This window comes from Wyeomyia smithii, chromosome 1 (genome assembly GCF_029784165.1).
Source record: "Wyeomyia smithii strain HCP4-BCI-WySm-NY-G18 chromosome 1, ASM2978416v1, whole genome shotgun sequence".
Classification (NCBI taxonomy): domain Eukaryota; kingdom Metazoa; phylum Arthropoda; class Insecta; order Diptera; family Culicidae; genus Wyeomyia; species Wyeomyia smithii.
In genome coordinates this window covers 140,806,707-140,878,795 of record NC_073694.1, presented here as the reverse complement: position 1 = coordinate 140,878,795, position 72,089 = coordinate 140,806,707, and the positions used below count along the sequence as shown (strand labels likewise).

At 41.0% G+C, this 72,089-nt stretch overlaps 1 protein-coding gene and 1 non-coding gene across 2 annotated transcripts; both read left to right on the top strand.

Annotated features, from left to right (window-relative positions):
- The first annotated feature begins 33,965 nt into the window (after nt 1–33,965).
- LOC129718348 (uncharacterized) lies at nt 33,966–52,327 on the top strand. The gene is made up of 2 exons (XM_055669044.1): nt 33,966–34,484; nt 50,598–52,327. Exons 1-2 carry the CDS (start codon nt 34,199–34,201, stop codon nt 51,557–51,559), a joined length of 1,248 nt encoding a protein of 415 aa, XP_055525019.1. The 5' UTR covers nt 33,966–34,198; the 3' UTR covers nt 51,560–52,327.
- LOC129719237 (U5 spliceosomal RNA) lies at nt 41,412–41,531 on the top strand. Its single transcript, XR_008727160.1, has one exon. It is a non-coding gene; the product is annotated as a U5 spliceosomal RNA (small nuclear RNA).
- Nucleotides 52,328–72,089: the final 19,762 nt, after the last annotated feature.

Sequence of the window (72,089 nt, the reverse complement as noted above, 5' to 3'; positions counted from 1 at the left end):
CTTGATTCGATCTGCTGCATACACCGTCGTTCTCGCTCGACCCGATCCATGCAGACCAGGCATCTCCTCCAGTTCGAACCGCTCGTTGCTCAGCTTTAATGGCTGTAATTATACTATACATATATATATATATATATATATATATATATATATATATATATATATATATATATATATATATATATATATATATATATATATATATATATATATATATATATATATATATATATATATATATATATATATATATATATATATATATATATATATATATATATATATATATATATGTATGCAACTTGTAAATGTTGGAATATAAACGTATTGTAAATGTGATGACCTGAATATGCGGCTCATAAAAAAATTCAATTTAAGCCATTTTACGTTATTTACCAATCATAGATACCGCTCAAAATATACGATACAGTATAATGAAATTACCAGAAAATACACCCACACGTTTGCTCACGCGACTACAGTTCAATTACTCGCGGGCAGACGATTGCGAAATGCCATATCTTGCACGTATTTGATCAAATTAAAGTTATCAAACATCCTCACGCATCCAACATGGTCGATAACATTATAATTTCATCCATTTCCATGGAGCGCTCTGCAGCACATTTTCCACATGTGAACGCTGGAAATTCGACAAATTGTACCGTCGAAGTGATTCAAAGTTTAAGACGAAAAAATAACTGACTGCAGCAGCAGATTGATGGACGAACCACAAAAGATCACATCAACCGTTACTCACTTTGGTGAGATCGTGACACGTCAACCGTACTACGTTGTCACCATTAAGACAAACTCTAAATAATAAGTGTCCACTAAGACCCTAATGTAAACGTTCCGTTCCAATGTAAGGGTCATCTAAGCCACTTCAGAAGCTTTTATTCACGCGGTGCTTTGATCGCAATAGGATGTCTACGTCCAACATTTGATTGATTGCCGTATATATTTATTTGAAGTGATCTGCTACCTGTGCAATCCTCTTTTCATTCGCACATTAGCGCCACATATGTTGACCGAACAACGTTTGTTCCAAAGCCGTGATAAGAGCCTAATGGAAGTAGTGTGATTCAGTTTTTTATCTCTTTGTATCAAAAATATCCTTGTGAAACTATCATTACAATCACGCACGAGTTTACAACATTGCTACAAATCTGAAGGTGTTATTTCAAACTGAAATCAGAACCTAATTTTGTTCTAACTGTTTTGTACTCAATATAAAAAAGCACCTGTTCAAAGAATTAATCAACCTAACGAACGAACGTTGATGTTTGCTTGCTTGAGACCGAGGTCAAAAACTAGCCAAGAAAAGATAAGGCTGTTTTGGATACGCGTTGAAAGTGGTGTGGTGAAAGAAATTGAGTAATGAGTAGGTGGAAAATGGGTTCAGGCGATATTGAATGAAACAATTCAGCTGAGTGTTTTCGAATCTGAGCCATCCAAGTGCGATCCAAAACGTGCGAAAAAAACGTGAACATGCACGCGAGCTGTGTTTTTTATTTCTAATAAATTGAGTTTATTTTGCCATCGAACACGGATGTGCGGACGCGCATTCGCGTCCCATTAGTGTGAAATTGATGCCACGCAGCGGCCAATGACTGCGGTATATAAATTAGCAAAACGGCTTGTTGCCATTTGAAAATCACGTTAGGAATGTTTGCATAATAGGATACAGTTTTTTTCTTCTGAGCTGATCGTTATCAATTTCCAGGATATGCTAATGCTGAGTGCTGAGAAAACGGATGCGAGCAAAGATATTTTATAAGAAACTTTCGATCATGCTAATAGATAATCGGTTGTTAACATATAGTTCGTATTTTAAGCGTGATAAACGTCCATCTCTTGCAGACAATTTTTAAAGTAATCAAACCATTATTTTTCATTTCATAAGTTTCGAGTGATTCATAAAAAATATATCTTCAGTTTATTATATCTTTCTGTTCCGTAATCAAATGCAGATTTTTTCTTGAACCATCGGTATACTACTGTTGTTATAACATATCGTCTTTGGCAAAAATGTGTGTTTTGTGTGCCCCAACGATTCCTCCGAGCATCACTTTCGTGTAAAATGCAAGTAACAAAAGTTAAATACAAAAAACGAAATTTTAAATATATTCCATATAATATACTTTATGACTTGGTACCAAATGAAGATGGGATTTTCATTTGTTCAACTAAGTTTAATTCTTCTACAACTTTTCTAAATAGACTATTCCTCTATCTTTTGAAACAAAAAAGTTTTTTTTTTTATTTTTAGTATTTTTTTTTCCTGTATGCCTGAAGGGCACTGGGTTCTGAAATGCCACTGCGACATTCTTGCCGATTGTCTTTTGTGGCGGGCCCCGATTGCTGTGCACAAGTTACGGATTGCTCGTACTCATTGATGGAGTAAGACTGTTTTGTTGTAAACCAGTACCCCAATTAGATACAACATAGTTGATGAAACTAATGACCTGACGGGATTGGAGCTTCCTACATGGTAGGGAGTTAAAAGGTAACTTCCTAGAGGAGGCAAGAGCTCCGCAAGAGCAAAGCAAATACTCTGAACTCTCTGGTTCAGATTTACAGAATCGGCAGGTGTCGTTCAACACTAAACCGATTTTCCTTAAATGATAAAAAAATCACAAGAAGGTTGTATGCAAAGCCACGACCGCAAGGTTGAAGTAGAATACTTTTACAAGAAAGATAACCCGGCTGCTTGCGTGTCAGTCATTTTTTCTAGTAAATAAACGTTGACCGTTCATTGGCAGTATTGTAATTTCTTTTTGTCTGATATTTTGAATGAAGTTCATTGAATATTTTTAAATTTTGTGCAAATGAGAAGTTGAGGTGCTGCCGAATTGTAATATGCACATTTAATACGACATCATTAAACGGGAACGGAACAAAGGCTACGGTTATGCAGAACGCGAATGCCGGCGCGATGCGATTCGCCTTACCGTGGTGAAATGTACAGCTCTTTTTAAGGCGAAGTAGAGCTATACATTTCAACAGACCTCGTCTTGCCGAATCGCATCGCGCCGTTATTTGCGTTCTGCATGACCGTAGCCAAACACTAAGCGACGCAAACACGTAATAATAATCAGAGTATGCATGTAGATGAAGATAATTAACTTTGGATTATAGCGCCAAACGAGAAAATATTAACTCTTCAAATAATCATTTGTATTCTTCAAATTTCAGTTGTTCAATTTAATATCCGATGAAATGTTTGCTTATTATCTGATGAAGCTCTTATATAGGCCAAATGATGCATTCCCAATTTACTAGGTCCATAACTCTGCCGACCGTGCTTGGGAAAGCGCGGTATAACGACCAATCAGAGGTCGAATTTTGTGTTTTGACAAGGCTTAAGAGTTTTCAATAGTACAATAGTTCGAATGATAAAATTGCGATTTCATGCATTTGGTAGGAATCTTAGAAGATTTTCTAATCAATTGGTGCAAAAACGAAGGAAATCCATCGTAAACTAACCGATTTATTAGCATTTGAAATTTTTCTCACTTTTTTCAGTTTTAGATTTTCATTTCACATCCCTATGTAGCCGAACTTCTTGAGAGAAGTATTCTAATTTAAAATTAAATCTTCATTAATTCATTTGTTGTCCTTATAAGGACAATTGTTCAATTTATCATAGGATGTAGTGTTTATCTTACATCTCTGTATTACCTCGATAGTGAGGACTGAGGCGCACGGTCAACACAATGAGAAAGGTGTTTTCACATTGAAAACTAGACACGGCTTTACTGGAGGAAGTGTTGGCAAATGCATCTACCGCTAATACCACCGCTATCATACGAAAGCGCGTCGTTTCATGTGGGGAATATCAAGAACGAAAAATGACGCGCGTCTAAGCATTACCCGAACTGTTTCGCCGTGCTGCTCCCATTTACCTTTACATCGGCCTCAGGGAAGTACCGGCTGCATCTGCATCTACCGCTGAGGCTGTCACTATACTGCTATTGGTACCAAAAGCTATTAACTCTTCAAATAAGTGTTATATTTGTTCTCAAAAGAACAAATGTTCAGTTCAAAATCGGATTTACGCAATCGCATCTCTGTAATATTACCGACAATAATATTCTTCTGAACAAAATGATACAACTCTCCCATTAGGTCTCTGCCATAGACGCGAAAAGCGACGCGAACCGTTTCGCTCGGCTGTAGGTTAATGTATAGCCATCAGTAGAGCTGTGCATAAACCTACTGCCGAGCGAATCGGTTCGCGCCGCTTTTCGCGTCCACTATGGCAGAGGCCTTAGAGAAAGTTGCTGGCTGATGTATTCACTTCATGCAAGCCTGCTGCTGATGCTTCCCGCTACCACGCTGAAACAGCATTTTAGTGAAGGGAGTGTCGCTGCAACAGCTGACCCTGCTACTATCGATGCTGATATACCCGCTGCAACAGCTACGCTATGCATAGCCATGCCACAGTTGTGGCCGCTATACGCTGGCCCAACTGCTGAGCAACTGCTACGCTTATCCGCAGCCATGCCACAGTTGTGGCCGCTATCTGCTATCGATGGTACCGAGCAGTGGCTGCTGCTAAGGGAGGACTGCTGTCGTCACTTTTCAGAACTATTATGAGCGGCTTCGACTAAAACAGGCTCTTATATAGGGATGAAAATAGGAATGAATAATTTTGCGTAGGTGGTGGAATGACATAACTTGAAAAATATGTGTGACTTCATTCCGGCTCAGAGCGATCATTTGATAAGCTCCACCTCTTTTTTCAGTTTCTAAAGTTTTTCCTCAGTTTCGTAGCACGGATGCACAAAAATGATTTCTTGTGAACATTCTGTCGAGCCGGACCGATAGCACTCTCATTGAAGCAACAAAATAACATGTTTTGTGTCGTGTTGTGCAGCTTGGTTGAAGAAAATGTTCCCGTCCCCGTGTCGCATGTAAGCAGATTATTGCGTTCAGTAGACAGTAGATAGTGTATCCAGCGAATAAACACCGATGGTGCTCTCACGCACGCAACGGTTTTAACCCGTATCTTATTGCGGTTTGTAACATCAAGCGGTTTCGTTTGCTCGCTGTTGCGTGTTGCATCATGTTGCAACTTGTCAGCTGGGAGACGACGAAATTCTGTTCATGCTGATTGATTGAATCGACTTCATATTAGCTCTGCATAGTCGAACTAACTGCTTTTGTGAATGCGTTCTAACAGGGCAATTTATTATTCAATGTCGGTTATGCTGATCGCAGCCTTTGCGCTGCCCCTACAGTGGGGAGTTTACTAAATAAAGTAAAAATTAGACAACTACAACAGAATTTGATTGCATCCCGCACAGAATGTCTGCTTGTGTTGATGCCAAAAAATTATTAACCTTCAATTATTTTTTTATTTGCCTTGAAAAAGCATGTTGCGGTTCAAAATCGGTTGCTAATTACAACCTTTAAGTTGCCCTAACATTGGGGGAATTAAGATACACGGACAACATGCACTGTGGAAGCTATTTCACATTCAGTAAATTAGACGGGTGCGACAAATTTGAATTGCTAGGATGCAACACAGAATGCTTGTTTGCGTTGACAAAAATTATTAACTTTCAATGACTTGTTTATTTGCCTTAAAAAAGGCATTTTGATTTCCGAAATTGGATTTCCTGATGGCAATCATCATGCTGCCCCAACACGGGGGGTATAATGGCTGTCTGGCGACACACGCTGAGAAAAACCGCGCTGCTCCTGAGACGTGGTGACCAACCACAGGGCTAGTGCTGCTGCTAAGGAAGGACGACTGCTGTTGTCGCTGTCTAGAACTATTATGAGCGGCTCCGGCTGAAACAGGCTCTTATATAGGCCAAATAGCATGTTTTAAATTGCAAGGTATATGATCCTGTCGACCGTGCTTGGGAAACAAGCATAGAACGACCAATCAGAGGTCGAATTTTTCGTTTTGACAAGGCTTGACTATTTACAATAGTACAATAGTGTGAATAATAAAATTACAATTATCTTATGTTGGGAAGAATCTTAGAAGATTTTGCAATCTATTGCTGCAAGAACGAAGAAATTCATCGAATACTAACCGATTTATTAGCATTTGAAATTGGACATATTTTTCACTTTTTTCGATTTTAGATTTTCATTTCACATCCCTATGTAGCCGAACTTCCTGAGAGAAGTATTCTACTTCAAAAGCGGGACAGTGTCCGGTAAGGAGTCCCGTAATTATCCGTAGTTCACTACGATTTAGACTAAGTAACTTTCTGGTGGTTCCAGGGTTCGGATAGATTAACTGTTTAGTTTGTCTACAACCCTGTACCTGTTGCCATTGAGCTGCTATTTCTAGTCTTTCCCAAGTTAGTAGTTCGCTTTTGATGGCGGAAATGTACGTACCCAGAAACGGCTCGGGGCCAATAAACCGCTGAGCTGATCCCTGGCTTGCTAGGTAGTCAGCGTGTTCATTACCCTCGACTCCGCAGTGTCCAGACCCCAAAACAGAAAAACTGAATTCTGTCGGGAAAGTTCCCGTAGAGTTTCAATGCATTCCCACACAAGTTTGGAAGCGCATTTGTCGGACTTTAGTGCTGCTTGACTGTCCGCGAATATACCGATTTTCGCATGTCGTCAGTTGCGTTTTAGACATATTTTTGCGCAGATATATATATATATATATATATATATATATATATATATATATATATATATATATATATATATATATATATATATATATATATATATATATATATATATATATATATATATATATATATATATATATATATATATATATATATATATTTATATATATAGCATATACCTCTGCTTGAAAAACGGTGGGCCATTTGCCCAGGGAAAACCTTTTCCTGATACCGGGACCGTATATACCAGATCCCGTTAGGGATCCCATTTTCGAGCCATCCGTATAAAAAATGACGATGCCAGGTGGAAGATTGTTCCACATAGAGCTGTTTCTTCTAATCACTCTATACGGAATAGCCATGTTGGTCCTAACGTCCATCCAGTCGGAGACTGTAGTTAATAGCGGAGTTAGTTTGAACTCCCTAAGTATGCGAAGGTGGCCGATTTGGTCCCCTTAGAGTATTGCTTTCCTCCTTTGCAACCTTAGAGCGCCAAGCTCTGCTTCCTATTTCACATAAATATGTAGAGGCAGTAGACAGAGCATAGCTTCCATGGCTGCAGTTGGAGTTGTTCACATAGCGCTGGTAACCGAAAGATATGCAAGTCATGAATTTTTTTTTTTTTTTGAATTTGGCTTCGGTAGTTACTTCGTTCTCCTTGGAAGACCAGAGTGCCAAGTCTGGTTTCATTACCCAGATCTTACCGAACAGAGTTCTGCAGGCCCAGATCGCCGAGGTCGCTTTCTTAGCGGCATGATCCAGCTGAGCAAACCAGTTCAGTTTCTTATCCAGAATAACTCCGAGGTATTCGACTGCTTAGCTGAAGCTCAGTCTAACTCCATTCAGAGTTGGAGGAGTGATGGAGATCTGTCTCCGTCTACTGAATGGAATTAAGGCTGTTTTTGAGGAGTTTATGATTAGACCCTCCTGTAGACACCATGACATGGTGGCATTCAGAGCCGCTTGCATTCGGCTCGACAGAGTTGTGTCGTGTTTATCTCTGACGATGAGGACGATATCATCAGCGTATCCAATGACCTCGTAACCAAGCTGTGCAAGCTTATTAAGAAGTGCGTCGACAACTAGTGACCATAACAAGGGCGAGAGAATTCCTCCTTGCGGGCATCCCTTGATCACCGACATTGTAACAGACGAATCTCCCAAGGTTGCTGTGATCACTCTGCTAGAGAGCATTGCGTGTATTCAGCTCTTTGGAGTGTGGTCGATTCCCTGATTGAAGAGAGCCGTATTAATTGATGCAAAGGACATGTTATCGAAGGCCCCTTCAATATAAAAAAGGCACATAGCACCGTCTCCTGATATTTCGGGGACTTCTCAATTAACGTAACTGAGCTGTGGAGAGCAGTTTCTGTTGACTTTCCGCTTTGATAGACATGTCCTATGCAGCGGGGAGTCTTTGAGAAACTCATCAAGGATATATTTATCCATTATTTTCTCCATCATCTTGAGAAGTGATGACTTATGGGTCTGAAAGTCTTAGGCGGGGTTTCGTCCTTTTTTCCAACCTTGGGGATAAACACCTTCTTCACCTTCAGCCAGTTATCTGGAATATGGCCCAGGATAAAGCTGGCTCTGAAGAGGTTGATGTCTTCGGATATAATAGTTGCGTCCGATTTTTGTAGAAAGATGGATAGTATGCCGTCTGGACCTGGAAGGGGTCGAATGAGCTTAGAGCCCAACCTATTGAAGCTTCCGTAAACAGTCGACGGGCCAGCAGGATGAACTCCCGAGACGCCATATGTCTCGGATTGTTCCGCCGCGACTCATCACTATCCAGTTTTTCGATCTCTGTCGATCCAGGAAAGTGGGTGTTCATAAGAACCTCCAACGTTTTCCCCCCACCCATCCTCTCTCCTTACTTGTCCTAAACCGTTAGTATGGTCTTTGGATATCGTCTTTTGGAGCCGCGTAGCTTCCGGCAGAGTTTGGATTCTTTCACGGAAACTATCTCTGGATTTCCGTTTAGCCTTGCGTAGCTCGGCGTTGTACTTAGTGAGAGACGCTCTATAGTCGTCCTAGTTAGACGTGACTTTTGCCCTGTTGAACAACCGCCTAGTTTCCCGACGAAGGTCACTGAGTTGATCATTCCACCAGGGTACGTCACGGCATACTGACCGCTGTGTTAGTGGACAGTTTGCGTTAAACGCATCAATGATTCTGTTTTGTAGATCATTTGCTGCCGAGTTCAAGTCAATTGAATTTCGAATGTAGCTGTAACTGAAAGTTCGTGAATCGATCAGGTGTTTCTTGTAGGATTCCCAATCTGTATTCTTAGGATTTCTGAACAGCTCTCTTTTCAGAGGGTTAGCCTCTATGTTAAAAACAATGTGTCTGTGATCCGACAAACTAGGTTCATCGGAGACATGCCATTTTTTAATCCTTCCGGAAATAGAGGCGCTACACAGAGTGAGATCAAGGATCACCTGTCTGATAGCGTTGATAAAAGTGGGGTTATTCCTTACATTACATACATTGACATCTTTGGAAGTAAGGTATTCAAGTAGGTACTCACCCCTGTTGTTGGTGTTCGAGCTGTCCCAGATCGTGTGGTGGGCGTTGGCATCGCAGCCGATCAGGAACGGCTTGTTGATGGCCTTGCAGTACCGCACGAGCGCAGCAACTTCTGGTGGCGATATATCACCTCGGTCGCCCAGGAAGTAGGCCGACGCGACAACCATCTCCGGCTATTTTCTGGTTGTCGATACTTCAACCGTGACGGCAACGACATCACGTTGAATAAATTCTGTAATAGGTAAAAATTTTAGTTCCCTATTTAGCAGAATTGCAGTCCTTGGTTTGGACTGCGTGTCGCAGTGGATTAACCTACCGTTAGGAGCGTTAAGTCCGAGAACTTTTGATTCGTTGATCCACGGCTCCTGGATGAGTGCAGCCGCTAGCTGCTCTTTAGCGAATCTCCTGCAAAAACATCCAAGACGCCTTTTGCGTGATGGAGATTCGTTTGCACGCAGCGAAGGCTGCTCACTTTGCAGTGAGGCTGGTTGATGAAAGTTGTTCTTCCTGACTGTTTGGTTGCAGCAGTCGAATGGCAACAGAAGGACGACCCGCACTCTGTGAGAGTTTTTGACTCCGGGGGGTGCGACTGTTCGGTGGTTGATGTTCGCACTCCTGCGAGTCGCCAGTGGAACCGTCCGAGCAGCCGCGGAGTTGCGTTGTTTGGGTGGTGGCAGCTCACTCCCGGGGGAGCATCCTGTGCGTACCTTCCCAGCCGCAGGGTTGCGTTTGGGTGGTTGTGGGGCACTCCCAGAAGTGTTTCTCACACGTACCTTTAGCCCATTCGCAGGATCGCTTTGCCTGGGTGGTGGAAGGGCACTCCCGGAGGAGTTGCCCGCACGTACCTTCCCTGAAGTTGCGATGGAGTCTTTTCTGCCTGTGATGTTCGGCCTTCCGCTTACCTTTCGGATGCGTGCATTGCCGAAACCGAAGTGAAGTTCGTGGTTTCCACTCTCAATGAGTTTGGCCGATTCTTCGTCAACATCCAGAACCAGCTCGACCGAGCTTTTAACCAACTTGCAGTTACAAACTCGCCACATTTTGGTTCGCACTGTCCGCGAAGTAACCGACATAGCGTCTGGCCTTTGGCAGATCCTTCGTATGGTATACACGAAGCTGTGCTCCCTCCCAAGGTACGAGAGAAGGTGCCTCCCTTTCCAACCACTGCATTGTGTCGGTGTCGGCACAGACAAGTTGCAGGGAGCCATTTTTTTAATGACAACCGTTAAACTTGGCCTTGGTGGTCGAATTTTTCTAATCAGTAATGTGATCGAGGGTAGAGGTTCGGACAGTCTGTAGCTGGTCCGTTGTGAGTAGGGAGCTGGGGTGGGTAGCAGAAGTAACCGCAAGGCTTATAGCTCCCGCCATGTCCCTACATGTGGCCGTCGGGAGCGGCTTCGGACCCGATGACTCCAAACCAGGGCCGTTCCGCAATTTTTTAGGCTGTAGACCAGCTTCCTGGCTTCTTCGTACGAGAGACCGGAGCGAAGATTTTTCCTCAGTCGCCCCCTTGCGCGTTAGAACGTCGCTTGACAAGAGGTGCCGATGATTTGGGTTTTCCTTCGTCATCGGGCCTCGTCTCTAAACCGAGAAGTAAGTCCATTTGGTTTTCGTCATTCCCTTGTGGAGAACGTAGGATTAAGGATGGAGCAGAGGGTCCTCAGTCCAGCGATTCGCTGTCGAGGTTGAAGTCGTCCTCATGCTCGTTCATACAAGCAATTGTTCTGAAGACACTATTAAGCTAGGATGAGGAAGAAAGGCGCTATGGATTTAAATTTCACTTTTTGAGGCACAAAACAGCGTCTGATTCCCATGTTAGTAGTGACTGATCAACGTTCTGGCGTCAGCGTGGGACTCTAAATAGAGCTCACGTTCCGGACTTGATGGGTTTCGGAGTTGTATATAAAACACTAGACAAAAACGACACAAATAATTTTCCTTGAAAAAGGCCACCAGAACGGCCGAAACGTCGGGCAATTAATCTATATGGTCGTGTACTTCTTTTTTGAAAAAGACTGAGAGAGCCAAAATAAAAATTATCCGTATAGTAATAATTTGAATGTTCCGCTGTTTTTTTTTAATGTCTTTTTTTTAGATTGCTTTTCCTTCTTAAAATCATCGACTAAAAAAAAATTGTATGATCATATCGAGCTTGGACTTGCACGGACAAATACTCAAGGAAAGATTAACGAATTAAAAACATTTTATTAAAAAACGATCCTTATGATTGCGCGTCTTGATTGGGAATAACTGAAATTCTTCTTCATGAGCGCTTGTCAACTTCTCAAGACGTGTTTGGCAGTGCCTACGTCACCACCTCTTTTTGATTATGGAGCCCACAACTGATTGTCGTTCGAAATAGGTTCAACTTGTATTTGGTCAGCTGCGATGTGGCTAGCCAAATCACTTCAGCCACATAAGCGCTCAACGCCACATGTTTCTTGCTTAACCACGAGACCGTGGCCGTTCACTTCGAACAAGAAGCCACTTACTGATTTGCGAATCACTGTGTCCGCCTTAGTGCAAGGGAAACAATCTTCGTTGAAATTGACGTCTCTTGAAATAACGGTTTTGTTCGCCAATTTGTCCAAAAGCTGGTATCCATTCGGAGCGTAGCCAATCGTAACCATTTCTTGGCTCTTGGGGCCTAATTTCCTGTCTCTGCTAGTTCGGAATACATTTCCTTCACGAGATGATCACTGCATCCTATGTCTAGGCAGAACTGGATCTTCTCGGTTCCAGCTTTTTTTCTGGTCACCATTCACCATGAACGCAACTGCCGTTCTAGAACTTCATTTTGATTTCTTTGAAAGACAGATCTTCTGCATGTACTCGACCTTGCCAGAACGATGGCACTTGCCGGTAAGTTGCTGTCTCTTCCAACCTCCGACGAGTCCCGCACCACTCAAGTAATCCAGGCGGTTTTCCCTTTTTCTCTTTTCGGTTAACAGCCTGTTTGACCATAATTCTCCTCTAGATTATCAAGTGCCGGCACCCGAGGAGCGTAGCTGTCGCGTAAGGTTAAGAATAGTTGAGCTATCAAGTCACCTTCTTCCATTTTCACTCCTGCAGTCTTGAATTGCCGGAAAAGATCATCAAATGCAACAAATGAGTTCGCATGAAGATTCCTTCCTTCTTCGTGATCGTGCCAACGGATTTTTTAAAAAGAATTCTTTTAGAGCCTTTCACATTTCAGCTGCCGTTTACTTTTGCCGAAAAAAATCAAAGGTTTTATCCGTTGTGAATCCAATGAGAATTGGCATGGCCTTCCTGACGATTTGATTCAATTTCGTGAGAGCACCGTATGCCGCTGAAGCTGGTTCAGCAAAGATGCACCTTCAACTTTACGTATTTTCCATGAGCGTTTATCAACTTCTCAAGCAGTGCCTACTTCTTTGAAAATGCTCGTAACATAAACCTGACCCATTCCCGGCGGGTGATGCCATATGGCAACACCTGACATTTTAACTTTGATTGGAGTTTAACTAGTTATTATATTTGAAAAAAGATTGGTTGATGAGCAATAGGTAAGTATTTTTCTAAGGGCAAAGCTAATTTCTCTCCGCCGGAATATGGTTAACAATGCAGAGGGGAGGGGGGGGGGTTGAGGGGCACCAAATCAGCTTTCGCCTGCAGCCCTAATCACCCTTCGTCCGCCCCTGATTAAAACTGATTTATTTACCAATTGTCGTAGCTTATTTATACGGCTTGCAACACTTTATTCCTAAGACAGCGACAGCTGGCTTCTTATTTATCTTTCCGTAACAACCGTCATCCCCGTCGAAATTTTTTTGAACGTTCCATACCGTTGATGCCAGAATGATTATTTTTAACAACATCTGCAGGTCAATGAAAATAAAAAAAAATAAAATTGCAATATAAAGGCGAATAATACTCAATTTTTATTTATTATTTTATGTTTAATAAAGCATACTTCTACTATCAAATTTTTTCTTCCTAAGTTTCTTGGTACCCAATTTTTTTCTTCTCAAGTTTCTTGGACTTCAACCGAAATAGTAAAAAACGATTAATCAATGCATTTTTAAAGTTATAACAGTGAAATACATTACTCGGTGATATCATGTACCTTGCATACTTTTGCATCATTATTTGTGAACACTTATAATAGCTACATTATGACTCTCCAGCATCACTGCTTTACAGTGAAAAGTAACCTCGTTTTATTTTCTACGTGACGATTGCGTTATCGAAACAGCCGGTTCAAATTGGTTGCATGTAACGATGACCAGCTGTCGCGTCTTGTCTTAGCTTTATTCATAGAATTCTCCTGCAGTAACTTACTGGCGTTACACTGCGCGATGTTACGCTTACTTGTTTGCTCGCGTAAGCTCGAAAATTCTAACGACGCCACCTTATTCGGGTTATGTGGATAGGCGCGTCTTTGATCACTGTTCTACACTAACACGATGGTCCTCAGGCAAGACATGAAGACTTTAAATAACATAGAAATAATACGAATCGAAACAATCAACATGAATTCGGACCAGAAATAGCACTATTAGGTGCAAGAGCTCCGGATCATAAAAATGACTGGTTTGCGGCGAATGCAAACAGTTAGTCGAGGCGAAGGAAGCAGCACGGGTGAGAATGCTGCGACACCGTACAAGAGCGAACGATGCCGACGAGCACGGAACAGCCGAAACCCAGTTCTCTGAAGGAATAAACGCCAACAAAAGGACCGAGATTGCGTAGCGATAGAAGCTGACGGCTTTCACAAAGGTTACGTGCCACAAGCCGATAAGTACAGTAGCTTGAAGGGCAATCCCCTAACGGACGAATGTGTAGTATTGGAAAGGTGGAAGCAACACTACGATGAGCATCTGAACGGTGATGCACTAGAGCGCGAAGACGGTGAGGCAATTGATCTTGGGACATGAGAAATAGGATTCCAGTTTCCGATCTACTGGAGGTAGTGGAGGAGGTTTTCTTGCAGAAAACAATGATGCTTCTGGAATAAACCAACTTACCAGCGAGCTGTTGAAATACAATGGAGAAACACTGGCAGGATCATTGCCAAGATTTGGGAGGAGGAGTACCGAAAAAGTGGACGGTAAGTACCAAGTGCCCAACTACAAAACGGACGACAAGCAGGAGTACTGCAATTACCGGGCAATCACTCTGCTGAACACCGCCTAAAAGGTACTCTCTCAAATACTCTATCATCGACTATCACACGGTAAAGTCATTTTTGGTAAGGGGCCCAGATTTTTAACGATTTTGTCCCCCCCTCCCTCTCCGTGGACAACTGCCCATATAAATTCTAAAAAAAATTGTATGGACCGTGGACACTACCCTACCCCCCCCTCCCCCCCCACAAAGCTGTCCACGTGGTATGTGAATGGCCCCTAAAGACTATTTCGAGATTATCTCGTTCAAACTTTCAAGTTTAGTTTACAAAGCCTTCGATATCTTTTGTGATACATAGCGTACTTATTAAGCTCATAATTTCAAGAAAACTCAAATAAGTTTCTCGAGCTTATTATCTCATGTTCTGCGCCAGAAGTATCTGGTCGAAACCAGACCATTCTTCCCTTTAATGACAAGATAAAAAATGTTTCAGACAATTCTTATATGAACACACAATTCGTATGTAAACAGAGTGTACTCTCGATGAGTTGTTAAAATTCATGTTTGCCATTGGAGTTTTTGTAGACAAACCAATTGAACTCCTTTCCTACTTTGAATCTTTCAATTGAACTGAAACGCCGTTGAAAATGGTCAAAATGGAACCAACCTCCCGCATTTCTTTTTTCTACGCGAATTAGCTGTTTCTGAGCCAGAAACTTGCAATTAAATCACGCCGTCGGTTTTAGCATAAACATATTTCATTCGCGACCTGCAGACTCGGCGTAATAATGATAATCAGTCAGATGCTATGTGTGCTAATGCAATTCACAAATTTCATTATTCACCGGTTTCGAGAACCTCTATCGAAGGTGTGTTGGAAATCGCTGGTGAACCGTTGCTGGTGCCTCATACCATCAGCATTTTCTCCCAACCCATACGCAGGAATTTTAGAGCAGTGCTAGCAGTTCGCGCTTGATTTTGATTGAGAGCACTAACGGTCACCAAATACTGGAAGGCGTGGGATTGATTGGAGGCTCACAGCTAATTTTCATGCAGGTAATCAAAACTGGTGAGGTGCGGAGAAGATTGAGGACATACCATACACCCGCAGTGCAGATGATCGCATTGAAGTGTCAAAACTAAAATGATCTTCATTTGTTACCTAAGTTAAATAATTAACACAGCATTCATTTCATGTATGAAAACATATGTGGGGTATTCTATCTATGGAAATACAGCCCTTTGCCAAAATGTTGAATTTTTCTTCGTTGGCCAATTTTTAGCAACTACAATACCTTACTGTTTGAATTGAAGTGAATCTGAGATGAAGAATAGTTTCTTGCATATTCTTGTAAGAAAAATGCATATCTAATGCGACTGCACAATAGCGCCCTCAGTGCTATTGTAATTGTCTTTCACAACAGTCCCGTTTGCACACCTTGAACAATCGTCTGGCGGTCAAAAGGGCACTCTCGTAATTGGCCACGCTTTCCAAACAAGATGTGTGAATTTTAGCACTTTCTATTCCTTGTTTTCTATTTCTTGTATCAATTTCATTCCACTATCAGCCGCGTCGCTGGCAGGCGACAAACAGTGCCGAACCATGAGAGATCACTTTCAACATAATTGTTTGTCATCCACTCGTGTTCGGGGACCCCATTGTTGTTCAGCTGTTGTCGCTCTGTCGGCCCCGTCATCCGTTTCGTCCACAACAATGTGGCTAAGCGATCCAGGGCGCCAATGTTCAGCGTGTGGTGACAAGCTGGTTTTTTCGCTTCACGAGACTATTCGCCGCATCAGTAGCTCCAATTGTAAACATGTTTGCAGCTTTCAAGTGTAATGAGGTGGATAATCAGTAATTTGCCGGTAGGAGTGACGGAGTTTTTCTTTCTTTTTGGTAGGAACCCCCACGAGCTAGTGTCGTCATGCAGGTTTTGTGTGCGTACAGAAATCACGGAAACAGAAAGTTTTTCACCTTTGATTTGCATTTTTTACTTGAATGCAAGTCATTATTGAACGAACAAAACGCGGACAGACCCTTTGCTGTCGATGTGGGAAATATTTACAATTAATAATATGTATTTCAAATATAATGTAAATCGTCGGTTTTGCCACAGACTAACTGACATAACACATTTGACATTTGTTCAAAAATTTTCAAGAAAACCATCGTTCGGATGGTACCATTACTTTACATTAGTAACATTAGCACCATCTACTGCCGTGTTCGCACTGCATCTTTTATTCCGACTTTAGCGCTAGCGTACATGCATGTGTCAAAACAGGAACTAAAAAATCTATATGAGATTGCATGAAATCAATTATTTATAAACGTTTTGATGGCGAAAGCTTTAGTGACACTAACAGTTCGCGAACCAGCAGAAAACCTAAATTAATCAACCTAGCGGTCAGACCCAGCCTTTCTCATTCAAACTTTTATTTGTAAAAATAGATTTACCAACATCACGCTTCAAACCAATAAATGTATATTCACTCTTTAGGTTCCAAAATATTGATGTTGTTATCTTCTATACATATAAAAATGCAGTCCGGTCTGTCTGTCTGATCCATTTAGGCTCGAAAACTATCGAACCGATCGACGTGAAAATTTGTATGTAGAGGTTTTTGATGCCGATAAAGGTTCCTATGATAGTTTGAGACCCCTCTCTCTTCTGGAAGGGAGGGGTTCCACACAAATGAAAAACAAATTTCTGCACATCTCGAGAACTAATCAACTAAATGGAACCAAATTTGGCAGGTTACTGTTTTTAGAGGTAACAAATATGTGCATAATGGTTTGACATCCCTTTCTCTTCTATAAGAGAGGGGTCCCATACAAATGAAACACAAATTTTGCATAGGTCAAGAACCAATCAAGAAAATACAACCTAATTTGGTATGTGAATGTTTTTAGAGGTAACAAATATGTCCATAATGGTTCGACGCCCCTTCTTCTTCTGGAAGCACATATTTTTGCACAAATTTCTGCATATCTCGCGAACTAATCAACTAAATGGAACCATATTAGGCAGGTGAATGTTTTTAGTGGTAAAAAATATGTTCCATAATCGACCTCAGGCAACATTTTGGATTGTAACATGGCAACTTTCTGTAAAACAGCCAAAATGGCCGATTTCCACCCAATATAATAATATCCGGATCAAGAAAGATACACAGGAGCTAAAATCGACCACAGATACCATTTTGAATTCCAAGATGGCGACTTCCGGTTTCTGAAAAACAGCTAAAAATGACCCAATATGAGTGTTTCTTGAACCAGTATGACGTTCAAAATCCAGAAATTGTCTCCAAATGCCATTATGAAACCCAAAATGGCAAACAGCCGGAAATGACCAAATACCATTCAATATGAATGTTTTCGGAACCAGAATTACGCCCAGGTAACAGAAATTGATTTCGAGGACAATTTTAAAGTCCAAAATGACGACTTTCGGTTTCAGAAAAACAGCCCAAAGTGACCAAATACTACCCAATATGAGTATCTCCGGAGTCAGAATGTTGGAAGTAGCTAAACATTGACCTCAGACACCATTATGAATTGTAGGATGGCAACTTCTGGTTTCTGGAAAACAGCCAAAAATGGCCGATTTCCGTTTAACATGAGTATCTCCGGATCTAGAATGATACACAGCAGCTGAAATCGACCATAGACCCCATTTTGGATTCTAGGTTGGCGACTTCCGGTTCCTGGGAAACAGCCGAAAATGATCGAATAACACCCAATATGGGTGTTCCTTCAACCAGAATTACGCTCAGTGGCCAGAAATTATCTTAAATATCATTTTGAAATCCAAGATGATGACTTCCGGTTTGTGAAAAACAGCCCAAAATAACCATCCAATATGAGTATCTCTGGAACCAGAATGATGAAATGCGCCAACAATTGACCTCAGGTACCATTTTGAATTGATAAATAGCAACTTCTAGGAAACAGTCGAAAATGACCGAATAATACTCAATATGGATATTTCCGTAATCGAGATGATGCATAGAAACCAAACATTGACCCTGGACACCATTTTGAATTTAAAGACGACCACTTTTAGTTTTTGAAAAACAACCAAAATAACTAAATACCTCCCAATATGGGTATTATCGGTGTCAGATTGATGTCAGAAAATCTGCTGAAAATGACCGACCCAATATGAATATATTCAGAATTAAGGCGATGTACAGAAGCCGAAAGTCGAGGATGTTGTCATTTCGATAAAACCAATCATTTCAAACGATTTTTTTTTTTTTTTTTTCTTCACATAACATTTATTTGACACGGCACAAATACAATTTAATGTTTAACGGCGCCAATTATATCTGATGACTTAAAAACTAAAGCAAATTTTTTATCCTCGCTGCCGACTACGAGCTGAAATTAAGTCTAACTTAAAACTAGCATGGGATTTCCAATCAGTGTTTTGTTGTTCAATGGTCGTCTGATAATCGTCGAATGGCATGTATGGATTCGTTCTGCTGAGCCACGATGTCGTGAGTTGGGACAGAGGCTCGTAGTCCTTGGGTCCTGGTTCTGTTGTGCGGGGTCTGGTTGCTGGTTTTGTGCTTAAGGTTCAAACGTGTTCTTGTCGTTTTGTTGGGTGTAGACGGAGGGGAACGGGACTAGACTGGGGCGTGGATGGATTTCAGGAAAACGTATATAAGGGACATGTAGGATAGGTCACGGCTCGCCAAGACATCACGAACAGGAACAGCCGGCTGTCTACCCTCGGCCTGCAGGGAAGCTATTAATTTAGACCTGGCGTCACGGTGTACAGGGCATGACCAAACCACATGCTCTATGTCGTGATAACCTTCACCACAGGCACAGATACCACTTTCCCCGAGCCCAACACGACGGAGGAGCGCGTCAAATCTATAGTGATTGGACATAAGCCGGGACATCACGCAAATGAAATCCCGACCTACATCCAACCCCTTGAACCACGGGTTCGTCGATACTTTGGGGATTATGGAATGTAACCACCTTCCCAATTCCCCTCTGGTCCAAGCATTTTGCCAACTGATGATCGTATTCTGACGTACAAGTGCGAAAAATTCATTAAAGGCAATTGGTCTTTCATAAATATCACCGTTTGTTGCGCCCACCTTAGCCAAAGAGTCCGCTTTCTCATTACCCGGTATCGAGCAGTGAGAAGGGACCCACGCTAAGGTAATCTGAGTAGATTTTTCGGATAAAGCACTCAGATGTTCCCGTATTTTCCCCAGGAAATACGGAGAGTGCTTAACATCTTTCATCGATCGGAGAGCCTCAATGGAACTGAGACTGTCCGTAAAGATGAAATAATGGTCCGTGGGCATTTTTTCGATAATCCCTAGGGTGTACTGAATTGCAGCTAATTCTGCGACGTAAACAGAAGCAGGATTATCGAGCTTATGGGAGACGGTTAAATTGTTATTGAAGATACCGAAGCCAGTGGACCCATCAAGAAGTGATCCGTCAGTGTAGTACATATTGTCGCAGTTGATGTTTCGATATTTATTGGAAAAAATTTTAGGGATCTGCTGCACGCGTAAATGATCCGGGATTCCACGAGTTTCTTCTATCATGGATGTATCGAAAAACACAGTAGAATCAGAAGTATTTGATAAGTCGACACGATTTGGAATATTCGAAGAAGGGTTAATATTTTGGGACATGTGATTGAAATACAATGTCATAAAACGGGTTTGAGAATTAAGTTCGATTAACCTTTCAAAATTTTCAATCACGGGACGGTTCAAGACCTCACATTTGATTAGAATACGAGAAGACAGGCTCCAGAAGCGGTTTTTCAATGGTAGTACTCCAGCTAAAACCTCCAAACTCATCGTATGGGTCGACTGCATGCAACCTAAGGCGATACGCAAACAACGATATTGTATTCGCTCCAGTTTGATCAAATGTGTGTTTGCTGCGGAGCGGAAGCAGAAACACCCGTATTCAATAACAGACAATATCGTTGTTTGGTAAAGCCTTATAAGGTCTCCTGGATGGGCTCCCCACCATTGTCCGGTTATTGTACGAAGAAAATTCACTCTTTGTTGACATTTTTTCATCAGATACCTCACGTGACAACCCCAGGTGCCTTTAGAGTCGAACCAGACACCAAGATATTTGTGTACCAAAACCTGAGAAATCGTTTTACCCATTAATTGTGTTTGAAGCTGAGCAGGTTCATGCTTCCTAGAAAAAACTACTATCTCAGTCTTCTCCGGAGAGAATTCGATACCTAGCTGTAAGGCCCAAGCAGACAAATTGTCCAAGGTATCTTGCAATGGTCCTTGCAAATCGGCAGCTTTAGCTCCTGTAACAGAGATTACACTGTCGTCTGCAAGTTGTCTTATCGTGCATGAATTTGCCAGACATTCGTCGATGTCATTTACATAAAAGTTGTAAAGAAGGGGGCTTAAACATGAGCCCTGGGGAAGACCCATGTAGCTAATGCGAAAAGTTGCCAAATCGCCATGCGTAAAATGCATGTGCTTTTCGGACAACAAGTTGTGCAAAAAATTGTTCAAAATTGGAGAAAATCCTTGTCGGTGAAGTTTACCCGAAAGAATGTCAATAGAAACGGAATCAAAAGCCCCCTTAATGTCCAAGAACCCAGACGCCATTTGTTCTTTACGAGCATACGCCAGCTGAATATCTGTTGAAAGCAACGCAAGACAATCATTCGTCCCTTTGGCACGGCGGAAGCCAAATTGAGTTTCTGATAGTAGACCATTTGATTCGACCCAGTGGTCTAAACGACGGAGTATCATTTTTTCCATCAATTTCCGGATACAGGATAGCATTGCAATCGGCCTATAAGAGTTGTGATTAGAAGCTGGTTTCCCTGGTTTTTGGATGGCGATCACCTTCACTTGCCTCCAATCCTGCGGTACAATGTTTTGCTCCAGGAACTTATTGAACAAGTTCAACAAGCGCCTCTTGGCATTGCCGGGTAGATTCTTCAACAAGTTGAATTTGATTCTATCTAATCCAGGCGCGTTATTGTTACAGGACAGAAGGGCAACTGAAAGTTCTGCCATCGTAAAAGGTGATTCTATCGCGTCGTGGCCCGGAGACGCATCGCGAACAATATTTTGCTCAGGAACAGAGTCCGGACATACTTTCCTGGCAAAATCAAATATCCACCTACTTGAAGACTCCTCGCTTTCGTTGACCGTTACGCGATTCCGCATTCTTCGGGCTGTGTTCCAAAGAGTGCTCATCGATGTCTCCCTCGACGTCTCGTTCACGAACCGACGCCAATATCCACGTTTCTTTGCTTTAGCCAAGCTTTTAAGCTTGGTATCAAGCTCCGAATACCGTAAATAGTCGCCAGGTATACCTCCCGTCTGGTAGGCCTTAAACGCGTCGGATCTTTGCGTGTAGACATCGGAGCACTCTTGGTCCCACCACGGAGTGGGAGGCCGTTCTTTGATCGTTACGCCGGGATATTTCTTCATTTGGGCTTGCAACGCGGCGTCGAGAATCAAGCCCGCGAGGAGGTTGTATTCTTCAAGTGGTGAATGATGTTGAATCGACTCGACCGCTTTTGAAATCATTTCCTCGTATAACTTCCAATCGACATTTCGTGTGAGGTCATACGGAATGTCAATTGGTCGCATGCGAGTTGACCCGTTAGTAATTGAAATAAGAATAGGCAGATGGTCGCTACCGTGAGGATCGAGGATTACCTTCCATGTGCAATCCAACCGTAGCGACGTCGAACATAAGGATAGATCCAAAGCGCTTGGGCGCGCTGGAGGTTTCGGGATACGTGTCATTTCACCGTTGTTTAAAATAGTCATGTCGAAGTCATCGCAAAGGTTATAGATTAAAGAGGAGCGGTTATCATTGTATGGGGAACCCCAAGCCACGCCATGAGAGTTGAAGTCTCCCAAAATCAAACGTGGCGAGGGAAGAAGTTCTATTAAATCAAAGAGCAGCCGTTGCCCAACCTGTGCTCTGGGGGGAATATATATTGAGGCAATACAAAGCTCTTTACCTTGTATTGTCATTTGACATGCGACAACTTCGATGCCTGGAATCGAGGGGAGGTTAATACGATAGAAAGAATAGCACTTTTTAATCCCTAAAAGTACTCCTCCATATGGGGTGTCTCGATCAAGGCGAATAATATTAAAATCATGGAAGTTGAGATCAATATTTGAAGTAAGCCAAGTTTCACAAAGGGAAAATGCATCGCATTTGTTTTTATTTATCAAAACTTTAAACGAATCAATTTTTGGTAAAATACTTCTACAATTCCACTGTAAGACAGAGATAGAATCCTTCATATACGCAGTTGAATTAGGCATCGAAGGATACAATCGCTGCAAGGAGAGGCCATTGGGCAGTCAACTGCTTCAAAAATGATCTAACTGTTGGGAGGAGTGCTGTAAGAAAAATTTTAATTGGATCGGGTACATTGAAAGTTTCAAAAATCCAGTCCACAATGTCAGAAAATTTCACTAATCCAGAGTTTGTTTCATCAACTGGGAGTGTAAAAGGAGCAACTGGGGTTTTAGATGTTCCTGGCAGTGCTGGGAACTCCTTCTGGGACTTTAAATTTGCCAGCCCAGGAGGAGTTTGCTTCGGTTTTTCCGCAGCACTGTTTGGTTTGTTTGTAACCTTCATTTCACTTTGAGAAATCTTAGGACCTTTTCTGGGAAGTTTAGGAGAGGAAACACTTTTCCTCTTTCTAGACTCCCCAGGATTGGCGTAAGATGCTCCCGCTGGTGAATCGTCAGAATCGGTTTCCTCAGAGGGCAACAGATCGAAGGGGTTCGAAGTAACGGGAGAAGTGGTAACGGTCTTCTTCAGCATGTCAGCGTAGGAACGCTTTGAACGCTCTTTGAGAGACCGTTTTATTTTATCCCTGCGCTGCATGTACACCGCACATGTCGAGAGCTCATGCAGATTTTCTCCGCAGTGAATACACTTTTCAGCGTTAACACTGCAAGAATCTTCCGCATGAGACTCCCCACACTTGCCACAACGTGCCTTATTGCAGCAGTAGGCGGCTGTATGGCCTAACTGCTTGCAATTCAGGCAGTTCATGACGCGGGGCACGTAGAGCCTCACAGGGAGACGAACCCGGTGGATCGAGACGTGGCTTGGTAGTGCAGACCCGGCGAACGTAACTCGAAACGAGTCTGACGGAGTGTATACTGTTTTGCCACCGATGATCGATGCTGACCGCAATTGCTTGCAGTCGAGCACCTTTACTTCGGGACACGTTTTGTTCTTAAAGCACCCTTTGGCACTTTGCAGTATACACTCGACGGACAGACTCGAATCGGTTATGACACCGTCGATCTCCACGTCTCGTGCGGGTATGTAAACGCGATACTCGCGTGTGAAGAGCTCAGAGCAAGCTATATCGTTGGCCTCTTTCAGGTTACCGACCACGACACGGAGCTTGTTAGGCCGGACCTTGGAAATTTCGGTCACGCCCTTGTACTCCTTCGTCAGGTCTTTAGAAATCTGCAAGAGGTTCAACTTTTTCGATTTCGGTCCTGCCTTTGGCCGAAAATAAACAGTATAGCTGCCCTGGGCTCCGTCTGGGTAAAGCCTGGGGCGAGGGGGGACTGAAGAATGAACAGGGGAGGGGGTAACAGAAGGGTCAGGGTCAGAGGGGTTCGGGGATGGTGGCGCGGGAGGCGAGGGATCTACATCCATCGCGCTATGTTTAGCGCACTAGCGCTGACAAGAACACGTACCTTTTTATTTCTCCCTTCCAGTAAGGTTGGTTGTCCGATCGTTCGAAGTAGCAGCCGTTACAGCCAGCAGCACCAATACAGCAGCACCAAACAGCCACCAGCAGCGAGCCAGGTGTGAGATCACTCCACACAGCGATACGACTCGCTGACACTGATGGCTTCTTCTTTTTCCTCGTTTGTGTCTCGTCCACTGCTGTAGCACAATCCAGCCAGCAGCCAAATCGGCTTACGCACCAGCTGGCAGTCACGATGCGAAACAGTTGCACAAAGGAACGACCTTGAACCCGGATTTATTTCACTCGACCAGGCAAACAATGCCAACACTTGTTCACACGTCTTTTGTTTTATACTCTATCGGACCGATCACCAAACACGTCCAGTACTGATGCGTGTTCGGCACAGAATGATTTCAAACGATTTGTTATTTGACTTTGATCATATCCTATGGCCGATTCGTCGTGCATTTGCAAATTTTAAACACATCGTACGGAATCAATGAATTTGGAACGTTCAAATAGTACGATACCACATTTAAATTATGTTGAGGCCACATATATCGATCAAAGCAGGCATAGTTTTAAATGATCTTTGAATTTCTTTTCTTTCCATAACTTTTGAGCCAGCCCGCTCATGTGATAATGATATTGATTAAATCGGTTGTGTAGTTTCTGAGATAATGAAGTTTCATGATTTTCACATAACGGTACATTACAGACGAAGTTACAGTTCGATTACAGTGATACAGTAAGATTACAGTAATACAGTAATATTAAAATAATATTCAATAGGGTGTCATGGGGCAGCTATACTTATTAATTGACACTAATTTTGTGGAAATCGAGTCAGCCATCTCTGAGAAAAGTGACTGAGTCCAAGTAGTCTTCGGAATATGTTCAGTTTCATAGCTGGATTTCACATTTTTAAACATAACTGATTTTATGAAACTCGGTTCTGCCATCTCTGAGAAACATGAGTGAGATTAAACAGTCTTCAGAACACTTTTTTTTTCATAACTTGGGAACCACATGTTCAATCTTTATAAAATTCAAAAGTTAAGGGTATTTTAGGTAGCCCGTTCATTTGAAACCAATTTTGTTCAAATTGGTTGTGTAGTTTTCGAGATAATGATGTTTTGAGATTTTTACATTTTGATACATAATCGCTAAACTAAAAGTCCGATTACAATAAAATTGAATAGGGTCTTATAGGACAACAAGACCTTTCATTTTCAGTTAATTTCATGAAAAACGGTCCAGCCATTTTTGAGAAAAGTGAGTGAGAATAAAAATCTGCACATGCACACACATACACACACACACAGACACACACACACACGCACACACAGGCACACACACAAACACACACACACATACACACACGCACACACGCACACACACACACGCGCGCACACACACACGCACACACACACACACGCACACGCACACACACACGCACACAAACGCACACACACACGCACACACACACGCACACACACACACACAAACACATACAGAAAATGCTCAGCTCGTCGAGCTGAGTCGATTGATATATGTCATTCGGCCCTTTGGAGCACTTTTATACTTCCGCTTTTGCAAGTAATTGCTATACCTACCTAGGAGAAAGGCAAAAATAGTGAAATCGTTAAACCGTTAACTGTGAACTAGCGTTGTCATTTGACGATTCAGCAAATTGGCGGACTAGTGCTCACCACTGCCTACCATCTGAGTTATTTACATTAAAATGGCAATGACTGTATGGGAAAAAATTGAGTATCGAATTAAAAGAACCGACTCAAAAAATGACCAGTGCAAAATTTGCCTTTATAAATTACATGAACAAACGATGTAAGATTCACTTGCGCATATGTTAAGGATAGGAAAACTATCGATAATTATCGATATTATCGACAGATACAGATAGTATTGGATAGTATTCCCTTCAAAACCGTTGGAAGTTTGAGAGATAATTATTTCCACTCACTCGAACTCGTACGTGAACCCGGGATTCCAATCTGGATGATGTTTCGCGTAAGTGTGAATGATGTGTGCGAAAGAGCTTAAAAAATTATTATTTAATCAGGCTACACGGCAAAATTTTTTCTGTCACCAACAAAATGCTAGGAGTACTTTGTGATAAGGTCTTATGTCTAAACGTAAACAAAACGAGTGAGAGTTATATCCCATGTACTGCACAAGCACAAATCATCTCTAACTCGTTTTGTTTACGTTCAGACATACGACCTCACCACGAAGTACTCCAGAATTGTTTTATTTTTCTGGATCTGCTCCTAGCTGTCACACTATTTATAATAATAAATAGTAGACTGAAATTATCGATAATTATCGAGAGCCGTTTCAATCGATAGTACCCATCTCTAACCTAAGTAAGGCTTCGATGGCAAACGTGGAAAACGCATCCAAGAACATCAAACTTGAATTCACTAACTAACAGACATAACACTTTGATCAAATTTTCGTTCAAGTGTTCGCACTGCGTCTTGAATTTCGACATCAGCACTAGCGTACGTGCATATGTCAAATTGGGAACCACAAAATATGTATGAGATTGCATGACAGCGGCTCAGACGGTGTTGTCGCGCGATGACTGTTATTTGATTGGAAATTTGAAATGATCGTTTTGCCTTTCTCCTAGAAAGGTATAGCAAACACTGCACAAACTAAAGGTATAAAAGTGCTTAAGAGGGCCGAACGTCGTATTTAACTCGACTCAGTTCGAGGAGCTGAGCATTTTCTGTATGTTTGTGTGTATGTGTGTGTAACGCTCTCCGAATCTCACTCGATTTTCTCAGAGATGGTTGGACCGATTTCAAATAAATTAATTGCAAATGAAAGGTCTAGTTGCCCCATAAGACCCTATTTAATTTTATTGTAATCGCATTTCTGATTTAGAGGTTATGTATCAAAATGTAAAAATCACGAAACATCAATATCTCAGAAACTACACAACCAATTTGAACAAAATTAATTTCAATTTTAGGGTAACCTAAAAAAACCTTAATTAAAATTTTAGGGTTACCTAAAAAAACCTTAACTTTTAAATTTTATGAAGATTGAAAACTTAAGGTTCAAAAGTTATGAAAAGAACCGTGTTCTGGAAACTATTTAATCTCACTCATGTTTCCCAGAGATGGCTGGAGTGATTCATAAAATCAGTGTCATATGGATAGTCTTGTTGCCTCATAAGACCCTTTTGTTTTTTTTTGCAAACGGGTTATTACTTTGCCTGTTATGTTTAAAAATGTGAAATCCAGCTATGAAAAGAAACATATTCCGAAGACTACATAAGCTCACTCACTTTTCTAAGAGATGGTTGAACCGATTTCCACAAAATTAGTGTCAAACGAAAGGTCCAGCTGCTTCATAACATTCTATTGAATTTTGCTGTAAACGGTTTGTAACTTCGTCTGTAATGTATCGAAATGTGAAAATCACGAAACTTCATTATCTTAGAAACTACACAACCAATTTGAACAATATTGATATCAGATGAACGGGCTAGTTGAGGGTTAACTGATGAGTTATGATCGAACACGTGGTTTCAAAGTTTGGCTGCTCTATACGTTCCCTTTTTACTTGATTATTATCAAACTAAAGCAACCGTTATGTATTAAAATGTTAAAACAACGAAAGTCCATTATCTTAAGTATTACACGACTTATTTGAACATAACTAGTGTCATACGAACGAGTCATCTCTCAAACTTACAAATAACAAACTTCATATCAATTTGATATGTGGTTCAGAAGTTATAAAAAAAAAAGAGAAGAAATTCAGAGACTATTTAAAACTATACCTGCTTTAATCAATATATGTGGCCTCAACAATATTTAAATATGGTATCGTACTATTTAACCGTTCCTGGTATTGCTGGTGATTAAATTTTTCAAAATTAAGAATCATTCCTCTTTTTTGCTATTTCTTAAAAACTAACATTACGTCAGATTTCATATATTATACTTCAATTAGAACATCAATATTTTAGAACCCAAAGGGTGAATATACATTTAATGGATTGAAGCGTTCATGTGAATCTATTTTTACAAATAATAAGTTTGAATGCGAAAGCCTGGGTCTGACCGCTAGGTGGATTAATTTAGGTTTTTTTTTTGGCGATGGAGTTAGGTTCCAGTGTTACGTCTCTTAGTCTGCGCTAGTTTATCGCCAGAAAAAACAATCATTTCAAATTTCCAATCAAATAACACGCGACAACACCATCTGGAGCGATGTCATGCAATTTCATACATATTTTGTGATTCACAATTTGACACATGCACGTAAGCTAGCACTGATGTTGAAATACGAAAGGCAGCGCGAACACGGCAGCAGATGGTGCTAGTGTTACTAATGTAAAGTACTGGCACATAGAACAGACATTCATGTTCATACGAAGAAATTTGAAAATCGTGTGTAAAATTTTTAATCAAAATACTATAATACACTAACGACATCTGTCTCGTGGTGTCTCAGTGGCACTGCATCAATATTGCCGTATCGATATTCAATCAATATCAGTGCCTGGTTTGTCAGTGACGCGATAACGGATAGCAGGAGCAATACCACTTACTGTTAAATTACGGTTGCAAGTTTATACATACCTTTTGAAAATAAGATAAACGTCTGTTCTCTGTGGTACTGGTATCATCTGAACAATGATTTTATTGAAAATTTGTTCGAGTTGTTATGTCTGTTAGTCTGTGGAGCTAGGTTCTAGTGTTACGTCTGTTAGTGTGTGGTATAACAGTTCAAAAACTATGCTGTTCTCTGTGCGACTTAACTAACTCTCTTACCTACTAACTAATCAATCGCGGTGGTGTAACTATCAAACATCATAATCGGTTGACAATGAACATGCTCATGTGATATTAAAATGACTATTAATATAATTTGCGAACAAAAAACTCTGTGCAATAGCTAATTCTGCAATTGACCTGTGTCTATGTGACAAACATGATTACTAAACCCGATCAGAAGGGCATAACTAAAAAATTGCATAATTCTATCAACGGGAGATACAAATAACATATTTTGATACGATTTTGTATTTTCCCATTTACTTTTGATAACAAAATAGAATTTGAATGAGTTATAATAACAAATCATGAAATGGAATTGTTCTGAAACAAATCTAACAATTTTTTCGTCTCTATCAAAACCTGTTGTTTATAACAATGGTTGTTATTATACTATTCCAGGTGCTATCTAATTTTGTTAGAAAACTGGTACGTTAGTAACAAGGTTTGATATGGGTTTGGTAGAAGTAGAATATTTTTCGTTATGATTTCTGTTATTTTAACACCTAACGGGATCCTAAGAAAATGTTTGTTGGTGGTGTTACTGTTTTTCTGCTAAAGGCTATTGAATTACATTTTTTAATGTTGAGTTGTAATAGGCTTTTGTTGCACCAAGTGTAGAATACATTAATTTCATTCTGGAATATTTCGAAGTCTTCTGCATTGGTTATTTCTATAAAGAGCTTCATGTCATCAGCATATACAAGCACATGTATTGACTTAAGAAGAAAGGAAATGTCATTTACGTATAATATAAAAAGAAGAGGGCCCAGGTGGGAACCTTGAGGAACCCCAGAAGTTACTTCTATTGGGTTTGAAAAGGAATTTTGAAAGCGGACTATTTGTGTTCGTTTTGTTAAGTATGACTGCAGCCATTCCAAAAATTTTGTTTCAGTTCCGTATTTTTCGAGCTTGAAGAGTAATAATGGTATGTCGATTCTGTCAAATGCCTTGCTAAAGTCCGTATAAAGAGCTTCTACGTGGTTACCGTTGTCCATTACAGTCAGAGTGAAAGTTATGAATTCCAAAAGATTTGTGGTAGTTGATCGGCCTTTGTAAAAGCCGTGCTGTTGAGTTGTAATTTGGTGTTTTACTTGTTGAAAGATTTTTTCATTAATTATTGATTCAAATAATTTTGGAATGCATGAAATAATGGCAATTCCACGATAATTACGAATGTCAGATTTAGCGCCAGATTTGAAAATTGGCACTAAATATGAGGTTTTCCAGAGTTCTGGGAAAATTCCATTCTTCAGGGACATGTTAAAAAGGTGTTGTAATGGTGTAGATAGTTCTTCTGCCAAATTTTTGAGAAAAATTGGAGCTATTCTGTCAGGTCCAGGACCTTTCGTAGCGTCTAAATTTTTAAGTGCGTTTTGAATTTCGAATTCAGATATTTGATTGACAGATAAAGAATTCGAAAATTCAGGAAAATACGAGAAGTATTCGCGGTCGCGATCTGTTTCTTCATATTTGGTGTAAATTTCTTGAAAAAAAGTGGCAAAAAGACTACATATTTCATTACTAGTTTGTCCTACATTACTGTCAAGATGCATTCGTGATGGAAAGTTGTTACTTTTTAGTTTGGTTTTTACGTAATTAAAGAAGTTCTTAGGGCAAGACTTGATTTGATATTCGATTTTACGATTATGTTCTTCATGTGCAATTTTAATGGCTGCGTCAAGTTGACAGCAAATTTCTTGGTAATTTTGAAGATTTTCGCTATTGCTGTCTTTTTTGTATATTTTATGTGCTTTTTGTTTTCTATTTTTTAGGTTCTTCAATTGTGGATTAAACCACACTGGATATTTGTTGGTGTTCGTTCGTCTTCTTTTCTTTAGAGGTACATTTTCTGATATAATTTGATTAATTATTTCATAAAATTTTGATACTTCTTCGTTGACATTTCCTTCTTTACAAATTATACTACGCCAATTTATTGTGCGAAGTCTACGTTTGACTTGTTCGAAGTCAGTTTTGTGGTATTCCGGTACATCCTCGTACTCGCAGTCGCTGGGGTACGAAGTGTTATTCATTACTATTGAATATTCAATTGCTGTGTGGAATGCTTCATTTTTCCAGATGGGAGTCAATGATGCATCTACACAGAAGTCTTCAGTGCAGTTTGTGAATAATAGGTCTAAATAAGCATTTTGTTTGTTTTTGACATGATTGATTTGATATAGACCGAGTTCTGAGGATTTGCCAAAAAGATACTGCAGTGTTTCGTTTTCGCCTACGACTGGGAGTAAGATAGATTCATTTTCGATGTCTACAATAAAGTCTGCATTACGTTGGTTGAAGTCGCCATAGACATGCAGTTTTACTTCTGGTTTCATGTTAGACATAATAGATTCTAGAGTTTTGAAAAATAATTCATACGAATGTTTATGAGCATGTTCCGGTGGAAAGTACACAGAACAGAAGATATGTTCTTCGCCAGCAATAAATGCTTTGGCCCATACGTGTTCAAATTCTTTATATTTGTCGGATATTATTTCTTCAGAAGTAAAGTCTACATTAATGGCAATGAGGACTCCACCGCCTGACTTTTTTTGACTGGTAGACAAATTCCGATCGTGCCGGAATACATTGTAATTGTTTCCAAATACTTCTTCGCTTCTTACGCTTTCGTCCCAGCTACTTTCAGTTCCTAAAATTATTTTAAAAGATGACGACAATAGATTTTGTTGAATTTCTTTCATTTTGCTTGGGCTTTTCATGCGATTGAAATTCTGACAATAGATAAGAATTTCAGTCGCATTCTGTCGAGGAAGCGAAGAAGTGTTAGTCAAGTTATTACTTATGTTTAAATATAATGGTTCTGCCTCAGAAGAGGGCGTCCTTACTTGCGAAAATTTGTACTAAATTTATTTACACTTTCGCGAAGTTGTTGAAGACGGTGCGTGCGTTCATTTGATAAAAAATGACGATATGATTGAAGGTCGGCTACTGCTTCGGCTGGCGTGAGTCCATATTCCTGATGGACTTCAATAAAGACGCGTTGGAGCTGTTCTGGAGATGTCGGCAGTCCTTCGGATGCGAGAAGCATTCTTATACTGGTTGGTGTCATTCCTTCTACGCATACAGATGATGGTTGGTCCTTCATGTATGCGAGATATAGGCGTGTAATATGCATTACTTTTGGGTCGCGGAGTCTAGCCTTCAAAAAGCGCTCGTCGCCATTCGATGATTGCTGCGTAAGTCGGACGATTGGTGGACGCATGGGGTCAAGTTCAAATTGGCTGTCTTGCGGTGCTGATTGTATGCTGGCGTTGCTGGCAGGAGCCGGTGCAGAATTTTCATTGTTAGTTGCATTTTTTTCTGTCCGATATGGGTTGATAGTTTCGCCTTTTTGGAAATTTATAAATTTTGATGTTATGTCTGAATTCGGCGGCCCAGCAAATTGAACGCGTGCAGCTGCCAGGAGGTCTTTGTCCGAGGGTAGTGGTTGTTTTGGCATTTCAGCAATTTTCTTTGAGTTGCAGGCGAAATGGTTTATTCCGTGTTTATAGGTGTTACTTATGCTGATAGGGTTTGAGTTTTCCTGCTGACGTTTGCGTTGCTGCATACGTTTACGAGCGGCCTTTTCTGCTTGCTTTTCCTGCATGCGTCTTTTACGCTGTCTGGCGTCATATTCAGTCCAGTCGCGTTTCCATACTTTTTTATTGCCAATTAGGCGCCAGCCTGATGTGAAATTTGGAGTACGGTGTTCTTCTGAGTCCGATTCTGGAAGTGGCAACGAAAGGCGAAGTTCTTCAGCCAGACTGGGATGATTGTCTGTTTTTGGCTGGAGTGAATTCGATTCTTTGAGCGCTTTTAATTCATTAATTAGTTCCTGCGCCGTTGTACTGCAGTTTGTTTTCTTATTTTGTATAGCTTCTAATTGGTGTTCCATATTGTCAATTTTTGATTCTATATTAGTAAATGCTTTTTCCAGGTGCTGTTGTATGTTCTTTGTGTGCTGCCGGTTTTCTTTGCTAATGTCCGATATGTCCGATATGGAGTCATGGCCAAGTTCGCCGAACAGCGTCGAAATGCGATTTATGGTTTTTGCCGACGCATTGTTTGTGTTAATATTTACTTTTTTAATTTCCGTCTTCAATTCAGAAAGCAGTGTATTGATACTGTCCAGTGTGTCGTGCGTTACAGTCAGGTTAGGAAGTTGACTGATTATTGAATGATTTGATTTGATTTGTGATTCAATACTTTCTGTTAAAATTTTCTGGTGCTGGATGAGCTTCTTCAGTTGGAGTTGGTCCATGAACTGTTCCTGGCATTCTATGCCTAAGGGCAGCATGAATGAACGCAGTAGTTCTTCTTGGTTTCTACGGGTTCCTACGCAGGCAGCGTGGAAGTGCCTTTTGCATATTCCTTCGCATTTCCACAGGAAACGGTTGTCGGTCGAAGTACAGTTGGTTATGCCACACTTTTCCATAGCACTGATTAAAAATTGTTACGCGGCGAGTACGAATTGTCGAGAAAAGGTTAGATACACGCGGTAGCGCGACGGTCAAAGATTGTTTATAAATAAATAAATTGTTGCTTACGTGCACTCGCGACGCCGTCAAGGTGTAAAAAAAAAAAAAAATAAAGATACAAGTTAAATTGCGGAGCGAAATGAAAACGCGTCCGCGCCCGATGACTGTTCGTGGCGAGAGATGATCAAAATCAAAACACATCCTGAAAAGTTTTTCACATAACAAACTAACAGCCTCGGTTACATTTTTGTTTTGTTTTTCTGATCGGGAATTCTACAAATAAATCCAATGAAATAACTTGTTTGATACGGATGCATCCGAATTGATATTATCGGCAAAACTGAAGTTCTCCATACCTCTTCTTTATTTTTTGCAGCCACTGGAGAAACCCTTTAAACAAAGTCCTCGTTTTCCATTCGAAATTCCAACTATCAATCAGTATAAACACGCAAACAAGCACATTTTTTGCATAGTTGGAAAGTTACTTTGCAGCGGGGAAAATGTATTAGAGGGAAACTACATTATTTACCTAACAAAACGATTACTAATACACGATAAGCAACGTAGTTGCATTGCATAACCGATAGCAAATCAAAGAGCTTAACAGTTTGCATCTTCAGCAAGTTATTTTTTTTAATTATTGCTTTACAAACTGCATGCGAGATGCACTTGCACATCAATTACTAATACTCGAGCTTGCATCTGTGTAACAGGCTACTGGCTACCGAAGAAAACCGATTTTCGTTCAATGGTTGCATTGATTGTAATAGTTTTCCAATTTAGTTCAGCTAGTAATCCTAACCAGATCAGATCGGCCTCTCGTCTATGAGCTGTTTTAATCTCAAAAAGTTTTAGGTCCACGCGTTCGGAAATGTTACACATGTGATTCCAGTAATAATTGAGGTCGTTGTGCTGATTCTAAATCGTTTAGCATCCAGAGGTGACCTGGGAAAATGGGGGTTTCTCGCAGTACTGTCACCATTTCAGTACTACTTTTCTTATCAGTGCTCAGTGCAATCGATGGTGGCATTATATCCTATTTGGATATTTTAAGAAGAGTATCCGGTGTGCGAGGCGATATAAGGACAAATCTGCGTACTATCAGAAAATTGGCAGTGCAAAATGGGTTGATTAAAGCTGCCAACGAAAGTGTTTCTCCCGTTGCAACTCCATTCGAACCACCCCACCCCATAGGAGTATATAACGAATCAAATTATGCAGTGACGCCGGTGAACAAAGGTAGTGATTTTCAGAATATTTTGAAGCTACGCGTAACGTGTGTGCCTGAAAACTTGGCAATCACAAGTGAAGGTTTCCAATCGCCAGCTATTATTTACTAGAACCAGTAAAGCGTATCATATATGTTTTCATGCGATGCAAATAATACGTTAAAGGACAACTCCTGCTTTGACAATTACCATTTTGAACATTCTGATTGTCGTCCTTCGGAAAATAATGCACTAGAAAAGAGTTTAATTACTTCAAACATTTTTTTTTTATTTATTTTCTTGTAAACGTATCTCATATTTTTTTTCGCGTGGTTGCTGCAGTACCGCCCTTATAATTATGATGCGTAACTAGTATGTTTACAGTGCAGTTGCCTAGTAGTGAAAAGATTGAACCTCTGGTCCCGCTTCGAACAATCGGTGGTACATCTATGGTAAACATTGAGCCGCGCTCTGATCGCTGGACCAGCTTCCGTGATTGGAGCTTCGAACATGCTATGTAAAATTAGAAACTGTTAAAGAAATCCAGTGCATCTGGCTGCATGCGAGGAAATTTAAATTTAACATGCGTAGTGCAATATTGAAGAGAAAGCAGAGCATTAATAGACATTCTTTTTTATTATTATTCATTCATTTTGGATTTATGAAACCCATTTGCTGTGTAGAATTAGGAATGAAAAATATAATGTAACAACACCTACTATTATCCTATCACGTAACACAATAACAATCCTGTGATATATTGAACTAGCAGATTTAACAGCTCGAAATCATTCTCCATTATTAGTACATGTAAATCGAAAATATCATTTGGAACCAATTTTGTTAAAATCGAAACGAAAAATCCGATTACAATAAAATTGAATAGGGTCTTATGGGACATCAAGACCTTTCATTTGCAGTTAATTTCATGAAAATCGGTCCAGCCATCTCTGAGAAAAGTGAATGAGAATAAAAATCTGCACACACACATACACACACATAGAGAAAATGCTCAACTCGTCGAGCTGAGTCGAGTGATATATGCCATTCGGCCCTTTGGAGCACTTTTATACTTTCGGTTTTGCAAGTGATTGCTATACCTTTCTAGGAGAAAGGCAAAAAGGTATTTCATACTGCCAGTCTGCGAGAAGTTGCGAAGTTGACGCATCGCTGGCCGTTGTCGTTCTTCACAGTGTGCAGGCTGTGCGGGCCGATCACCATCTTATGTATGTCTTTCCTACCGATCTAAGCGTCCATGCCCCCGCGATGACGATCTTGATGTCTCTACGCGAGCAGCTTTCGTAGTACGTTTCTTTCTCTACATCGGGTCGTCTTTCGTGAGGGCAGGGCACATTGAAGATAGTGGAGTTGTAGAACCGGCCTTTTATTGTCAACAAACTAAACCTGTCGCAGATCGCCTGCCACTTGATCGCACGACTGTGCATCCTGCCCAGCACTATAAAGCCGGTACCCATCTCATTGGTCGTACCGCCGCTCTAGTAGTACTGTTCCCTGCGGCCACAAATTAGTCGTACCTTCTCTCCTTTCCGGCAAAGCTCGTGGAGCGTAACGATGTCGGAGTGGCGGGGTTCTAGCTGATCCAGCAGAATCCGGTCGGCACTTGTGGCGTTTAGCAAATTACTGTTACAAGTACCGAGCTTCTAATCGTCGTCCTTATTTCGTCGGCTAGGTCATTGCCGATTGTTTCGGTTCGTTTACAATTCTTGATTGTTCGCAGTATGCTTAGTTTAGTATGCTGCTTTACTAGGGCTGCGATGCCTAGTCTCGCGATGTAGCTGGCGATACACCGCATTTTAAAGTTCTACCGCTCGCTTCGAATCAGTCGCTGTTTGAGCCGCTGCTATCCTGGGGAACAGACGCTCAGACAAGCTGCTCTCCAAGGAGAACAACTACCCGATCTTCCCTTGGTTGCTCGTATTCCAGTCGGTACCACGTGGAGGTAGGGATATGGTATTATGCCTTGGACCACACTGGGATCTATTTTATGCACCCAACACAAACGGGGAACATTTTGTTACTTTGGTGCAACTTTTTATTACTTATTGTGTATTAGACCGCGCATTATACACAGAGAGTAATAACCAAAAAGGTAACAAAAATTATGACGGCCACACGCTTGTATTTGTTTCTGCAGGAGAACATACAGCCAAGAACCGCAATGCATGTGCTAGCAAAACTTCACTCGTTGCATTTGAATTGATGCAACGATCTGGTTCATTTCTGTTCCCTGATTCACACATAATAAGAATCTCAATCCATCAACCTCAAAAGTCTAATTAGAAACACCACTGTTTCGTTCCCCGGTGTTTACTTGAAATGGAAATATGCAATACCGTGAGCCCAGAGTTGCGAAATTTGTTCGGGATGGGCACGAGTTTTGTATCTTCAAACAGGTCCAAGTGAGTTTCAATGAAGCACACTCATTGCGTGTTTTAGATAGCTTGCATAAAGGCAAATGTTTGTGTTTTTCTCCGACGCAGTTTACAAATCGTGATGTGATTCCAAGACGCAATTGAAGTCTTTGAAATCATCAACGTTTGCTTACTGTATGACGGGAAAAAATGCTGCTTGGCAACTCTTGTCATATTATTTCTTTATTCTGTATGTACACAAACTAATACACACCGGAACTAATACACACCGGATGAATTAAAAATATATGGAACGGCTTGAGTTGCGATGACGGTCTGCCTTGCCGTGAGTTAATGTACAGCTCTAAGTAGTGCTGTACATTAACCTGCGGCAGCGGGAGTTGCCCTCGCAGCGCATGCACAACATATGCGACGGTGTTGTTTCTTGACTGGAGATGGAAAGGGAGCATTTTTCGACAGAGAAAATTTTGCATGTGGTTGAAACGTTCATTATTAGATAGTCGTTCTCCCGTAACACAAGCTAAATATGTATCAGTATGTGTTGTTACTTGACTGGAGATGAACTTTATTGCTTTTTAAGTAACAAATTTGTTACCTTAAGAGTCATTTCACGTTATTGCTAATTAAATAATACGGAAAAACTTTGCGTGTGCTGTTACGACACTATTTTTGCCTTTCTCCTAGAAAGGTATAGCAATCACTGAAAAAACCAAAGGTATAAAAGTGCTCCAAAGGGTCGAATCTCGTATATCAATCGACTTAGTTCGACGAGCTGAGCATTTTCTGTATGTGTTTGTGTGTGTGTGTGCATGTGTGTGTGTGTATGTATGTAACGGTCTCCCAATCTTACTCGATTTTCTCAGAGATGGCTGGACCGATTTTCATGAAACTAATTGCAATTGAAAGGTCTAGTTGCCTCATAAGACCCTATTGAATTTTATTGTAATCGGATTTTTAGTTTCGAGGTTATGTATCAAAATGTGAAAATCACAAAACTTCATTATCTCAGAAACTACACAACCGATTTTGACAAAATTGGTATCAAAAGAACGGGTTTTTTTTTAACCATTTGTGAAATAATTTTATAATGATTGGACATGTAGCTCAAAAGTTATGCAAAGAAACGTGTTTCAAACACTGTTTAAACTCACTAACTTTTCTCAGAGATGGCTGGACCAATTTTCACAAAATCAGTGTCATATGGAAGGTCTTGTTGCCTCATAAAACTCTATTGAATTTCATAGTTGTTGGACTTCAACTTTGTCCGTTATGTATAATAATGTGAAATCAGGCTATGACAAGAAATATGCTTCTAAGACTGTTTGAACTCACCCACTTTTCTCAGAGATGGATGGACCGATTTTCACAAAATAAGTTGCAATAGAAAGGTCTTGTTGCCTTACGAAACCCTATTGAATTTTATTATAATCGGACTGTAACTTAGTCTGTTATGTATCAAAATGTAAAAGTTATGAAACTCCATTATCTCAGAAACTACACAACTGATTTGAACAAAATAGGTATCAAACGAACGGGCTGTCTTTAAAACCCCTAAATAACGAATTTTATGATGATTTACCATGTAGTTCCAAAGTTATGAAACGAAACTTGTTCAGAAACTTTATCAAATTCAGTCGTTTTGCCAAAGATGGCATCACTGATTTCAACAATCTTAGTTTTAAATTGAAGGTTTAGTTGCTTTAATAGTACCCATTTAATTTGATTATAACACTGGTTGACAAAATCGAAAAAAGTGCTGCTCTAAAGCTCATAATAGCTGCCCTAGAAAGAAAAAAAATCACAGGAAAAGCTATAATTTTTCATTTTTTCTTAGTTTGACCTTCGGGGCAACACTTGTGTTGACCAGTGTAATCGGACTTTCATTTTATCCATTATGTGTTAAATTGTAAAAATATTGAAAATCTCTTCTTTCAAAGATTACACGACTTATTTAAAGAAAACAGGCGTCGCAAATTCGGATTTCAAAATGAAGTATGAAGTTGATTCCTGGTCTCTGAGAATCATCCCGGGTACTGAAAACCTCACATTGGGTAATGTTTGTCCCTTTTAGACTGGTAGAGACCGAAAGCTACTGTCTAGAAATTTAAAATGGCGTCTGAAGAAGATTTCTGGCCTCAGGGTATCATACCGCTTCCCCAAATCGTACTTACTTTACTTTACTTTTATGGCGACAGATCATTAAGAGCCTATGCCGAATCCAGAATACGTCTCCACAAAACTCGGTCTTGGGCTGCTACTCTCCAGTTTCCCCTTACACCCGCTGCTCTGGCATCCTCGTCGACAGCACACATCCAGCGCGTGCGTGGTCTGCCTCGAAGTCGTCGGCCTCTATCCGGTTCTCTACTAAATATTATCTTTGCCGGTCGCTCATCCGCCATCCGTGCTACATGGCCAGCCCACTGTAACCTGCCGTGTTTCATCAGCTTGACAATATCAGCGTGTTTGTATACTTCGTACAGCTCGTGATTCATGCGCCTGCGCCACACCCCGTTCTCTAGTTTGCCTCCGAGTATTGATCGCAGGATTCTACGCTCGAAGACCCCAAGCGCTCGTCGATCGGCCTCCTTCCACGTCCACGATTCATGTCCGTAGAGCGCCACCGGGAGGATCAGAGTCCTATAGAGCGCAAATTTCGTACGGATCTGTAGGCTACGGGACCTAAGCTGGCTACGCAATCCGTAATAAGCCCTATTCGCCGCCGCAATCCGCCTCTTCACCTCGCGGCTCACCTCGTTGTCACATGTCACGAGAGTACCAAGATATATAAATTCGTCGACCACTTCGAAAGTATCCCCATCCATCTCCACCGCAGCACCAACACCCGTAGAACTACCACGCTCTCTGCCAGCCACCATGTACTTCGTTTTGGCAGCCCAATTCCTCCCCAATTTCTATCCTGTTCCCCTTGACGACTCTCCTCCCTTCCTCGCCGTTCAACACCACTTCGAAATGTTGCTTCCAACGCCTGGCCACCTGCGATTTATCGGTAATCAGGTTTCCCTCCCTGTCATTGCACATGGCAGGTACTGGCACGGTCCGGTTCCTGATTCCGTTGATCGTTCTATAGAAGCTCCTCGTGTCGTGCCTGGTGAAGCAATTCTCCGCCTCCGCGAGAACGCGATCGTAGTGCTCACGTTTCTTGCGGCGATGAAGCCTCTTTTCGGCAGCTCTTGCCTCCCGGTATTTCTCCCGCATCTGACGCGTTACACGATTAGCTGCTACTAACGTGTTGGCGTAGGCTCGATTCTTCTCCTTTGTCACCTCTAGGCACTCAGCATCAAACCACCCACTACGCGTGGTTCCCGTTGTCATGCCTATCACCTCTCGCGCTGTTTCGCTGACCGCATCATGGATGTGCTTCCACTGCTCGTTCAGGTCCTCTCCAGCTGGTCCATCGATCCGTCTATCAACTTTCCGAGTATACTCTGCAGCAACTCCTTCCGCTGATAACCTCTGGATGTCCAGATGTATCTTCCTCGCCGATCTCGATTTAAATACATTGGACAACCGGGCGCGAATCTTGCCTACCACGAGATAGTGATCCGAGTCGATGTTTGGCCCTCGAAAGGACCGCACATCTATGACGTCTGAGAAGTGCCGGCCGTCGATCAGCATGTGGTCGGTCTGAGAGCAGGCCTCTCCATTGGGGTGTCTCCAGATGTGTTTCCGAATATTCAGACGTGCAAAATGGGTGCTACAGATGGCCATTCCCCTGGCCACGGCGAAGTTCACTAGCCTCAAGCCGTTGTCGTTGGTGGTAGAGTGAAGGCTTTCCCTACCAATAACGGGACGAAAGAACTCCTCTCGTCCGACTTGTGCGTTCGTATCTCCGATGACGATCTTTATATCGTGTTGTGGGCACTCTCCATACGTTTTCTCGAGGAGCTCATAAAACTCCTCCTTTACGTCATCGGCTTTATCGTTTGTCGGCGCGTACACGTTGATAAGGCTGTAATTGAAGAATCTGCCCTTGATCCTCAATACGCATAGACGGTCATTAATAGGCCTCCACCTCTGGCCAAGATGCCCACGCGTGCCGGTTCGACCAAAGTCCTAACATTCCAAGTACCAAGTTTCCAATCGTTGTCCTTTTTCGTTTGCCTAGGTCTATACCGATTGTTCCGATTCGTATCATTCTCTGGATTGTTCGTAGTATGTTTATTTTCAGCATGCTGCCTTACTAGGGCTGCGATGCCTAGTCTCACGACGGGGCTGCCGTCTTGGGTGTAGCTGGCGAGACACCGCATTTCATAGTTCAGCCGTCCGCTCCGGATCAGTCGCTGTTTGAGCCGCCCCTGACCTAGGAAACAGACGCTCAGGCAAGCTGCTCTCCAAGGAGAACAACTCCCCCTTCCCTGTCAGCATACGACCAAGTTCCCACCGGTTAACCGATCTTCCCTTGGTTGCTCGTATCCCAGTCCACGTACCACGTGGAGTTAGGGATAGGAGTTGCTGGGCATTATGCTATGGACCACACTGGGGTCTATTTAATGCCAACTAGTTCGGGTGTACTGCTGGTACGCATTGCCCAGCCGTTTACCAACCCACTCTGGTCTCTCTTCAATTGTCGAATAAATCTTTCGCCTTTTACTAAAGATTTCCGTGGAGAGGGACACTCTAATGAGTCCCCAAATCGTATTGGATGTTATTTATCACTTTAGGCTGTTGATCGGAAACTGTCGCCATCTTCGCCATAGAAACTAGCTCCCAGATTAGGCAGTTCGGCAATTTTATGATGGATTTTATGATTTTATGATTATCAGGCAACCAGAAGTGGTCATTCGGATTGAAAATTGGGTTTTAGGTCGGATTCTGGCCACTGGGTATAATCCAGGTTTCAAGAACCCATATTGATTGGTATTTGGCCATTCATTGGATGCCTCTCAGAAACGATCAGTAATATCAACTGCGTAAAAGAATTTCAATTTCACTGATAAGATCATTCAAATTAATGTTTAAGGAACAATATTTAATTATACATTATTTGAAATCTACTGACTAACGTTGACTTAAAGAACCTGAATATTTATAGGCAGTATATGAGTACAAATCGATTATACCACAATCGAAAACAAAATCGCATCATATAGTTGAAAGAATTTAATGTTTTTTGCATGTATATGTGTTAATTTATATTCATATCGTCGGTTTCGTGTAACACTGGTACAACTCAAAAAAACATAGTTTCGAGAAAAACGCGTTTGAAAATTTGCGTCGAAAATTTATTTTTCGATTTTCAAGAAAACTTTGAAGTTTAAGATTACCAATCCTTATTTAACACCTTTGGGTCTATCATGCACATATTACGTGCTCACGTTGTCCAAGTTAAAACCTTATTTTTACTAACTTTATGGAGAAATTTGGATTTGTGCAGCAAAGGCACTTCTACTCATAGCTCTGGAAATTTTGTGATTTCCGAAATGGGATTTCATGTGATGAAACTTAACAGTATTTGGCATCGTTTGCCATCAAAAACTCAAAAATGCAAAATTTTGAGTTGTACCAGTGTTGCACGAAGCCGATGATATGTTAAATTTTTAATGTTCGGTATAGTTGTACTGTTGGCTACCAAAAATTTGTTGTTTAGAATGAATAAAAAATCCAGCAGAAATAATCAAGGTGTATTTTTAAGGTTGTAGTAAATCTATTTTAACAAATTATAAGTTCGAAGGAGAAAGGCTGGGTCTCAACGCTAGGTGGATTAATTTAGGTTTTTGCACTATTGACTAAGCGCAGTTTAACTCTTTTTTCTTTTTTTTTTTAAATGAAATATATGAAAACTAGCCCCCCTAGAAATTTTCCTTAGTTGCGCCCATGTACAGCACGTGAAAAATATTTATTTTTACAGTAGGCAGTCCCAAAAAATATCGATGTTGAAAAAGTCAAGGTGCTCAGCCCTAAATTGAAAGATAATGTTATTTATAGCATTTTTGTAGAACATTTCGACTTTCTAACAAATCGTTTTCAGGTTGCCCAAACGTGATTTATGAAAAAATTACTTTTTCAAGCTACAAAACCACTCTTCTGCACTTTTTTCAAATCTGTTCGATTCCTAAATTTGTCAATATATTTTTTTCCATATATTTTTTTATTTATGTGGGGTTGTTTTTGAATATTTTGCATGGTTTGGTTTATCATTGAATTCAATTTTTTGACTCACAGAGCCCATTGAACATCACAGAAAAGTGAATTTTTCTAATAATTTTCAGATAAAACCCTTCAAAACACATATAAAAAATTTTTTTGATCAAGAACTGAAACTTTTACTGCAAAGCGGGATTTACGACAAAAATTAACATGAAAAAAGATACTTGATATTTTATCGGGGGGTTGAGATATTGGCGTTTTTACATGTGATGGAAAACTATGCATTTTGTCAAAAACGCCACTAAAGCTCAATATCTCCATTGCACAGTGTTTTATTTTGCCGTTTGTGCGTATAATTTCCTAAATAGTGATTCAAATGTTGATTATAACCATAAAGTATGTTCGGAGAAGTTTAAAGATATTCAAAAATGCATCTTTTAGTGTAGGAAGATGGGTGATCAATCCACCAATGAGTGAGATAAAAAATTTACTTTTCAATCAGAATGAGATAGACGCAAGGTATCTTCGACAAAATTTTAGGTTATCTCAAAACAAGAAACTTTACCGAAGACATCATGTTTCTATCTCTTACATATTACGAGCAACATTGAGTTTTCTATTAGAAGGCACTAAAAATCACTATTTTAGTTCTAACTTTTTTCGCAGATTTTTCCGAATTTTTAAACCTTCTACTAAGTACCAGCGATCCAAAAATGCATTTGTTTTCTGAAATTGTTATTTTTTATCTCCTAAAATAAAACAGTTATTTGACATGTTTGTAAAAATGCATAGTTTTCCATCACATATTAAATGCCAATATCTCAGCTCCCCGATAAGATATCAAGTATCTTTTTTCATGTTAATTTTTGTCGTGAATCCCGCTTTGCAACAAAAATTTCAATTCTTGATTAAAAGTTTTTTTATTTGTGTTTTTAAGGGTTTTATCTAAAAAATATTAGAAAAATATTTTTTTTGTGATGTTTAATGGACGCTGGAAGTCAAAAATCTAAATGCAATGCTGAACCAAACCATGCAAAAGATTGAAAAACAACTCCACATAAATAAAAAAATATATGGAAAAATTTAGAAATCGAACAGAATTGAGAATAGTGCAAAAGAATGGGTTTGTAGCTTAAAAAAGTCATTTTTTTCAAAAATCATGTTTGGGCAACCTGGGAACGATTTTTTAGAAAGTCGAAATGTTCTACAAAAATGCTATTAGAAACATTATCTTTCAATTTGGGGCTGAGCACCTTGAATTTTTCAACATACATTAAACATCACTTTATACAAATCATATGTGATGCGCGTACAATTTAAACTGAGAGCAAATCCTAGTGGCTTTTGGCGTTTTGTTAATTCAAAGAGGAAAAGTTCTACTATCCCAAAAAATGTTTATTTAGATGATCAGGTCTCTGCGTCTGCTTTAGATTCAAGCCAATTGTTCGCGAAAAATTTTGAATCTGTTTTCGAAGAAAATCCCGCTTCAGTACTGGAGATTGACGAAGCTATCCGTAACGTTCCTATCGACTTAATTGACCTGGGAGTGTTTACCGTGAGTTTAGAGATGATTTTGTCTGCAATAAAAAAGTTGAAGCGGTCGTATGTACCTGGTCCCGATGGGTTACCGGCAATTCTAGTTTGCCGATGTACTGCCAAGCTAGCACAACCGTTGAGTGCTATTTTCAATCGCTCATTGCAACAAGCGAAATCCTCTCGCATTTAAATAAATCATCCATGATACCCGTGTTCAAAAGAGGAGATCGACATAATGCGGCCAATTACCGTGGAATTACAAAGCTTTCAGCTGTCTCTAAATTGTTCGAGATAATCGTGAGCGGAGTAGTTCTAAAAGCGACGAAGTGTTATATATCTGTCGACCAACATGGCTTCATGCCAGGTCGATCAGTAACGACTAATCTGGTAAATTTCACATCGGAATGCATTTCAAACCCTGAAAAGAAAGTTCAAGTCGATGCAATCTATACGGACTTAAAGGCGGCGTTTGATAAAATTGACCACAAGATACTACTGCGCAAATTGTCTCGCCTAGGTGTCTCGTCGCAATTCACGTCTTGGCTGGAATCTTACTTAACGGAGCGTGAACTTCGTGTTAACATTGACGGTTTCGTGTCAAGATCGTTTTCAAACAAATCGGGAGTGCCTCAAGGTAGCAAGCTTGACCCGTTACTGTTCATTTTGTTTTTCAACGATGCTGCTTTAATCTTAAAAAATGGGTTCAAGCTAGTGTATGCAGATGACTTGAAACTCTACATTGTAGTGCGCTCAGAAGGGGGTTGTCGGCTTTTACAAGACTCATTAACCACGTTTGCTGATTGGTGTAGCTGGAATAAATTAGTCATTAGAGTTGATAAATGTCAAGTCATATCGTTTCACCGCGCATCACACCCAATTTTGTTCGATTATACTATTGGAGGGAACATCCTTTCCAGAGTTATTAAAGTGTCCGATCTGGGAGTTATACTAGACGTCAGAATGTATTTCGATTCTCGGATTCTCGGCGATCATTTCCAAAGCAACGCGACAATTAGTTTTTCTTTCCAAGATTGCGAAGGATTTTTCGGATCCCCATTGCTGGAAGTCATTATACTGTGCTCTCTTCCGTCCAATTTTAGGAAACGCGTCAATCGTGTGGCAACCGTATCAGGTTTCGTGGAGTCTTAGAATTGAACGTGTTCAGAAACGGTTCATCCGTTTGGCACTGAAAAATCTGCCTTGGAGAAATCCTGATAATTTGCCACCATATTCTGACAGATGTCGGCTACTGGCCCTCGACACATTGGAACGACGAAGGAAACTTCAACAAGCGCTGTTCGTGGCAAAAATGTTGCACGGTGAAGTTGATGCCCCCACTCTGCTTGAAAAATTGAACTTTCGCGTACAAAACAGGACTCTTCGGAAAACAACGTTATTGCAGCCAATCTTTCATCGGACCATGTACGGTCAAAATGAACCGATCTCAGCAAGTATACAGTCGTTTACGGCTTTGGAAGAGCACTTTGATTTCAATTGCAAAAGCTTAGGCTTAGATCTGTGATACTTTAGATTATTTTATTCTTTAAGACTTTAAGACTTAATTATACCAAATACAAATACAAATTTAAAACATCGATTTTTTTTGGGACATCCTATTGTACAGATTATCGGTACAAAACAAATTCCGGTAAATTTATACATGTACACTAAAGTCGCTTTTTATGCGGGGGATCTTTTATCTCTCTGTATGCCTGAAGGGCACTGGGTACTGAAATGCCACTGCGACATTCTTGCTGATTGTCTTTTGTGGCGGGCCCCGATTGCTGTGCACAAGTTACGGATTGCTCGTACTCATTGATGGAGTAGAACTGTTTTGTTGTAAACCTGTACCCCAATTAGGTACAACATAGTTGATGAAACTAATTACCTGTTTGGGATTAGAGCTCCACACTTGGTATGGAGTTAAAAGCTAACTTCCTAAGAAGTTGTACCTAGAGGAAGCAAGAGCTTCGCAAGAGCTTCGCAAGAGCAAAGCAAATGCTCTGAACTCTCTGGTTCAGTTTTGCAGAATCGGCAGGTGTCGTTCAACACTACGCCGATTTTCTTTAAATGATAAAAAGCGGGACAGTGTCCGGTGAGGAGTCTTGTGATTATCCGTAGGTCACTACGATTTAGACTAAGTAGCTTACTGGCGGTTCCAGGGTTCGGATAGATAAACTGTTTAGCTTGTCTACAACCCTGTGCCTGTTGCCATTGGGATACTATTTCTAGCCCTTCCCAAGTTAGTAGTTCGCTTTTGATAGCGGAAATGGACGTACCCAGAAACGGCTCGAGGCCAATAAGCCGCTGAGCTGATCCCTGTCTTGCTAGGTAGTCAGCGTGTTCATTACCCTCGACTCCGCAGTGTCCAGGCACCCAAAACAGAAAAACTGAATTCTGTCGGGAAAGTTCCCGTAGAGTTTCAATGCATTCCCAAACAAGTTTGGAAGCGCATTTGACGGACTCAAGTGCTAGTAGTGCTGCTTGACTGTCCGAGAATATACCGATTTTCGCATGTCTGTAGTTGCGTTGCAGACATATTTTTGCGCAGATATATATGGCATATACCTTTGCTTGAAAAACGGTGGGCCATTCTCCCAGGGAAAACGTTTCCCTGATACCGGGTCTGTATATACCAGATCCCGTTAGGGATCCCATTTTCGAGCCGTCCGTATAAAAACTGACGATGCCAGGTGGAAGATTAGGCCCTCCATTTTTCCACATAGAGCGGTTCGTTTCAATCACTCTATACGGAATATCCATGTTGGTCCTTACGTCCATCCAGTCGGAGACTGTGGTTAATAGCGGAGTTAGTTTGAACTCCCTAAGTATGCGAAGGTGGCCGATTTGGTCCCTTTCAAGTATTGTTTTCCTCCTTTGCAACCTTAGAGCGCCAAGCTCTGCTTTTTTTTTCACATGAAGATGTAGAGGTAGTAGGCAAAGCATAGCTTCCATGGCTGCAGTTGGAGTTGTTCGCATAGCGCTGGTAACCGAAAGACAATGGTCTTGCAAGACCAGAGTGCCAAGTCTGGTGTCAATCCCCAGGTCTTACCGAACAGAGTTCTGCAGGCCCAGATCGCTGAGACCGCTTTCTTAGCGGCATGATCCAGTTGTGCAGACCAGTTCAGTTTCTTGTTCAGAATAATTCCGAGATATTTGACTTCATTGCTGAAGCCCAGTCTAACTCCATTCAGTATTGGAGGAGTGATGGAGATCCTTCGTCTGCCGAATGGAATTAGGACTGTTTTTAAGGGGTTCATGTTTAGACCCTTCTGTATACACCTTGACATGGTTGTATTCAGAGCCGTTTGCATTCGGCTCGACAGAGTTGCGTCATCTTTACCTCTGACGATTAGGACGATGTCATCAGCGTATCCAATGACCTCGTAACCAAGCTGTGAAAGCTTGTTGAGAAGTGCGTCGACAACTAGTGACCATAACAAGGGCGAGAGAACTCCTCCTTGCGGGCATCCCTTGATCACTGACATTGTTACAGACGAATCTCCCAAGGTTGCTGTGATCACTCTGCTAGGGAGCATTGCGTGTATCCAGCTCCTTGAAGTGTGGTCGATTCCCTTATGAGAAAGAGCCGTATCAATTGATGCAAATGACGTGTTATCGAAGACCCCTTCAATATCAAAAAAGGCACATAGCGCCGTCTCCTGATAACTCAGGGACTTTTCAATCAACGTCACTAAGCTGTGAAGAGCAGTTTCTGTTGACTTGCCGCTTTGATAGGCATGTTGGTTCCTATTCAGCGGGGAGTCTTTAAGAAACTCATCACGGATATATTTATCCATTATTTTCTCCATCAACTTGAGAAGCGATGAAGTCAGACTTATGGGTCAGAAAGTTTTAGGTAGGGTTTTGTCCTTTCTTCCAACTTTGGGGATAAACACTACCTTCACCTTCAGCCAGTTATCCGGAATGTGGCCCAGGATAAAGCTGGCTCTGAAGAGGTTGATGAGTTCGGACATGATAACTGCGGCCGATTTTTGTAGAAAGATGGGTAGTATGCCGTCTGGACCTGGAAACTTCATAGGGTCGAATGAGCTTAGAGCCCAACCTATTGAAGCTTCCGTGAACAGTCGACGGGCCAGCAGGATGGACTCCCGAGACGCCATTTGTCTTTGGACATCGCCTTTTGGAGCCGCGTAGCTTCCGGCAGAGTTTGGATTCTTTCACAGAAACTAACTCTGGATTTCCGTTTAGCCTTGCGTAGCTCGTCGTTGTACTTAGTGAGGGACGCTCTGTAGTCGTCCCACTTAGATGTGACTTTTGCCCTGTTGAACAAACGCCTAGTTTCCCGACGAAGGTCACTGAGTTGATTATTCCACCAGGGTACGTCACGGCATACTGACCGCTGTGTTAGTGGACAGTTAGCGTCGAAAGCATTCATGATTCTGTTTTGTAGATCATTTGCTGCCGAATTCAGGTCAACTGAATTTCGAATGTTGCTGTAACTGAAAGTTCGTGAATCGATCAGGTGTTTCTTGTAGGATTCCCAATCTGTATTCTTAGGATTTCTGAACAGCTCTCTTTTCAGAGGGTTAGCCTCTATATCAAAAACAATGTGTCTGTGGTCCGACAAACTAGTTTCATCGGAGACATGCCAATATTAACGCGGGGGATACGTGCCGCGTAAAAAAAACCGCGTAAATCCCGGAATCCGCGTAAATTCCGGAATCCGCGTAAAAAAACCCGCGTAAATTCCGGAATCATCGTAAAAAAGCCGCGTAAAAAAACCGCGTAAAAAGCGACCTTAGTGTATCAGAATACCATAAAACAAATGAAACCGAAACCTGGAACACCATTAATTTTGAATTAATTGAAATAATTCTATTATCTAAAAATATGCAAACTGTTAAACCTGATGACTCTATCATCAAAAGAGCCCAAACGCATAATAAATGTAAAAATAATACGAATATCTAATTCTACAGAAATTTAAATTAAAAGCATTTTATTTTACCAAGCAACTTTATGGTTAGTCAATAAATTTAGCAATTGTTTCCAGTGCAATAAAATTTTGACATTTAATGAACTTCATCCATTCCTGCGGCGTTCGATACGCTTTCTGCGCCATACAACGTATGTAATGTTTATGCTCTCAGCGCTTACGTGCAACAATCTGTGCTCTATTACGAATTTAATTGCACGAAACATCAATTGAATTAGAAAATCACATCAAACTGCCAGCTCGAATCCAAACACCCCCGATTCAATGAATTTATGCAAATTCCGACATAATATCACCGCATCGTAGGCGCTCCACAGCATGCTACTTAACCTGCCTCTCTTTTGTGAACCCATTAGAGCCTCTTGATCTGGAGAAAATCTGTTATTGCATAACAACTCACCGCGTTGCACAGTGCTGCGAACGGACAGGCTATGAGTTATTGAAAGTTATTATTTTGCTCTCTATTTATCGCTAGTTTTGGGCGGATGCATTAAAGTGCTTCACACGTGCAAACTATTGCCAGAATAATTCACATTCATGTACAAATAAACCCGACGTCACGATAATACACATTCAATGCCAATAAACTGGTGATTTCGCTGAAAGTTTGGTCTTAAGTTTACGAGCATAACTGAACCACCCTAGAGCTACAAGCTATCACAATTAATCTCTCGGATCGCACATCACGTTATGCAGTTGTGTTATTAGCTGCGGAAATTGAAGCTTCTTTTAATGCCTAGTCGACTGGCTGCATTTTGATCTGTTTAATTTACATAAAATTGATATATTTTGCAGTGGTTGATAGCAGTAACTACCCGTGGCTAATCTAATTGGATAAAATTACACGCTTATTTTTATAATTCTATTGTTCACCGGATAAAAACGGATTATTAAAACGTTATGATTACCCCGTAAATGAGGGAATATAATTTCCGATTTTTCTGGCGTCCAATATAACGAATAGCTGCTTGAATTTTGCTTTTCCAATACACTACATAATTGGTGCTTGATGAAATTAGATTTGCTACAGTTACGGAATAGTCTAGTGCGTATAGCATTTGAAGAAATTACAACATCTCTTGTACGAACCATGCACTTCAGTCGATACTAAAAATTTGTCTACTTTCCTACTTTTCGCTCGTTTTAGGTCGTAAAAAAGGAGATGGAGGCAACAAAGTCGTCAAAGGTGGTGGTGGAGACTTAGGAGATTTTGGTTTTGGAGAGAGTCCTTACAGTTTACTTGATGGTACCGGCGGAGTTAGGAAAAAAGGTCGGCGCAGAAAGCACCACAAAATCAAAGGATGGAGACGACACATTAGAAAAGCAATTCCGATAGCATTGGCTGTTCTAGCACTTAAAGCTATGCTGGTGCACTTTATACTGAAGAAATTAGCACTAGCGACCGGATTATCGCTACTGCTGAGTGCCAAATCTTTGCTGGTATCCCTGTTGATAGCTGTGAAACTGTGGGTTTCTCATCCACAAAGCCATGACAAAAGTGAAAGCAACAAATTAGAGGTGGTACACATTCCGATCCGGAAAGAAACAGGGTTTCACAAGAAAATTCAGTTACAGAAGGTTCGATCCAAGGGTAAATCCATAGTGAAGCTGGAGAAACCAACGCAGAAAACCCCAAGCTTCAGCCAGTACACTTCCGGATATCCGATCAAACACACCCACCAGCAGATGGAGGAGTTTGGTGGAAAGTATATACCACTGGGCTTCGAAAGCAGTCACTACAATTTCGACGCAACAACACAACCAACAACTTATTTGGATGCCCTACCGGAAACGACTGACCATGACAACTACTTCGACGTAAATGATCTTCAATTCGCCAGACGAGAAGGTTGGGATGGATGGACTGGCTGGAATCGTGGTGATGACAGCGATTCGTACAGTGGCGCATATGACCAGAAACAGCAAATGCTTGACTACATCCCAAATGCGAACTATGGCCGACCAGATTCGAACAGTAACGCACACGGGGGATATAACCAGGACTTTCTTAACTACGACAGTTGGGGAAAAGGAAGTGATCAACCCAATTACAAACAAAGAAATCTTAGTCAAATGAAGTACAGAAAAAGTTTACTAAAAGATGCGTAACAATATATTTTACTATGATTTCATTTGAAATAAAATGACAAACTTTATGTGTTTAGTTAGAAGAATTTAGGGAGAGGTATTAGCATTTAGTAAATGTGGTATTCCAAGCGAATGCTTTGTTTGGAATGGCTGTCACTGGTTTGGTTAAAAATTCGATCAGTTATTCTTTTTGGTTAAATATTTTCGTTCAGAATGTCTCAAATTTTGAGGTAGAATCAATAAGTGTTTTATTTTTTGCTAAATCGAATAAGGTTAAATCGTGAAATTGTTACTTCTTTCGTTATATATTACGAAATGCCTCAAATAATTTATGTTTTCCTCCCAAGAATGACAAAGGCTCTCCTGGTTGAGTTAATTGTCATTAATTGGTCAAAACCACATTCATTAGTCCACGTCACAACAATTATCACTTATTTATTTATTTGTTTATTTAAGATGCCTGCAAACATGTCTGACAACATTTGTTAATGTGAAAAATTATTAAAATATAAGCTTTTAGAAGCTACAAATGAACAACATCAAAATTTTCTATACACCAAGACTAAAATAAGAAACAACTAGAAATTCAGTAATCACCGACTTTCGATGAAACATTAGAATTAATTTTACCTGAACAAATATATTTAAATATGTATAGATTTATCGTACTAGACTCAGTGTCTTGATACACAAACAAAGGAAGTAAACTTTGATTCCGAAATATTTTTTCATCGAGTGCTAAACATTAAGAACGTATGAAAAGTTTCAATAAAGCCAATTTCCACACTACTTGAAAATAGAGAAACGTTTAAAAACTTAACCCATATCTGTTAGATAGCAATGTATTGATTTTTGGTTTGTCGGTAAAATATTCGATTTAACGTAAAACGTAATAAAATCCAAGCATGGGAGGACCAAAGGCTTTCGCCTGCATACTACCGCATTTCGGGAATGCCTCATAGAATGTTATTATTTTTCAACTAACCTGCAATTATCTATAGTAAAACTGCTAAACCAGCACCAGAACACTTAATTTATTCAGTTTGCACATTTGGTTTTATCATAAAACCTTTAAAACGTTTCAATCTTGCTGTTTTTCACATCACCATTTTTTCTCTATCGGTGACAACATTTTCGCGCCGGTAGCGACTATAATATTTTCCACAAATACAAACACATAAGAGTCGCGTAACCACTCTATCTAAGTATACTTTTCCCTTCACACTAATAAACAGCGCGATCGTAACTTATTTCCGCGATAAATCGGCCGAAATGGGCTAAAACTTGCTTCTAAAATGTAACGCCTTGCAAAGTTCCGGTTTTTGCTTTTTTCTAGTTTTAAGTCAACTGCGTGCGTCAAATTTTGTACCCCTGTTGTCAGCACTGCCAGCAACAGGCTGCGCTACTATATGGAAATGTTCAAATTGTTATGATTCTGTTGAATTTTATGACATCAAAAAACATCAAAAATTTGGTAATCATGTAATGTTATCAATGATAAAATAATGCATGGATCCCGTCCCGTTTCATCTTAAGTTTCGCATAGATCGCTTATCAGAGACAGATAAGTGATCCATTTTAGGCTACTAGAAAAGATTGCGTAACGAACATCCATTTCTGTACCGTTAATCGGAAAATCACTCTATCTGTCGTTAGAGCTTGCTTTTTGAAGTAGAATACTTCTCTCAGGAAGTTCGGCTACATAGGGATGTGAAATGAAAATCTAAAACCGAAAAAAGTGAAAAATATGTCCAATTTCAAATGCTAATAAATCGGTTAGTATTCGATGGATTTCCTTCGTTCTTGTAGCAATAGATTGGAAAATCTTTTAAGATTCTTCCCAAAAGAAGATAATTAGAATTTTATTATACATACTATTGAACTATTAAAAATAGTCAAGCCTTGTCAAAACGAAAAATTCGACCTCTGATTGGTCGTTATATGATTGCTTCCCAAACACGGTCGACAGAATCATATTCCTTGCAATTGAAAACATGCTATTTGGCCTATATAAGAGCCTGTTTCAGCCGAAGCCGCTCATAATAGTTCTAGACAGCGACTACAGCAGTCGTTCTTCCTTAGCAGCAGCACTAGCCCTGTGGTTGGTCACCACGTCTCAGGAGCAGCGCGGTTCTTCTCAGCGTGTGTCGCCAGACTGCCATTATTCCCCCCGTGTTGGGGCAGCATGAAGATTGCCATCAGGAAATCCAATTTTGAAAATCAAAATGCCTTTTTCAAGGCAAATAAACAAGTCATTGAAAGTTAGTAATTTTTGACAACGCAAGCTGTGTTGGATCCTAGCAATTTAAATCTGTCGCACTCGTCTAATTTACTGAATGTGAAATAGCTTCCACAGTGCATGTTGTCCGTGTATCTCAATTCCCCCACTGTTAGGGCAGCTCAAAGGTTGTGATCAGCAACCGATTTTGAACCGCAAAGTGCCTTTTTAAAGGCAAATAAACAAATAATTGAAGGTTAATAATTTTCTGGCATCAACACAAGCGGACATTCTGTGCGGAATGCAATCAAATTCTGTTGAAGTTGTCTAATTTTTACTTTATTTAGTAAACTTCCCACTGTAGGGGCAGCGCAAAGGCTGCGATCAGCATCACCGACTTTGTATAACAAACTGCCCTGTTAGAACGCATTCACAAAGACAGTTAGTTCGACTGTGCAGAGCTAATATGAAGTCGATTCAATCAATCAGCATGAACAGAATTTCGTCGTCTCCCAGGCCCAGCTGCCAAGTTGCAACATGATGCAACACGCAACAGCGAGCAAACGAAATCGTTTGATGTTACAAGCCGCAATACGGTTAGGGCTAAAATCGTTGCGTGTGTGAGAGCACCATCGGTGTTCATTCGCTGGGTACAAAAATCATGTGAATTGTGGAATAATTCGTCTGAAGAACCTTAGAAGATGGTAAAACTGAACAGAAAGGCGTGGCCTATTTCGTAGCACCCTTCGGCTATAAAAGAGTTTTTCTGGGAAAACTAGCTACATTCATCAGTCGGATGGTGAACTGGATGGACCGTCCACAACGTTGACAGCAGTAGCAGCAGATATCAGCACTCTGCAGTAACAGAATATAGCAGTGGGTTGCGCCTGTGGCTTCCTTCAAATTAAACAAATCACTTGCCCTGTGGTTGGTCACCATGTCTCAGGCCTCTGCCAGGCTGAACGCCAACGCGAGCGATCGGGCGAGATTTTTGCCGTACATCAGCCGGCACTTCCTCTAATGGAAAAGTTGGATCATTTTGTTCAGAAGAATATTACTGTCGGTAATATTACAGAGATGCGATTGCATTATATCCGATACGGAATTGAACAATTGTTCTTTTGAGGATAAATAAAACACTTAATTTGAAGAGTTAATAGTTTTGAGTACCAGTAGCAGTATGGTCACAGCCTCAGCGGTAGGTGCAGCCGGTACTTCCCTGAGGCCGATGTAATAAGGAAGTAAATGGAAGCGGCACGGCAAAACAGTTCGGGTGTGCTTAGACGCGCGTCATTTTTCGTTTTTGATATTATTCCCCACATGAAACGACGCGCTTTCGTACGATAGCGGCGGTATTAGCGGTAGATGCATTTGCCAACACTTACTCCAGTAAAGCCGTGTCTATTTTTCAATGTGAAAACACCTTTCTATTGTGTTAGCCGTGCGCATCAGGCCTCTGCCAGGCTAAACGCGAAAAGCGGCGCGAACCGATTCGCCCGGACGTAGGTTAATGTACAGCCGTAAGTAGAGCTGTGTAAAAGTATTCTACTTCAACCTTGCGGTCGTGGCTTTGCACACAACCGTCCTGTGAGTTTTTTTAACTTGGTACGACCTAAATATACTAAAAATCACTTAAAACATCAAAACAATAAGCACAAATGTCCAGAATTTGCTAAGAATTATCTAAAATGCCCGAATCTACATAGGAAAAGGGTTAAGTGTCCATTTTTCGGGCGCCAGTGCCAGTGGTGTTGGTAATGCGTCAAATGTATGGTAGCTGACAGTCTTGTCATCTCTATAGTTGGAGCGGCATTCAATCCAATAAATACGTCACGCAAGTTCCGATCAGTATTTCGAAGATTTTTTGCTGTTCACTGGCGCCTCGTAACCCCTTGAGGTTGTGAAACGTCCTCCGTTTCATATCGTCACGATTTTATTTTCTCCCTCTTCTCTCTATATTCGTGAAATATTGCACGGAAGCCCCCTTTCTTGGTCAGCGCTCATTCTCATTCTCAAATGACAATCGTCGGGTGATAGTAACGCTGTTAATCTTTCAATAGCAAATCATTGCTTTCCTTTCCAAGCCCGTCAGTAGTCAAAATCAAAGCAAGTGCATTCGAGTAGTTTTCATTTGACGCACAAAGTGCTCGAAAGTGAAAGAAATGTTTTGCAACTGAAAGCGATGAGTCACAGTCGTTAGCAGAGGGGGTGGCAAAAAATAAATAACACCGAGACTAAAAAAAAAGAAAAATATCTTTGATCAAAGTTTGTGTGCAAGTTATGACGTTTGTAACTTGCACTCAAATAAATGTTGAAAAATAACACTTTATTATTATTATTAGGGGTCTTCACATCAAGCTCGTATACGAATACCCAGCCGTAAACTGTGTATTTTCCACTACTCGTCAATGGAGGTGAGTATTTTCACGGCTGGGTATTTGTATACGAGCTCGACATGAATACCCATATTATTATTTCGCTTGCCTTTCGACGGCACTCTCGCTATCACCTGACTTGTTTGTTGCTAAATTAAGCATTTATGCTATCGGAAAACCAATGAAATGAACAAAACGGTTTGAGCTTTTTTTTTCTTCCCCTTCCAATATTCAAGATTTTTGAAAGGGGGGGGGGGGGTGACATAAAATGAAAATAAAATTTGTAACACCCTAATAAAGATTTGATATCCTAATAAACTGTTCAAATGGAGTCGTTTTTATATGAAAGATTGATTATTAATTTTCACATTTACGGATGTTAATAACTCAATTAATCGGTTAATGGTCTGGTCGTACACCAACCAATTTTTTTTAACAATAATAGTGTATTTGACAAGGCCATTATACAAGACGCCGACCAATTGTCAATTGAAAATGGCTTTGTCAGGTCAAGGTTTCATACAAAAATCAGCACTAGTTCCGTACGAAAAAATCGTTTCGATCCAAAAATACATGTGGAGCCTGACAGCATTATTATCTAAACAAGTTAATGAAATTGCTCACCGGGGATATTAAATCCCATTATCAAGGCTATAACATATTGCTTTTACTACTCACAGATCAATCATCATAGCTGATTTCAGTTGCTTGATTCACTAACAAGAGAAATCTAACGTTTTATTCTAAGCTAACCATGTGCGATTATATACTTCACCAAAGAACAACAATGCGCTTTAAAATGCGAAGAGGATGGTAAAAGCACGTACTGGAATGCGGTCGATGATCAAACGGTCAAGGCTTCTGCAGTCGTGAGATAATTATCATTGCGTATGCATGGAAACCATCCGCTAAACTAACAATTTCAAATCTTATCCAGCATGAATTTAATGAGAAACGTGCTGCCCACTTGCCACTTCGGGTAGAAACCGATCATATTCATGATGTTCGCTCAAGCAAAAAGCTCGCGTGAAAGGCCACATTCACTGAGCTGTTTGCAAAAGCTCATGCATAAAAACTTTCTTTCACGAATTTATGACATTGGTATTAAATTCATCGCATGACCCACTCGGTAAAAAGCCAAATTGAATAGCTAAATTGATCGTCTAACCATAGCTAAAACGACGAATCCCTTTAACTCTGACGCACTCGTGCGCTGAAATGTTGCGTGCAAGCTTTTACTCAATACGTTAGCAATCGAAGCTCATGCTTTCTTTTTGAGCTTTCAACTTTCTTTGTCGTTGCGGGTGGTTTCTTACAAACGAATGAACTAAGCTTTTTTGTATTTTAACCCTTAAACGCAAATACAATAAATATGAACCGTGAACAGACTACCTATTGATTGCAAAAAATTATGCTGTTCATGTGATGAAAACAGACAGTACCAGATTTGTAGATATCGATAAAAGTCCAATGCTGTGCTATACAGGCATCATACGTAGTTAAAACTTTGCTGTTGTCTCACCGGGATTGAAATGTGATTAATACGAAACATTTTGGTGATAGATACAAGCTAGTGCCGGAGTTTGTTTCTTTTCTCATCCTTGCCTTCGGTCTTCCAGACATGATTAAATTACACTGGTCGACAATATGAAAAAAGTGAATTCCAAAAGTACAAACCGGAAAAAATGAAAGATTATAGCTATTGAACCATTCCTATGAATTTTGGTGCCCCTAGCCATTACCAAAACGCGTAAACTTACGTGAGAGTGTCGTATAGAAATTACTCGCCTGGCTTTTCGCTTTAACATTATGTTTACGAGGAAACTCGTTATGTTTATGATGAATTCACAAGAATTGTTGAATAGCTATGATCTTTCATTAGAGAGCTTCGTAGCCGCAAGGTTACAGAGTCCGCTCTGATAAGCGAGTGGTCGTGGGTTCGAATCTTAGTAGAATCAGGTCATTTGGTTGTCAAAGGACTTTAACATGGGTTAATTCTCAGGCTCTCTACTACATACCCTCCCTTCAAGCTGAATTCTCTATAGTAACCTTGCTGACTTTCATCCTAACAAAAAAGTCCCTCTTATAATAAAACTGTTCTGAGTAACGTATAATAGTTCTCTTCAGGGAATTGTAATTATTACGCGGTCTTGGCTGGAGGAACGAGGTTTCGATACGACTCCTTTCTCTTGACAAAAATATAAGTCCTACTTATAATAAACCTGACCAGAGGTGAAGCATTGAGTGCCTCTTCAGGGAATTGTGATTGTGACGCGGTGTTGGTAGGAGGAACGAGGTTCGATAAGACTCCTTCCTCTTGACAAAATAAGTCCTTCTTATAATAAAACTGATTTCAGAAATATTTACCCTCTACCAGGAATTGTAATTGGCGACATTGGCACGAGGAACGAGGTTTCGATAAGACTCGTTCCTCTTGACATAATAAGTCCCTCTTAGAATAAACCTGGTCAGAGAGGAACGTTAGGTGTAGCCTCAGTTCGGGCAATTGTAATTTGGCGATATTGGTAGGATAGAAAAGAGGCTCGGTATAGTAGAGCAGTAAGCTTGAAATGTAAGGGTAAACTCTCACACACAAGCACGGATATAAATTGAAAAAAAGCGTATCATTCACTTCAATAGTGATACTGCCAATAATATGAAGTGCGGAGTACAGAAAACACCTGGGCAATATCACAATAGATCAAAATGTCTCTGGTCGCAGTGATGAGTCCACACAGAGAAAAATAAATGATCTTTCATTTCTTTCTGGTTTGAGCTTCTGGAGTGCATCTATGTTAACCAGTGTTATCAATGCGAGCGTTTCGGGTTATGATGCTTTAAAAAAACATTTTAAGGTGTAAAGTTATCTACAATGTATTAAATGTATCCATTCATTTCATATTACATAATTTATATGATAACTTGATTCGACATTAGTTAACTTGCTCTAAGCTTATTATACTTAAGTTAAATTATTAACTTAAATTGATTAAATACGATTTGACTCCGGTTAGCTTTATTTAATTTGATTTTAAGTGAGTTAGTTTTTCATCGAAGAAGTAAACTTCTAGTTATTCGATCAAATTTGATTGTCAACATCCTGGAAATTTCTATCTCGCCCAGGGCTATGAAAAGATGCCATCTTTTCATGACCCAAACACAACATATGGCATTATGGGACCACGGTGGTTTCGAAATGAACCAAAAATATGACACATACAGACGCAGCCTAAAGCCTGATCTGACCGGTTTCAATCCGCAATTCGAGTCTTATCGATCCCTTAGTAAGTTTATGTACATCGATCCGTTGTAGTTTAAATCAAACAACTGTAGAATTTTCCCGCAATCGAAGGTTTGCGAGCAGCATGTATTCCAAAAGCTCTAGATACATCATCCATTTAGCGAGTCTCACTGAACGGTATGGATTGTTTAGAAAGTTTTCCGTTGCCGATTTTGCAACTGACGACCGGTGACATTACGTGCTCACGCAGCTCATCTTGTCCCAGTCGAACGGACGACCGCGTACGTAGTTCCGGCATCTACCTATTGTCGTTGTTACATTAACTATCCGTACATGCAAGACTCATTTTCGGATGAGTGACGAACGGGGTACCGGACGGCATGCGTTTATTTGTTTTATGGAAAATGAAAAAAACCGACGACGAAGTAAACGTAACGTAAATACCCTTTTAGCACGTGTGCGCGATTTCGTGCGGTACTTTTCTTGCATCATTTGTGACGGGCCGAAGGAAATACTCACGTGATGCTTTCTGCACCGTTTTTGTGACAATGTTAAGCGTATCTCACTCATTTTGGTCGGTAAAGGTTTCGCTTTTTTAATAGAAATGACTTATGACAGCACGCATTGTTCAGTTTAGTGAAAACATTTGTGAGAAGCTGCCACCACCACGTGCTAATGGCATTACCAGTCAACCGGCGAATTTCGTTTTCTTTCTAACTCTTGCAGTTCATGATAGCTAACCTTCTCGGGTGCTGTCATCTATTTTCCCAGCTTCAACCGGCCAGTTTTCAAATATAATACCGAACACAAAAATGCATCTAAACGCGTTATGTAATGACGAAAAAATTACATGAAGAATGTTTGAAGAATTTGATCGACTCATCTGGAGTGAAAAAAATATAAATAAGATCATGAAATAACAGAAGTTTGACTTTTTCAAGCCGAGCAACTTGATGTACTTGAACGATTTGAATTGCGAAAAAAATTTAGCTATTCAATCACTTGACACCGATAACCTTTCTAGTTATAGAGTCTTTCGTAACTAACGTTCTAATATTAACCTGCTGTTGGAACCAAATAAAAACTGATGTCTTAAAAGAAAACATGCTGGTATAGGCTAGAGTACCGTACAGTATAGGTGGAACAGAGCTGGTTTATCATTGCAGCGGTACACGATTTCTGATCGTGTGCAATCAAGGAAAAACTGCAATTACCATTACTACCTTTGCATTTGTTTCATCGGTCGAAAAAATGAAACTTTAACCGCTCCGGGTCTCTACTTCCAGAAGTTCAGTTGAGCTTTAATTTTGGGGACTAAAATAAAATTTTGCACTAATGTTAGGAATCTTGGGGACGGTCTTCTCCCTGAGGAATCTTGGGGGGACGGTCTCATCCCCCCTTCGATTTAGCGAATCACAGTACAGTTCAGCGAATCTGTATCCGAGAAGGCTTACGATTGTATCATATCAACGAACATCGTAAAAGGACGCTGACACGAAAAATTGCCAAACCCGTGCAAAGAAACTGTACGAGCAAGTATTGACCAAGTAGTACAAATACACATTGATGGACGATTAAACATACATAAAAAGGATTTCGGACAAATACCCGGTAACAAATTGTACGTTGTCGCGCAGCGAGAAATAGGCTTCTTCTATTTTCACTTCCAATAAACGTAGAACCCCTTCCGTTACACTAGATTTTCAACGTTGTAACGAGCTGTCATACCTCGATGAAATATTTCACGCGCGTCGTTCACAGTCACGCAATAAAATGTGCAGAAAATCCAACCAAATTATCTTCACCGTTTCTTTTGTAAAGCTAAAATGAAAATCAAACAGCAAGCGTTATCTAAATGATCCAAGAGTTGGCTTTCCGGAATCGGTTTCTTTTGGGGTAGTATATTCCCCATCTGTACAGTACACAAACCGAATTTTCCAAATTACAGTGCAAAAAAATGGAATAGAGAACATGACATTGCATGGTAGGGAAACATTTTCTCATTATGGTAGCTCTGTCCTTTATGCTGGCTATTTTTTACCTTTACGAAATATGCTGAAAATTATTAGCTCTAATCTAGATGCCTGAGACAAAATACCTACATAACTTTGACCATCGATCTTTGTGTTTCGACTTTTGACTTTTGAGCTTTTAAGCAATTAAGTGACTAGCTGTTAGAATTGTTTCGACAAACCGTAGTTCTACAACAAACATGAAATCGCGTCATGGAAGATACAATGGAGCCACCACGGTGTTGACCACGGCGCACGGTGGTCCAATAAGGCAAAAAGTGGAACTAAATTCCATAGCGCCTTTCACCTTCATCCTAGCTTAATAGTGTCCTCGGATAATATGCTGAAATGTGCTATTACTTTGTATAGAAAAGTCCTGGAGCTATGTAGTCTTCACCGAAAACGTGTGTTTTGTATGTCCAAATGCTTCTTTAAACAACTTTTACTTGTAAAATGTAGCTAACAAAAGTTAAGTACAAAAAACTAACTTTTAAGTAACTTTTACATAAAATATTCTGTAACTCTGTTTCCAACAAATATAGGAATTTCGTTTGTTCAGCAAAGTTTCATATTTTTGCACGTTCTAAAGCTTTGCCGAAAAAACCATTCCTCTATCTCTTAACACAAAAAAGTTAGTATTATTGATATATGAAAACCTACTGTAATATATGCTCGCCGTACTCTAATATGGGTGGATTGGGACAAATGGAACTTAAAGGAGTTTATAGTACTTCAGCTTAACTTCAAGGAAAAGTATTGACATCATGATTCCACTAGCCCCTTTTTAACCTATAAGTTCTTGAATTTATCGGAAAAATAAGCTAAAATATTATATAACTTTGTAAGGAAAAGTCCTGGAGATATATGATATTTGGCAAAAATGTGTGTTTTGAGTGACCTAACAATTCCTTCGAACTACACTTTCGTGTAAAATGCAACAAACAAAAGTTAAGTTCAAAAAACTAACTTTTAAATAAGTTCCATATAATATACTTCACAACTTTGTGCCAAAAAAGATAGGATTTTAGTGAAATAGTGTAACTAGGATAGTGAACTTTTCATAGTTTTTGACAATTTGCGATGATAAAGGTAAAAGACGCTATGGAATTTAGTTCCACTTTTTGCCTTATTGGACCACTGTGCGACGGCCTAACTTCATGGCGGATTAGCGACCAACAAAGATAGTATTCTGCAGACTTCGAAGCACACCCCACACGCGTTGGGTGTGCAGGCCGACTAAAGAGGAGCAGCCCAATCGAATTTTATAGAGGCGTATTCTGGATTCGGTTTAGGATCTCTATGAGTTTCGGGATTTCGGACTTACCTTACCAATCTGACGAAGGCCTGACCTTCGCTAAGAGCTGACGCCATTGTACTCGGTCCATGGTAGCTCGTCACCACTCTTGAAGACTGCGTAGGTTGCGGCGATCTTCTTCCACTTGGCCAATACACCGTGCACATTTAGCACCAAAACGCCGCGTTCCTATTATGTCGTTATCCTGAACCTTTTTGACTGAGCTTGCGTCCGACATCCTTATCCCTAGCCCATCGTAGCCTATAGTGGGTTTCCCCAGCAACTGGAACAATTCGCGGTTAATTCGTCGTCTGCACGTCCCATCTTTCATCTGCACCCAACTGTAGATCTTACGCAGAACCCTCCATTCTTACAGCTCAACATACTTACCTTACTAGTCAGCTCCAGGCCGAAGTGTCCCTTGCTGTTCGAAGCAGTCGTTTCCATTCAATTTGGTCCATGGCTGCAGCTCGGCAGCCATGTCGTCTGCGGAGGCCTCATTGGTCGTCTTCCACTTGATCGAGCCACCTTGCTCGCTGCCCCCCCGCCGCCTCGTTCCAGTCGGGTCGTTATCAAGAGCCATTTCACCGGGTTGTCGTCCGACATCCTAACGACATGCCTGATTTTCGCCGTTTGAACGATGAGTGGTTCTCCCAGCAGCTGATGCAGCTCTTGGTTTATCCGCCTCCGTCATGATCCATCTTCCATCTGCACTCCACCACAGATGGTACCCAGCACCTTCCGTTCGGAAACCCCAAGGGCGCGTTCTCCAGGAGCATGATCCAGGTTTTTTGGCCGTAGGGGACTACCGGTCTGATCAGCGTTTTGTAGATGGTTAACTTCGTGCGGCGGCGGATTTTATTCGAGCGGAGCGTCCTCCGGAGTCCAAAGTAGGCACGATTTCCTGCCATAAGGCGTCGACGAATTTCTCTGCTGGTGTCGTTGTCAACAGTAACCAGTAAGGTACACGAACTTGTCTACCACTTCGATTTCATCACCGCTATTATGAATTCGTGGCAGGATGTTTATACTGTCTTCTCTGGAATCTCTTCCTCTCACGTACTTAGATTTCGATGCGTTTATGGCCAGTCCAAATCGTCCGGCTTCAGCCTTCAGTCTGATGTACGTCTTCGTCATCTTCTCAAGGCTTCGTGTTATCAAAGTCATCGGCGAAGCCAAAGAGCTGAACAGACCTTCTAAATATCGTGCCACTCGTGCCGATACCAGCTCTACGTATCACACCTTCCAAAGCGATGTTGAATAGCAAGCACGATAATCCATCACCTTGCCGTAACCCTCTTCGAGATTTGAAGGGACTCGAGAGTGTCCCCGAAACTCGAACTACGCACATCAACCGATCCATCGTCGACTTGGCCAACCATGTCAGTCTATCCGGAAAACCGTAATCGTGCATAATCTGCCATAGCTGATCTCGATCGATTGTGTCGGATCGATGAACAAATGTCGTGTGGGCACGTTATAATCACAGAACTTCTGTAGAACCTGCCGTGCCGCAGGTGGAATTTGAGAGAGTACCTTGTAAGCGGCATTCAACAGCGTAATTGCGCGGTAGTTGCAGCAATCCTAGTCGCCATTTTTGTATATGGAGCACACTGTACCCTCCATACATTCCTCCGGTACTACATCCTCCTCCCAAATCTTGGCAATAACCCAGTATAGCGCCTTAGCCAGTAATTCACCACCATGTTTTAACAGCTCGCTGGGGAGTTGGTCAGCTCCAGCGGCTTCATTGTTTTTCAGCCGGCCGATCTCCTCTCTAATCTCCTGGAGATTACGGGCTGCAATTCTGTCGTCATCTGCGCGTATACCGAGATCTACTACCACTCCGTCGTCGTCCTCTGCTACATCGCCATTAAGGTTCTCATCGTAATACTGCTTCCACCTTTCAATCACCTCTTACTTTTTCGTGAGAAGGTTGCCGTCCAGGTCCCTGCACATGTCGGCTTGTGGCACATAGCTTTTGCGGGAACTGTTAGCTTCTCGTAGAACTTTCGTGTGTCATTCGCAACTGTACCGTTCCTCCATCGCCTCGCGATCTCGATCTTCCTCCTGACGCGTCTTCTTCCGTAAGACCGAATCTTACCTGTTCCGTGCGCGTTGGTAGCGCTCCACGTTCGCCCTCGTTTAGTGTTGCAGCATTCTCGCTCGTGCTGCATTCTTCTCTTATTTGCACTCGTCGCACATAGGAGTATTTGACCCAAAAAGTTGGCCAAAAGTCCGACATACAAACTACACGATTTACATTATTTTTAATTGATTTCAGTTGAAACATACCCTCATGCTATCCAAGAACCCATTTGTGTCTTATCACATAAACCAAACTGTTATATTTCAAAGTTATTCCACAGTAATTTGGTCAGTTTAAAAAATACGTGGTACTGCTCGGGTGGCGTAAAAAATTGAAAAAAATTGTCAAAAAGTTTTTCTCTCTCACAGTACATAATCTACAAGATAAGTAAAATGTTTTGCAATATTTAAAACGTTGAATGCATAAAATAATCATGGATTGTTTACGAAATAAGTGATTGTGAAAACCGACCGCGAAAAATCCATAATATTGTGAAATTAATTATATGATCTAGTAACCTTCCGCGCAAGTCCCGTCGAAGCTTCATTCATTGACAGAAAGGTCAAAGCCTTTTGAAAATATACGAAAAGAAAAATCTTCCTCCTGGTTCCTTTTTTTTATTCTATTCCCATTTTATCAAATGAAGATTTATATGGAATTTTCCAAATCTTTGTTTCAAATAATGTGTAAAAAGACACCACAACAATGGAGTAAGCGAATTTAAAGTAATATTTTATATATTGGGTGACGTTTTAAATGAATGTCACCTTTTTTGTGTTGATTATACGAAAATAACACGTTTTTGATATAAATATATCCAATTACTACCAAAAAAGAGCGACTTGGACTTTTGGCCAGCTTTTTGGCACAAATACTCCTATGTGCGTCGTCAAACCAGTCGTTTCTCCTGTTCGAAGCCATAGTACCAAGTGCCGCTACAGCAGTACTACCTATGGCGGATTGTGGATATCTTTGCGGGGGAAGAAGGTACTTCGGACTACCATACCACCGTTATCATTGGACACGGCATGCAGGCTATCGGGCTCGATTACCGGTCTGTATATTGCCTCCCGTCCTACCTCAGCATTCATGTTCCCAATGACGACTTCCACGTCCCGTCGCGGGTAGCTATCGTAGACCTGCTTCAGCTGCGTGTAGAACGCTTCCTTCTCGTCATCGGGTTATCCTTCATGTGGGCAGTGCACGCTAATGATGCTGTAGTTGGAGAACCGGCCTTTTACCCTCAACTTTCACATCCTTGCGTTGATCGGCTGCCACTCCATCACGCGTTGGCGCATCTTGCCCAGTACTATGAAGCCGGTTCCCAGCTCGCATGTAGTGCCACAACTCTGGTAGAAAGTAGCCGCCCGGCGCAGTTCCATGTCCCAAGTTTCCAATCGTAGTCCTTAGGTCCATGCCGATTATTCCGATCCGTATTATATCTTACGTTGTTTGTAACATATGGTTTTCCGGGGCGGCTCGTTGAGCCTTCCCCAATCCCGTGTCTCGCCGGGGGACCGTCGTTTCAGCTCTGTTTAGAGCCCCACGCTGACACCAGGACGTTGATCAGCCGCTCCTAACATAAAGATTTTGAGCCGCACCATCTTGGTAAACAGACGCTCGGGTTGACGATTTCCTCTATAGCCGGAGTATGGTTTACGCGCACATGATCGCGTCGCACCTTCTCACTTAGCTATTGTCGGATGACAACATTACCCGGGCAACACCAACCAGTTGTTTCCATGTTTAAACCAGCAATATATTTGCGAAAAAATGAAAACGAAGTAGCTAACTAAGTAAAATAATATCGGCTGATGTGGTTGACAAACCAAACATGAACAAAAAAATTGAAAAGAAGTTTTTTTTTATTCTCGCCTATTTTCCGTCGGTCTAGTTCCGCTACTGTTGTTGTGTCAATCACCCACGCTCAGGAAGGTGACTCCACCCAGGACCCTAACTCAAGACCCGTTGATTAACGGACCGGCGCCAACGGCTTTACTTCCTCATGCGATGGAAGGCGTGATCCCAGAGATTTTTCACCTCAGAAAATCTCCCTGTGTCGGCTAGGATTTAATCTAGACCAGTTGGGTTGGTTGTGAGTGGACCACGCCCCCCCACAACCATCGACACCTATGTCGGGGTTTGGACTCAAACCCAGGCGTCGAGCGTGGTTGGCGGAGACGTTACCAACCACGCTAGGCCCCCGCTCATTGAAAAGAAGTATTGAAATAAATAAATGTTTACATTACTAGAAAAAGGTGAATTGAGCGTAATACTAAACTGTAAACTTACAACAAAGACAGAGTATTGAAAGAAAATCCCCAAGAAATCTACGCATCCGGGCCTCTCTGGTCTTCTCAACAATGTAACATCAAACCATTTCAGACTAGCGTATGTGTAAACTTCCGGAAATAAGCTCACATAAAACAATGAGCCTCCGAATTGGGTATCATTTCGCACTTAGTAAAATCTCAAGATTCATTACGACTGTACCAAAGTTATTGATAGTTGTTGAGTTTATCTCGAATCATCACCTCTTGAAACCATCGTAACGGCACCACACTACCTCTTTACTACAGTTCATTCATAGCTACAGTTTGCATTTCACTATGTACTATCACGCGCATGAATGAAAACATGGTATAGCGCAGATAAACGAACGATGCGGACAAGGCGAAATGCCGAAAAAAAACATCCGCAAACAACATGTTTCATGAATTAAGTCAGCAGTGCCAGATCACCCAACCAGGCCAGCAAAAGCCCCTGCGGAAAGAGAGAAATAAAAAATTCCCACACTTGCCGCTACTATCGCCAGCCACGATATTACCTAATTCAAAACGCTGATTTTGTAACAACAATCGCGATCAATGGTGCAAATGGAGTGCACGGGACGGGTGCTGGGAATGGTTAGCGGTGAGCTCGGCGGCGGCGGTACATGATATACGGAGTCGCTAGGTATCGCAATGCTTGGGGCAGTTTGACAAAACGGCAAACTGATTTTCGCCCCTCTCCGACAACCGACAACAATAAAAACACACAATAACGCGGGTCCGGATGTGAGACACTCCGAGACCTAATCAAAATGGAAAATCTAACGATCCATGAAAAACCTTATACATATCAAAGTGTTGTGTATTACATAATTAAATATTTGCTCTGTTGTTTTAAAATATTATAAATAATTTTGAAAAATGACGGTTCGATATTTTTCTGGTTGACTTTTTCCGCAATCAACAGCAGAGTACTGTCTTTAGCATTGCTCCCCACTAACAAAAATGTCATAAGCTGGTATCGGCGTAGTTGTTGTAGTGTACCGAAAACGAAATTGGTATAGACTAATTCCACTTTAAAACAATTTCAGATCTTGTTTCACATCCGAGATCTGCATCACTAATCCCTCAGATTAGTTTGCGATAATATATGAATAAGCTAATTAAGAAATTTCAGCTTATTGATGACTCATGCTAAGAAAAGTAAGTAAAAGTATCATCCTGATGGAAAAATTAATAGGCCCAAAGCGGATAATATACAAAATGTAATGGATAACATAAATAAACTTCATAACACAGTGCAAAGATAGAGTGCAACGAGTAGACAACACATCGAAGAAGAAAGGTATCGGCTGGTAATATTTGCTGCCTCATATAACAATTGTCGTATATTTGATGTGCCAAAGTCAGACACCTTCTGTCCGCAAAATGCCGCTGTTTGACTCTGCTTCACAAGGCGCGACTCAAGGCCGACAGACTTTCAACGTTCAGGTCCATAACGCCACTCGCCGAGAAAGTAAAACTTACCGCACAACCGACGATAATTGCCCCGATGATGACGAGCAGCGTAAAACCGTTTACTTCTCTTAGGTGACAATTGTCAATAGAAAACGTATTTGCTTTTGTTATTTCATCGTCACCTCTCCGGTTAGCCAATATATATATAAACCATCAGTGGAGGGTGTGGGCAGCTTTCTCTAAAAAATAAAATAGAAATCATAGAATTGCAAGAGACTTCATCCTTTACTCAAAACTCATACTCACCTCTTGAACTCATCGGAATGACATGACAAAAATGTCTTGGGCTCAAAACTTTCGCCTTCCATTCCGGAACGTTGTATTGTCAATTTTTGTTTCGCATTTTTCACACACCTTCACACCCACAGCCGGAACGGAACTCTTCTCACGAAATCCGTTGGACCTTACCCACGCATAAATACCAGCTTACTCCATAACAAAGGGAAATTATGCCAACAGGCACACGCAGGTGTCACGGGGGAAGAAAAAACACACAGAGTGGGTCGGATTCCTTCGAAACCGGGGAAAATGTGATCCAACCCTTTGTGGACCTTCCTGTTAATAAAGCCATTATGAATTGCAATTTAAAACATTTTGGGAAGAAATCTCAAACCACCAACGAAGTTTTATTTGTCTCTCTTTCAGGAATATTACTGCCTAATTTTGATTACGATGGTAAATGTTGATCATGATGATCAAGTAGATAGGGTCATCTTTCCTCTATCTTTAAATAATTACAAAAATGCTCAAAACCGTAAATTTAAACCTAACCTTGAAAAAATGCCATAGAACAATCTTCGAAGACATGATTATGTCCTTTCAAATAATATTTTTAACAACTCTAAGCTCTAGGCTAACTCTAATATCATCACTTTCCTCAGTACGCCACTGGAAGCTAAAACATGATTTTTTTACGTAGTTCTCCGGCATCGACTACCATGTGCGCATTTTGACAGACTTATGAATCTTCATATGAGAGTTTAAGCTTGTGTTTATACATACGTTCAAAAAAAAAGATCGAAGGTTTAAGGTCCGGAGACCACAAATCATTCAGCCAAAACTTCCTTTTCCATCATTATTCGTTGGGTATGCCTTCACTCAAGAAACCACTTGGTCCTTCGAAATATCGATGAAACGTACCAGGCTGTGAGCAATCTTTGCACGGACCGGTTCAATCACGTTTGACGTACGTGAAAATCGCGGGCTTCCACTTCCTGGTTCCATTGTTTAGGTGTTGGTACATCCTGTACCAACAAGTATAAAATACATTCGTGTGAGGTATCACTGGTGACCCTTTAGCCTCTTATCTAGAAACTCCTATCCCTACCTCACCGTGGAGCCTGCTGGTGTACGAGTAACTTTAGTAAAGGTCGGATAACCAACCCCCGTGGGATTTCTGGTAGTCGGGAACCTTCGGGAACCAATCCGAACGTCTGACCTCCATGTCAGAAGCGGCTCGGAAAAAACGTAATCGGCATAGACCAAGGTAACGAAAACGGACTATCGATTGGAAGCTCGAATTATGGAACTACCGATCTCCTAATTTTATTGAAAGAGCACCAGAGCACTTGCTGACGAATTAAAGAGCCGGAAATTGAACATTACCGGCGTTATAATCTACCGAGACGACAGCATTACCGGTGTTATAATCTACCGAGACGACAGCATCGATTCGAAACACGTAAGACTTAACACCGTAAAAACAGCCATCAAGAGCGTAGCGGAGAACAACCTGGGATATGTGAAACGAAACCGACGGAATGAGAGGTTTGACGAAGACTATCGGCAGATGTTGTGTCATGGCCATATATTCAGAGAAACTGGGCCAAAACAAATGGAGCTGACAACTGTCAGTTCCGACAGGAAAAATAAGAAGAAGATGTTGTGTCAAGCCACCCGTCATAACGTGGATACAGACAGAAGAGGAGACAGCAAAACAAACTATCTAAGGAGAAGAAGTGCCGCTAGAAAGAAAAGGAGTTAAAGATACTAGAACAGCTGAATCACTCTCATGAGACGCCAGAAACTCAAGGTATTTCGCACAGGTTTTGCGCCACGAGTCGCAATGTGCCAAAATAAGAATGGAAGTATTCTGATGAACTATCGTAGGGTGATCGAAAGGTGGAAGCAACGCACTTATCAAAATGAATCCGGACAAGTTGGCCGATTTGAGATATTGAATAGCTACCGAAGGAGTAGAAGAGTAGGGTTATCTTCCCTATCTACAAAAATGAAAAATGGTAACAAACTGGACTATGAGATCAGAACTATCGTGCGACCACCATCATGAATACCACTCACGCTTTTCTGAATACCGCAAGTGCTTTTCCGAGTCATCTTCCAACATTAGTAAATGGACTCGTTAGATGTTATCGAACTGGCTTCGTAGGAGATCTGTCAGCTACGAACACAGATCCTCTAAAAGTGCCTTGAGTGCAGACCATCACAATGGATTTATCGATTTTTAAGCCGCATATGATGCAATTGACCAGAAGGCAGAAAGACTTGAAAAATTATGGACGAGAATGATTTTACTGGGAAGCTGATCTGACTGATCATAAGGTTACGATAGATGGAAACCGGTGCTATGTGAGGATTTCGGGTGGATTATCCTGTTCATTCGAATCCGCTCAACTCAAAAATTTTGTTCCAAAAGATGAGGGTTATAACTGGTAATGGCTGGACAGTGCGTACCATCAGTACTACCTGTACTTGCAGGCATGAAATAGACCCCATTGTGGTCCATGGTATCCTGCCCAGCAACTCCTATCCCTACCTCCTCTTGGTGCCAACCGGGGTACGAATAACCAAGCAATGATCATGGTAACCAATCCCAAACTTTTCATTGGGATTGGTTACCATGATCATTTGAACGTATATTTCTCAGGTTAGGGGCGGCTCACAACAGACTATGACCAGGTAAGGGCGATTGAAATGAGAAACATTTTGTCACGAACGCTATAGCCAAGATGGCAGCCCCATCGCGAGACTCGGAAGCGTGACACTAGTAACGCAACGGAGCTAGGCAACGAAAAACGGACCGCAAATGGAAACTAGTTACCAGGAACTCGCAAATATTTGTTGGTAAAGACAGGGTGCTGCTTGATCAGTGGCAGTGAGGTTCAGTTCTACAAGAGCGGTGGAGCAACTAACAAGCTGGGAAAGAGTTTTTGTGCTCTGGGCAGAATGCAGGATCGCGTGATCAACAGAAAGGCGATTAACGAAAGTATGTGTTTGTGAGGATTAAAGGTTGTTTCTTCAATTACAGCATCGTCAACGTGCATTGCCCGCACAAAGATAGACCTGACCACGATGAAGAAACAGGAGGTAACATACGTCAGCTGCTCGCAATGCACAGTGGTACAGAACAACAATTTAGGCGGAAATGGAGTTTTCGATAGATTTTTGTGATTTTAGAGCCATACTTTATATGGCGAAGTTGCTTATTATAATTTGGTCTACATTTAAACTGAGGTGAAAATTAGGGTGGTCCTAGAACCAACGAAATAAACCAACTAAAATTTTTATTTGTGG

Excerpts from the sequence above, each read along its gene's own strand:
- LOC129718348 (XM_055669044.1), top strand. The coding sequence starts at position 34,199 with ATGGGGGTTTCTCGCAGTACTGTCACCATTTCAGTACTACTTTTCTTA. Across the intron at positions 34,485-50,597 it reads AGTGACGCCGGTGAACAAAG|GTCGTAAAAAAGGAGATGGA; the intron begins GTAGTGATTTTC and ends CGCTCGTTTTAG.